At 43.7% G+C, this 52,387-nt stretch overlaps 3 pseudogenes across 1 annotated transcript; all 3 read right to left on the reverse strand.

Moving 5' to 3' along the window:
- Positions 1-10,248: 10,248 nt before the first annotated feature.
- Positions 10,249-17,893, reverse strand: LOC123153055 (subtilisin-like protease SBT3.9; annotated as a pseudogene).
- Positions 17,894-37,994: 20,101 nt separating this feature from the next.
- LOC123150176 (subtilisin-like protease SBT3.10) lies at positions 37,995-42,386 on the reverse strand (annotated as a pseudogene).
- A 341-nt stretch (positions 42,387-42,727) lies between these two features.
- Positions 42,728-50,673, reverse strand: LOC123150177 (ABC transporter C family member 10-like; annotated as a pseudogene). The gene is made up of 13 exons (XR_006474990.1): positions 50,351-50,673; positions 49,741-49,820; positions 47,562-49,593; positions 46,779-47,099; positions 46,612-46,698; positions 45,920-46,516; positions 45,658-45,822; positions 45,196-45,490; positions 44,556-44,770; positions 44,159-44,464; positions 43,921-43,984; positions 43,437-43,676; positions 42,728-43,241 (listed from the first exon to the last, which is right to left on the reverse strand). The product of XR_006474990.1 is annotated as an ABC transporter C family member 10-like (transcript).
- Between the last annotated feature and the right edge of the window lie 1,714 nt (positions 50,674-52,387).

Genomic DNA, 52,387 nt, shown 5'->3' on the forward strand with positions numbered 1-52,387 from the left:
TGGGAAACTGCAGCAGTGAACACACACTGTAAGAAATCTCTTCTAAACATTTCCGTTTGATGTGTATGACCAGTACTCGTTGACCAGCTCACGGAAGAGAGATCCCTCAGTTTCCATGAGCTTCATGGGCTTGTCATACTCCACTACTTTCCCTGGAAATGTATGCAGATCAGTAGTATGGAATACTATGCTGCGGAACCAATAAGTTGCAGAATTAGTAAGTTGGCAATAAGAGAAACCAATAGGTTGCGGAACCAATAAGTTGTCATACTCCGCTAGTTTCCCACATTAGTATGGAATACTATGTTGAAGAACCAATAAGTTGGCAATAAGAGGAACATACATACCATCACTTATTGCAAGTACCATGTCACAGCCCATAACTGTTGGTATACGGTGTGCGACAGTAATAACGGTGCAATGTTTGGATTCTGACTGGATCGTTTTCTGAAGGACGGCATCAGTTGCATTATCTATAGAGGCCGTGGCTTCATCAAGAACTAAGATCCTGCACCTTTTCAAAAGTGTGCGGCCCAAGAAAAAGAGCTTCCTATGGCTCATGCTCCAGTTTGACCCGTCTTCCGCAACTGTATGGAAAGATATAGATCAGTACTATGAAGAACACAATTCCAGACATCATGCAAGCAAACTGATCCGACTCATACGCCTAGTACTACAAGCAGTTTGACAGATTTATTGGCGCATGTATTCTAATTGGTTAGGGGCATAAAATCAAAAGACTGAAGCAGAATTGTAATATGCTATCCTATTTTGTTAGGGGCATAAAATGAAATCCAGAAATCAAATCATAGGTACAGTGAGGTTTCCTACCAAGTGAATCCAATCCCTGTTCCTTCTCCCGGACAGCTTCAAGAAGTTGGCATTTGTCAAGAACCTGCAATGTCAGCCAACGGGAATTGTGAAACGTAAAAAGTAGACAAACTTTACCTCCTGGGTGAAAATAGCAGCATATCATTTGGTGAATGAAATAACCAAAGAAAGGGGGTTTAGGAGTTTAGCCATACAGAAAAAGGCCACAAGATTACCTGTAACCGAATTGCCAAAACTATCATTGGCAATGGTACAAACAGAACTTTCCATGTAACAACAGCCAATACCCCCATATTGCTATATGCATTTAAGCTGGAACTAAAGCCAAACATCAATGCAAATGGAACATCAAGGTCAATGATGCTTAAATCTGAAGAGACCTGCAGGTTGGGGGGAGGGTTGATCTATTAATATAAAACCTTGTAACGTTAAACTGAATTGTAGTTCATATAGTTGTGTTTGTTTGAGAATTTTTACCCGGCTAAGAACCATGCCTAGAGGAGTAGAATCAAAGACGGACATTGGTGCACGGAACAATGAATTAAGTAGCTGGGAAAATAAGGATCTTGAAGTCTGCATCCCAAGAACAACGAGGAATATAGATCTTGATAGCACAAAGAACACCGTGCAAACTCCAATAACAATGTACACAGAAATTAACTTTAGTGCACTAACATCAGGATTTTGGACATTAGCGGCCATCCATGAATTCTGTGATATTTGCCCAGCTATGAAAATTATGTGAGACATGACAGAAAGGGAGGCATACAGGAAGCCTTTTTTCTGGCGCAGGTATAGGATATAAGGCTTAAGACCTGCGTCCCCTGATTCTCTTTCCTCTGTTTTGATCAGTTGATCTACTGGTGATGGCTTCACAGACTCTATATATCTGTTTCCATGAATACCATCTGTCTCCTTTATTGGCAAATCCTTTGCTCTGTGATGGGCCATATTGTTAAGATCTGAAACACCAGTAGTATCTTTATGGTCATTTACAAGATATTTAAATTCTTGGCAATCTAACAATAAATCATGATAAGACGCAGATCGAATAACCACCCCATCTGACATTAACTGCCAAAAATTATCACTAGTTTTAGACGAAATCGACAAATATAAATACGTGCATGCTACGGGAATCACAAACTTTAGAACAAGTATTTCTCAAATTCACAACTACTCAACTAGCATGACTCCAATATCACCATCTTCATATCTCAAAACAATCATCAAGTATCAAATTTCTCATAGTATTCAATGCACTTTTTATGATAGTTTTTATTATAACTATCTTGGATGCCTATCATATTAGGAATAATTTTATAGCCAAAGCAAATTACCATGCAGTTCTAAAAGACTCTCAAAATGATATAAGTCAAGCATGAGAGATCAATAATTTCTATAAAATAAAACCACCACCGTGTTCTTAAAGATATAAGTGAAGCACTAGAGCAAAATTATCTAGCTCAAAAGATAAAAGTGAAGCACATAGAGTATTCTAATAAATTCTGATTTATGTGTGTCTCTCCAAAAGGTGTGTACAGCAAGGATGATTGTGGTAAACTAAAAAGCAAAGACTCAAATCATACAAGACGCTCCAAGCAAAACACATATCATGTGGTTAATAAAAATATAGCCTCAAGTAAAGTTACCGATAGACGAAGACGAAAGAGGGGATGCCTTCCAGGGCATCTCCAAGCTTAGGCTTTTGGTTTTCCTTGAATTTTACCTTGGGTGCATTGGGAATCCCCAAGCTTAGGCTCTTGCCACTCCTTGTTTCAAAATCCATCAAATCTTTATCCAAAACTTGAAAACTTCACAACACAAAACTCAACAGAAAATCTCATGAGCTCTGTTAGTATAGGAAAACAAACCACCACTTCAAGGTACTATAATGAACTCATTCTTTATTTATATTGGTGTTAAACCTACTGTATTCCAACTTCTCTATGGTTCATACCCCCCGATACTAGCCATAGATTCATCAAAATAAGCAAACAACACACAAAAAACAGAATCTGTCAAAAACAGGACAGTGTGTAGTAATCTGTAGGTTTCGAATACTTCTGTAACCCCAAATATTCTGAAATAAATTGGTGGACGTGAGGAATTTGTCTATTAATCATCTGCAAAAAGAATCAACGTAATCGCACTGTCCAATAAAAATCGCAGCAAATCTCGTGAGCGCTAAAGTTTCTGTTTTTTACAGCAAGATCGCAAAAACTTCCCCCAGGTCTTCCCAAAGGTTCTACTTGGCACAAACACTAATTAAAAGCATAAAACCACATCTAAATAGAAGCTAGATGAATTATTTATTACTAAACAGAATCAAAAAGCAAGAAACAAAAATAAAATTGGGTTGCCTCCCAACAAGCGCTATCGTTTAACGCCCCTAGCTAGGCATAAAAACAAGAATAGATCTAGGTATTGTTATCTTTGGTATGCAATCCATAAGTGACTCTCATAATAGATTCATAAGGTAATTTAATTTTCTTTCTAGGAAACTGTTCCATGCCTTTCCTTAACGGAAATTGGAATCTAATGTTTCCTTCTTTCATATCAATAATTGCACCAATCATTCTAAGAAAAGGTCTACCAAGAATAATAGGACATGTAGGATTGCAATCTATATCAAGAGCAATGAAATTTACGGGCACATAATTCCTATTTGCAACAATAAGAACATCATTAATCCTTCCCATAGGTTTCTTAATAGTGGAATCCGCAAGGTGCAAATTTAAAGAACAATCATCAAATTCACGGAAACCTAACACATCACACAAAGTTTTTGGAATCGTGGAAACACTAGCACCTAAATCACATAAAGCATATCATTCAGGATCTTTAATTTTAATTTTAATAGTAGGTTACCACTCATCATAAAGTTTTCTAGGGATAAAAACTTCTAATTCAAGCTTTTCTTCATAAGATTTCATTAAAGCATCAACGATATGTTTGGTAAAAGCTTTATTTTGATCATAAGCATGAGGAGAATTTCACACGGATTGCAACAAGGAAATACAATCTATCAAAGAGGAATTATCATAATTAAATTCCTTGATCCAAAATAGTGGGTTCATTGATATGTAAAGTTTTGACCTCTTTAATCCCACTTTTACCAAATTTTGCATCAAGATCTAAAAACTCTAAATCATTGGGACGCCTTTTAGCTAAAGTTGACTCATCTCCAGTCCCATCATTATCAAGATTCATATTGCAAAACAAAGATTTAATAGGAGACACATCAATCACTTTTAGATCTTCATCCTTATTATCATGAAAACAAGAAGAACACACTTTTATAAGGCAATCCTTTTTAGCACGCATCCTAGCGGTTCTTTCTTTGCACTCATCAATGGAAATTCTTATGGCTTTGAGAGACTCATTGATATCATGTTTAGGTGGAATAGATCTAAGTTTCAAAGAATCAACATCAAGAGAAATTATATCCACGTTCCTAGCCAACTCATCAATCTTAGGCAATTTTTCTTCAAGAAAAGCATTGAAATTCTTTTGCGAAATCATAAATTCTTTAACACTAGTCTCAAAATCAGAGGGCATCTTATTAAAATTTCCATAAGAGTTGTTGTAGGAATTACCATAATTATTAGAGGAATTACTAGGAAACGGCCTAGGATTAAAGTTTCCTCTATAAGCATTGTTACCAAAATTGTTCCTACCAACAAAATTCACATCCATAGATTCATTATTATTCTCAATCAAAGTAGACAAAGGCATATCATTAGGATCAGAAGAAACACTCTTATTAGCAAATAATTTCATAAGTTCATCCATCTTTCCACTCAAAACATTAATTTCTTCTATAGCATGAACCTTTTTAGTAGTAGATCTTTTGGTGTGCCATTGAGAATAATTAACCATAATATTATCTAGGAGTTTGGTAGCTTATACTAAAGTGATTTCCATAAAAGTGCCTCCTGCGGCCGAATCTAAAAGATTTCTAGAAGCAAAATTCAATCCGGCATAAAAAAATTGTATGATCTTCCATATATTTAATCCATGAGTAGGGCAATTACGTACGATTAATTTCATCCTCTCCCAAGATTGTGCAACATGCTCATGATCAAGTTGCTTAAAATTCATGATATCGTTTCTAAGAGAGATGATCTTAGCGGGAGGAAAATACTTAGAGATAAAAGCATCTTTACACTTATTCCATGAATAATTACTATTTTTAGGAAAAGACGAAAACCAAGTTTTAGCATGATCTCTAAGCGAAAACAGAAATAGCTTCAATTTAACAATATCATTATCCATATATTTCTTCTTTTGCATATCACATAAATCAACAAAGCTGTTTATATGGGTAGCGGCATCTTCACTAGGAAGACTAGAAAACGGATCTTTCATGACAAGATTCAGCAAAACAGTATTAATTTCACAAGATTCAACATCGGTAAGAGGAGCAATCGGAGTGCTAATAAAATTATTATTGTTGGTATTGGAGAAGTCACACAATTTAGTATCATCTTGAGCCATCATGACAAACAATCAATCCAACACACAAGCAAACAAGAGGCAAACAAAAAGAGACGAACTGAAAAGAGGGCGAATAAAACGGTAAGGGTGAAGTGGGGGAGAGGAAAATGAGAGACAAATGGCAAGTAATGTAATGCGAGGGATAAGAGTTTGTGATGGGTACTTGATATGTCTTGACTTGTGCATAGATCTCCCCGACAACGGTGCCAGAAATGGCTTGTTGCGAGAGATCAAATCTTGACTTGACTTGGTGCAACCTCCCCGGCAACGGCGCCAGAAATCCTTCTTGCTACCTCTTGAGCTTGCGTTAGTTTTCCCTTGAAGAGGAAAGAGTGATGCAGCATAGTAGCGTAAGTATTTCCCTCAGTTTTTGAGAACCAAGGTATCAATCCAGTAGGAAATTATACGCAAGTCGCCTAGTACCTGCACAAACAAACAAGAACCTCGCAACCAACGCGATAAAGTGGTTTTCAATCCCTTCACGGCCACTTACGAAAGTGAGATCTGATAAAAATAATAAGATCAATATTTTTGGTATTTTTGTTGTATAGATTGGAAAATAAAGATCGCAAAATAGAAATAGCAAGTTGATAGGAAAATAATATGATGGAAGATAGACCCGGGGCCATAGGTTTCACTAGTGGCTTCTCTCAAGATAGCAAATTCTATGGTGGGTGAACAAATTACTGCCGAGAAATTGATAGAAAAGCGCATAGTTATGAGAATATCTAGGCATGATCATGTATATAGGCATCACGTTCGCGACAAGTAGACCAAAACGATTCTACATCTACTACTATTACTCCACACATCAACCGCTATCCAGCATGCATCTAGAGTATTAAGTTAATAAGAACATAGTAACGCATTAGGCAAGATGACATGATGTAGAGGGATAAACTCAAGCAATATGATATAAACCCCATCTTTTTATCCTCGATGGCAACAATACAATACATGCCTTGCTGCCCCTGCTGTCACTGGGAAAGGACACCACAAGATTGAACCCAAAGCTAAGCACTTCTTCCATGGTAAGAAATATCAATCTAGTTGGCCAAACCAAACTGATAATTCGAAGAGACTTGCAAAGATATTGTTCATAGATAATCTAGATCATAAACCCACAATTCATCGGATCTCGACAAACACACCGCAAAAAGAATTACATCGAATAGATCTCCAAGAGAATCGAGGAGAACTTTGTATTGAGATCCAAAGAGAGAGAAGAAGCCATCTAGCTAATAACTATGGACCCGAAGGTCTGTGGTAAACTATTCACACATCATCGGAGAGGCTATGGTGTTGATGTAGAAGCCCTCCGTGATTGATTCCCCCTCCGACAGAGCGCCCAAAAAGGCCCCAAGATGGGATCTCACGGGTACAGAAGGTTGTCACGGTGAAAATAGGGTTTCGTGGTGCTCCTGAATATTTTTGGGGTATATAGGTATATATAGGAGGTAGAAGTACGTCGGTGGAGCTGCGAGGGGCCCACGAGGGTGGGAGGCACGCCTACCCCCCTGGGCGCGCCCTCCTGCCTCGTGGCCTCCTCGCTTCTTTCTTGATGTCCACTCCAAGTATCCTGGATCACATTTGTTCCAAAAATAACTCTTCTGAACGTTTCATTCCGTTTGGATTCCGTTTGATATTCCTTTTCTGCTAAACATTGAAATAGGCAAAAAACAGCAATTTGCACTGGGCCTTTGGTTAATAGGTTATTCCAAAAATAATATAAAAAGATATATTAAGGCCCATTAAACATCTGAAACAGATAATATAATAGCATGGAACAAACAAAAATTATAGATACGTTGGAGACGTATCAAGGAGCAAGTCGGCAACACACGAACTCCACTCCAAGTCTCCAACGCCTCTATACTGTTGTAGAAGGAAGAATATAGATTAATCACTAGCTAGATTAGATTGAGGACAAAGAAAAGAGAAATTTATCTAGATGTACTTACCTTCCTTTCCTGCAAGCATCCGGCGGCCCGATCTGCGAGGTGAGCGAGAAAACGAACCGGCGTGGAGACTGATGAGGAATCGCCGCCTCACCGCTGTGCATGCGTACCTTCTTCGGGCCTCTTGGCAATTGGGCTTTTGTTGGAAGTTGGATGATGGGCCTCTCAGCCTACAGACTTTTCTTTTTTATTTTCATTCACGAATTCATCAGGGCCTATATCATCTACTACCTGAAATCTAAAACGTGTGCGCGCGCTAGTTGGAGAAATCAAGTGACCGCTCTATCGCATGCATGTGTATATGTTTTGTCTGCTAGTGCATGTGATTGCTGGCATTAAATGCGGTCAGACTTGTCACATGTGAAGAAAAAATAGATCCACGCATATTTATTTCTGTTTTCAAATTTTTAAAAAGTCATGTCTTTCAAACCACGCACCGAATTCAGATCCATCTTCACCATTGGATTCCTCATGACGAGATCTTTCAAACTAGATCCTGCATGGGTATGTTTCGACGAAATGTTTTTATGCCAACTTTGATGCTATATGGTGCAACTTTAGTACTGTATTGTGCAACTTTAGTGCAACATCGTGCAACTTTTTCGGAAACCAATTTTTAGATCTGCATGATTCAACTTCCTATGAGATTGCTATGTAGCAACTATGACAACATTGATGTGCAACTAGTCTACCGTCTCGACCAATTACCTAGTAGTCGATGTGCAACCCTCCTCTCTACATGTGGATGTGTAGTTCGTTTACTGTTGGCACACCCTACCCCCTACCCTTGCAAGCAATATGTGCAACTTAGTCTATTATTCAATCCAAATGTCTATTAGTCATTGTGCAACTCCTTCCCCTCCCTATTTGTGGACATGTACTTTCAGTTGGCGGGGGCAACAAACAGAGTTGCACATAGTCTGCTAGGTGGTTGGCCAGGGAAACATACGAAGTTGCACATCTCATAGGCAGAGATAGTCGAATGGTGAAAAATTGACATTCATGAGGGTAATGAAAAGTTGCATATAAACAGAGTGCTAAAGTTATAAATCTCACTAGCAGGGGTGGTTTGGGCCGGGTGATAGTAGGGAAACTACACATCCATGGGGGTATGAGAGAAAGTGCACATCACTGTTAGATAGTTGGCCGTTGCAGTATTCGAAGTTTCACATCCACTGTTAGTATGTTGGCCGATGCAGCAAACAGTGAAGCACATCCACGGGCGGGGGAAAGTTGCACATCAACTACTATGAAGTTGGCCTGGGCAACATACGAAGTTGCACATCTCACTGGAAGGAGGCAGTTTGGGGCTGGAGGTACCATAAAGGAAAATTGCATGTCTACAGTGTAGGAGAAAAGTTGCACATCTCTAAGGTAGTTGCACATCGACGACTAGCCAGTTACACAAAACATGGACAAAATTACACAAAAAAATTCCGTCGAAACATACCCATGCTGGATCTAGTTTTGAAGAGCACGCCGTGAGGGTTCCAACAGTGAAAACGGATCTTAATTTCGATGCGCTGCTCGAAAGTTATGGTTTTTTAAAATTTAAAAACACAAATTAAATGGGTTCACATATATTCACGTGAATACATTGCAATTATTTATCTTGTTCACACATGTCCATACCTGTTCACTTTGCCTAATATGGATTAGGGAGAGAAAATATTTCATTTTTTGGCCGGCCACCGCGGAGCGCTAGCGGGCCAACGGCCACCTGCTAGACCAGTCCCATCTACTATACACACACTGCAGCACGGGTCGGGGCCCCTAGTTTGGCTAGGCCCGGGTCGTCGCCCCTGCTGCCCTGGCCCAGGGCCGGCCCTGACCGGAAGTTTCAACTTTCTTTCTGGAAAAAGGTGGCCCGCAAATCGACACGCCTGACCTTATCATACCGTTGTCACACTGGGCTTAGCGACCTCGCCTTGATTGCTAAATTTGATCTGCTGGGGCCCGATGGGTTGTTTTCAGGGCAGTCGTGTCGAACTTGGGCAGTTGTTAATTTGTGAGCCAAATCCTAACTGATACGAGCAGTTTTTAATGTGTGAAGCACAATTCAACTGCTGATGAGGCAGAGTGTTTTTGTGGGTTCTGGCATGTCTTTTTTCTTTTCTTTCACAAGCATGCCAATTTGTACATTCTTTTCTTTATGAGAAGACAATGCTCATGCCAGTTGCGGGAAAAAACTTTCAATACTCCCAAATTGCTATATGCGTTTATGCTGCCACTGAAGGTAAGCATGAAGGCAAATGGAACATAAATGTCAATAATACTCAAATCAGAAGAGACCTCAGGGGACGGGGGTGATTGTGGTGGATAATCCATCAGTAGAAAATGAGTGTGAAACATAAATGTATTATCATAATTGTCATGTGTTTATTTATTTTTACCTGGCTAAGAACCATGTCTAGAGGAGTAGAATCAAAGGACATGGGTGTTTGGGACAATGGAATGAGCAACTGCAAAAATAAGGATCTTCAAGTCTAGATGCCAATACCGATCAATAATGATCACGATAGTACAAAGAAAATTGTGCAAAATCTGATAATAATATAAACATAAGTTAATTTCAGTGTACTACACGAGCATTTTAGACATTGGCAGCCATCTATGAATTCAGTGATATTTTCCCAGCAAAGAAATTTCGGTTGTGTTGATTTCTTTTCACTTTCAGTTCAACAAAGTTTTCATCAAGAAAGAAAGGTTTGTGAGCTTTACATCCATGGTTGTCCCTTACTCTAGTTCATGTCAATGATATATATGATCCGATATTTCTTATAAACTGCAATTTTTGAACAAGTTTGTGAAGAAACCAAACTTTTGCGAAGAAGAATCATACTATTTCTATTTAACATTTCTTTATGATGTATAAATTGGATACGGTGTGTTTCTCCTACATTTTTGTATGCGGCCTACATGAATACACAAAGAAGGTTTACAATAACAAGATACGAGTTTAGGTGGTATCCGCAACAAAGTCTTGTATCACAGTCCTTACAACAACCGGAATTCGAACTGAGTGGGTACTTCCGTCTGACCATGTCAAGCTCCCGAAAGTGTATCCTCCTTGCACTCTCTGACTTGTGGTGAATGTCACCATAAATGTTGCGCTTCTACTGCTTCCTTTGGTGAAAGTAATCACAGATGGTTCTACCGACACATCTATCCCTGCTGGAGCTTCAACCACTAAATGATATGTTGCTTCCGCTGGCCCAACGTTAGTCACAGTGTGCCGAAGCATGACATGGTCCTTGAGGTCCGGCACGACAATTGACGGGAGGTTGAGATTGAGGTAGTAGGACTCACAACCATCTAAATATCCAAGAGTGCAGTTCAAAAACTTGTTGTACTCTCTTGCATCCACGTCATAAACCAAGCCAGGGTCAACAGCTCTATCTGGGTCTATGTGTCCACCACCAAAGTCGAAGGGGTCAGCTAGTTTCCTTGGGACCGCTTCTGCTTGGATTGGCATGCCAAAACAATCAGTCACAGATGCTGCAACCAAGACAAGAAACAATCAAATCAGTTTTATATTTTGACGAATTGTTTTCATGTATTTTTTGTATTTCAATGTTCACACCTGTGGTGACGATGGCAGACTTGATCAAGGCAGGTGACCAGCCAGGGTGAACCGACTTGAGCAGTGCGGTCACAGCGGAGACATGCGGGCACGCCATGGATGTCCCGGATTTGAACACGCAGGAGTCGCGGTCCGCTGCCTAGATGCTGACGCCAGGTGCAGCAATGTCGGGCTGTTCAAACATGTGTATTGAGAATTAGTTAAGAAGTCATAAGTTAAGAAAAATTAGGAAGGCTAGGTAACAAACAAGACAATGGCAACAATTGTCTCAAGTTAAGAAATTGAGAATGATATATACCTTGAGTGTGCTAGGGAACAACATGCTTGGACCTCTCGACGAGAATGAGGCGACCCTCGGCACCAACACCCCTTTTCTGACAACGGTCATGGTAGGTGACACCTTCAGCACCGCATTCCTAGCATGACACATGACTGGCATGAGTTTCCGGAGAAGAAGAAAACGCATTCAAGTCTGTTTCAAACAACACGACATGCACTCACCCTTTGTCCCAACTCCAATAGGAGGCAATTCGTTGTGCGATCTCAAAATCCACCACTACACAGGGCATAACGCCCCTACACAAAGGCAGGAAGTCGAGGAGGTTAGTAGTGTACTGTGCAAATATGAGGCACTTGGCGCCAGCCATGGTGGTGAGATTGATGGCTATGGGAAGTGCTTGTCGAGGTGGCATGCTTCTCGCCGCCACGGGTTGATAGCATAGGACGATTTTACCGGTGACGTTGCTCAATGCCAGTGACGACTCCGTGTCACAGCTGCGCAGAAGTTGTAATTCAGTATAGTTGATAAAACACTGAATCGTGGTTACAAAAGTGGACAACTACAACAAATGGGTCAAGTGATTACAGATGCATAACTACAGAAGTTTTATTTCATTACCTCCCGGCATAAACAAGGTCTTTAAAGTTGCCGCTGATCACAGATGCATTGTTGTGAAGAGATTGCCCCTGTATTTCGAATCAAGCACACATTAATAAGTAATTAAAGGAATCAGGGAAAGCTGGCTTCAGGGACGAGCTAAATGTACTTTTTGTTTGTTTCCATGCTCTGAGACGAATCAAGTTAATTTATCAAAAACTATAAAACCAATTTTATAGCCCCGGATCTATCATTTCCTCAGACCAAATAAATACTTGGAGAATGTTTGTTTGTAGCATGCACGTATCACAAGCTTTTCTTTGTTTCCGAGCGATATCAAGGTCGGGAAAGACCGGTCAATTGTGCTAGCGGCCACCGTCGTAACCCACGATAGGGCATTAGCCACCGTTTGTGGCACATGGCCATCATTCCCTCCGGCGAACACGATAGAGATCCCTCTTTGCACAGCATGCAGCGTCCCAGAAAACTCGTGACCAGCCCCAGCAATCGAGAGCGACAAGACGTCCACACCGTCATGCATAGCATCATCGATAGCCGCGAGGACCGCTGCTTCAGGGCAACTCCCACCCAACCAACACACCTTGTAGATACTGAGCCGCACACGTGGCGCCCCGCCGCGTGCCACGCCCATGCCTAGGCCTCCGTAGCTCACGCCCTGCACTTCCCTGCCGGCGATGGTCGACGCGATGTGTGTGCCATGGCCTTCAATGTCCCTAGGCGACTTATAGTTTCTGTTTAGCACCTCGTCACTGATTCCACGCCCATACCACCGCGCACCGATGATCTTTTTGTTGCAACTTGTGGTGTTGAAATCCTGACCAGTCTGGCATTTCCCTTTCCACCGTGCCGGCACAGGGCCATACCCATTGTCATCAAAGCTTCGTGATTCAGGCCATATGCCTATAAATAAGCATGGTAATCAATTGATGTGTGTGCCATGGCCTTCAATGTCCCTAGGCGACTTATAGTTTCTGTTTAGCACCTCGTCACTGATTCCACGCCCATACCACCGCGCACCGATGATCTTTTTGTTGCAACTTGTGGTGTTGAAATCCTGACCAGTCTGGCATTTCCCTTTCCACCGTGCCGGCACAGGGCCATACCCATTGTCATCAAAGCTTCGTGATTCAGGCCATATGCCTATAAATAAGCATGGTAATCAATTGATTCGGTATCGGAGTTTCTCATATTCAGGATTTAAGCTTGAGGGGTCGGACTGCAAACCTGTATCGATCACACCCACGATGACATCTTCACCATACTTTGCTTTTTTGAGTAGGCCCGGTTGTTGTCTTGGTTGGTTATGGTCAAGGCCAAGAAAGTCCCAGCTCCGAGTTGTGTGCGTTTCGTGATAAGTGTTAGGCTTCACAGTGACAACTTCTGGGAATTCTACACCCAAAATATGTTGATTAGTTCTTGTCAGTCATGCAAGTAGATACGATGATAGGTAGGAGCCTATAGGACTGACAATCACTTACTTGCGATTGTCTCAGCCTGAGACTCGGTGAGCATCGCCGCAAAACCAGAAAATCCATGCTTGTAACTGTAAACTATCGACCTCAAGGCTTCATCCTTGCTGTTGTCAAGTAAAATGAGGGTGAGCAAATCACGACTAATACGTCGACGATGCAACATGAACTCCTCATTGTTTTTGTTTTGAACAAAATGAATTGGTAGCTAGTTACCGTACCTCCCAAAAACAGAGGTTAGCATGTCACGGTGAGACACGGTGACCATGGATGGGTCATCATGCTTCTTCTCCCCCATATACACGATGTAGAGCTCAAATTCATTTTGTCGCATAAGTTCTCAACAAAAAACAGATATCAGGAAAGAAAGCAAATTGAGAGAGGACTCGGGTGTGTATCTTACTTTACTCGACGCGTTAGCTGAAACAGGCAGCAGTATTACCAGCAGTAGGAGAGCGCCGCTGTAACGCCCCGGATATAACTTTCCCAATTTGTACTCCGACTCTTGCCGTTTCCGGCGTTAAGTTATTTGATTTTCTCGGGTTCGGGTCTTTGTCTTTGTGTGTTGTTATTGATGTCATGCATCTCATATCATGTCATCATGTGCATTGCATTTGCATACGTGTTCATCTCATGCATTCGAGCATTTTCCCCATTGTCCGTTTTGCATACCGGCGCTTCGTTCTCCTCTGGTGGTCATTTCTAACTTTCTTTCGTGTGTGGGGATTAAACATTTCTGGATTAAACATCTCCTTGGTTTACTACCGGTAGACCGCCTGTCAAGTTTCGTATCATTTGGACTTCGTTTGATACTCCAACGGTTAACCGAGGGACCGAAAAGGCCTCGTGTGTGTTGCAGCCCAACACCCTTCTTCTTTTGGCCCAAAACCCACCAAACTCTGATCCATCATCTAGATCGTTCGATCACGATTGCGTGGCCGAAAACCGCACCTTATTTGGACTCTCCTAGCTCCCTCTATGCCTATATATACCTCCCCCATTCCAAATCTGGATCCCCTCTCTTTGAACCCTAAAAAAAGATCCCCTAGCCGCCGGACGTGTCCGGACGGGGCCGGACAACGTCCGCCCGCCACCGCCGCCCAACCTCGTTCTGCCACGTGGCGGGGCGCGTGCCCACATAGCCGCCGGCCCGGGCAGGCCCGCACCGGGTCCTCCAAGCCCATCGGGTGCCGCCGCCCTTCGCCCGCCGATCCCGTCCGCCCGCCGCCCGGATCCCTGGCCGCGCCACCGTGGGACCGCGCCGGCCACCGCCCCGTGCTCGCCGATCGCCGCGCTCCTCCGCCCCGGGGCCCTCGTCGCCGGCCATTGCCCCGGCCGCCGCGCAGCCGCAAGGCCCCACCGCCGAGGCCGCCCCGCTCCGGTCGGCCTCCTCCAACTCCGGCCTCCTCCTCCCCTCACTCCGGCGGTTCTTGCTATAGTAACTCCGGCGAACATCGAAGAACGTGCCAGATCTGAGATCTAAAATCTCGAGGGTTGACTTTTTGCCTGAAACCCTAGTTCATATGCTCCTGTTCATCGCATCGTAACTTTGCATCCGTAGCTCCGATTCATGCATATAGCATATCAAAATGTTCGCCTCAGAGAGTACATCATTTCATTCCATTGCATCATTTTCATTTGAGTTCATCTTGATGCCCGAAATGTTGTTAGAAGAGGGCTACTTGAGTTAATTGTCAGATCTGCTACTCCATCTTAGGCATTTATCATTTTTGTCATGATTAATGTGTGCATGATATGCCCATGAGCTCTACATATGTTTTGTTAAGGGTTTTGTCATCTTTCCAGAGGTGCAACCCATGTATTTTTTGTGATGTGTGTGGTGACTAGTGCAAGCTTGCAAAGTGAGGCACTCGGTAACTCCGTTTTCAGGAACTTGGTAATTTCACTAAGTCCTGGGATTGTTTAGTTCATGATGCCACATGTTCGTGTTGTTTCCTAGTGATCCGTGCCTCTTTTGAGGATGATCAGTAAAGGAGTTTTGTCATTATTGTAGTGTTGTATCCATCCATGTCTTTGTTTGCAATTATGGAGCACCCTACCTTGAGTCAATCAAGCTCTACTTTTGCTTCGTTGTGAATCTGGGCAGATTGTCAACTTGTTTGCAATTTTGCCGGAGATGTTGTAGTTGATCCGTGCATGCTATGCTATTGTTCTTGCCATGTATAGCTTACATTTTGTGCCTTCTTAGTGGATGTATGCTTGTATTTCCATGACTTGCACCGTAGTGAGTGCATCAAGCTCGTAAACATGCCTACTTGAGTTAAGTTTCAGCATGTGTCAGTTTTCACTAAGTCTGAAAACTCATTATGTTTTTGCTATGTTCGTGTGCTTGTTAGTATATTTTCGGATCCCTTTTGGCTCAAGGTCACTAAGGGACTTTTGTTAAGCTTGTTGAGTAGCTCAATGCCATGTTCTTCTTTGCCATGTTCAGGTCCTATAATATGTTGTTTTGTTGCTCCGAAGAGGGCTATATGATCTGAAATTTCAAACAAGTGTTAATTTCACTAAGTCTGAGATCTGTTTTCCATTTGTGTTTTTGTCATGCTTGTTTGAACCTGTTAATGGATGATTTGGCCGTAGCTCAGTGCTAGACTTTTGTCAAGCATCTTGAATGCTTCCCTGCCATGTTTGGATGCTGTAGCATGTTTATTTCATTGCATTTAGGTGCCTACTTGCTGTAAATCGCAGACTGGTGTCATATTTGAATCGCTTGCCATTTCCAAACCGTAACTCCGATTCCGGCGATCTTTATATAGTTTTCAAGCGATTTCATCTCATCTTTCCAGTCGCACACTTGGAATTCCAAGTTGAGGCCAGGTTCATGCATTTCCTGTCATATCTTGCATATGCATCCCGCATCGCATCCCGCATAGCATATCGTCATTGCATCATATTGTTTGAGTTTGCACGTGGTTGATTGTATCCTTGTTGCTTGTTTGTCTTGTTTTGGTAGAGCCGGGAGACGAGTTTGCTAATGAGGAGCCCGTTGAGTTTGCTTTCGAGGATCCAGTCAACTCTGACAGCTTTGCAGGCAAGATGATCATACCCTCGAAATCACTACTATCTTTGCTATGCTAGTTTGCTCGCTCTTTTGCTATGCCAATGCTACGATGCCTACCTTTGTTTGTCAGCCTCCCGAATTGCCATGTCAAACCTCTAACCCACCATGTCCTAGCAAACCGTTGATTGGCTATGTTACCGCTTTTCTCAGCCCCTCTTATAGCGTTGCTAGTTGCAGGTGAAGATTGAAGGTCGTTCCTTGTTGGAACATTTATTTACTTGTTGGGATATCATTATATTGCCATGTTATCTTAATGCATCTATATACTTGGTAAAGGGTGGAAGGCTCGGCCTCTCGCCCAGTGTTTTGTTCCACTCTTGCCGCCCTAGTTTGCGTCATATTGGTGTTATGTTCCCGGATTTTGCGTTCCTTACGCGTTTGGGTTATAATGGGAACCCCTTGATAGTTTGCCTTGATTAAAGCTTTTCCAGCAATGCCCAACCTTGGTTTTACCATTTGCCACCTAGCCTCTTTTCCCTTGGGTTTCTGGAGCCCGAGGGTCATCTTATTTTAGCCCCCCGGGCCAGTGCTCCTCTGAGTGTTGGTCCGAACCAGGCAGCCTGCGGGGCCACCTCGGGGAAACTCGAGGGTTGGTTTTACTCGTAGCTTGACCTATCTGAGTGTGCCCTGAGAACGAGATATGTGCAGCTCCTATCGGGATTCGTCGGCACATTCGGGCGGTGTTGCTGGTTTAGTTTTAACCTGTTGAAATGTCTTGAAGAACCGAGATACCGAGTCTGATCGGAACGTCTTGGGAGGAGGTCTATTCCTTCGTTGACCGTGAGAGCTTGTCATGGGCTAAGTTGGGACTCCCCTGCAGGGATTGAACTTTCGAAAGCCGTGCCCGCGGTTATGGGCAGATGGGAATTTGTTAATGTCCGGTTGTAGATAACTTGAACCTTAATTTAATTAAAATGAATCAACCGTGTGTGTTACCGTGATGGCCCCTTCTCGGCGGAGTCCGGGAAGTGGACACGGTGTTGGAGTAATGTTTGCGCAGGTTGCTCTCTAGTTTCTCGCTCGCGCTTTGCCTCCTCTTCTCCCTCTCTTTTGCGAATAAGTTAGCCACCATATATGCTAGTCGCTTGTTGCAGCTCCACATATATTTACCTTACCCTACCTATAAGCTCAAATAGTCTTGATCGCGAGGGTGCGAGATTGCTAAGTCCCTGTGGCTCACAGATTACTATTACACCAGATGCAGGTCCAGGTGATTCCGCTCCAGGTGACGCGTACGAGCTCAAGTGGGAGTTCGACGAGGACTCTTAGCGTTACTATGTTTCCTTTCCTGATGATCAGTAGTGGTGCCCTGTTGGGGGTGATCGGGACCATGTCGCTTGTTGGGTTATCTTTCATTTTGGTGCCATAGTCGGGTCATGAGTGTTTGAATGATGTATGTTATTTATGTACTTGATTGACGTGGCGAGTGTAAGCCAACTATGTTATCCCTTTTCATTATCTTTATTACATGGGATGTTTGTGATGATTACCTGACTTGCGACATATGCCTTCAATGCGATTATGCCTCTAAGTCGTGCCTCGACACGTGGGAGATATAGTTGCATCGAGGGTGTTACAAGTTGGTATCAGAGCCTTCCCCGACCTTAGGAGCCCCATTGCTTGATCGTTTTTAGCGGCCGAGTTGTGTCTAGAAAAAATGTTTTGAGTCATTTAGGAATTATAGATCGGAGAGTTTAGGAATTCTTTTTACTTCCCAGTCTCCTCATCGCTCTGGTAAGTCATCCTGACGTAGAGTTTTGAATCTTCTCTTCTCAAATTTCACTAAAAAAAATTTAGGATCACGCGGGTATCTTGGAATCGTTTCGATGGTTTTATGATGAGAACATTGTCTTGGTGCCTCCTGTCAGGGGTTTAGTGGAAGTGTCCCGGGGAGTTGAGCTCTGAGGTGTTGTCATCATAATTTTATCGTTGCAATTCTGGAATACTTGAGTTTAGTACGCCGACATCGAAAATCTCTTTTATGCAGTTCGTTGGTGAGATAACCTCGACGCCACCCAGTACTGGGGCGGGAGTTCGGGAGTATCGCCATAACTTGTATAACGGATGCTTTTTGAAGGTTGAGGTAGATGGTTTCCGAAGGTTTCTTGGTTATGTGTTGAAGGATGGATACAGCTGGATGTAGGATTTGCTAGATTCGGGTGAGATATTATGCTTCCCCTGTATCCCCAACACCTGATTGCATAACCGGAAAGGTTCGGGAGTTTCATAGGTGGGAATTCTCGTAGCTCTAGTTCTTCTTCCATGGATATTGGTTTGAGATTGGGATTTCTTACCGATTATTCGTTCTTGAGCCGTACCTTGTTGATTTATTTATCTACCTTCATTCTACGTGGCTTCGCAATTTATGGATATGTGACCATTTCAAGAGGAATGCATTCGTTCAATTTGTTCGGATGTGAATACTTTATGTTGCGATTTTCTTTCCGTTGGATTCAGCTTCATTTTTCTGTCTATGTGCTAACGGTGGTCAACCTCTTCAGGATGGCTCCCGCTAAGAGCACCAGTCAGAATCAGAATCAAGATCCGCCACCACCTCCACCTCCTCCGGAGGCATGGAAAGCTGTGATGGCCGCAACCAATGCAAACACACAGTTGATCATGCAAATTCTCCAAGAGCGCAATCAAGGCAGTCAAGGGAATCAATGCAGCAATCAGAATCACTTTGCTACACTGAACCAGTTCCTTGCTAATGGGCCAAAGACGTTCAGCAATTGTGTTGAGGCATTCGATGCTGACGATTGTCTTGTAGATCTGTGTAAGCATTTTGAGTGCAGCAACGTCAGGCCTGAAGATTTCGTCAAGTTTGCTTCCTTCCAACTCAAAGATCAAGCTGCAGAATGGTTCCAGCAGTACAAGGATTCTAGAGGTGGACGTCTGATCACTTGGGATGAATTCCGTCAAGATTTTCGAGCTCATCACATCCCTCAGAGCGTGGTTGAAAGTAAGCGTGAGGAATTCTGCAACTTGAAGCAAGGCTCTATGTCTGTCTATGACTACAACAAGTTGTTCCAGAAGCTCGCCGTTTTGCCAAGCAGGACGTACCTGATGAGAAGAGCATGATATACCAGTTCAGGGGTGGCCTCAGAGAAGAAATTCAGCTCGCTCTTGTCCTCTTTGAGCCGTTGAGATACAATGAGTTCTACAACATGGCATTGAAGCAAGAGGCTGCTCAGTTGAGGTGTGATGCTTCCAAGAAGCGAGTCAGAGATGCTACTCCTTCCTCTACTCAAGTGGCCAAGCAGCAGAAGTATTGTCTTCCTCCTCCTCCGTTCCGTCAGCCGTATCAGCAGAAGAATAAAGGTGGCAGTGGTTCTTCCCACCCACTCAACCCTGGCTTTCAGAACAAGACTTCGTCACAACCTCCAAGATTGAGTGCTCCGTACCACTTTCCGCTCTCAGAGGTCAAGTGCAACAAGTGCCAAGAAAAGGGTCACTATGCCAACAAGTGTTTCAACCAGAGGCGCCTTCCTCCTCCTCCTGTGAGATCGGCAAGTACAGCTGTGGTCAAGCATAACCCCAAGCACGCCAAGGTCAACTTAATGAACGCAGCTCAGGCAGAGGATTCATCAGATGTCATCATGGGTAACCTTCCTGTTAACGATGTTCCCGCAAAAGTTCTTTTTGACACTGGTGCATCGCATTGTTTCATGTCAAAGCCATTTTTTACCAAGCATGAGTTCGTTTCTTCTCATTTGGGTAAAAAAATGGATATCGTTTCTCCTGGCAAACGTTTGAGTGCAAGTCTGGAGGTGCCAGATGTCACTATCACATTGGGCGACTACAAGTTCCTTTCTTCCCCAATGGTTCTTGGCAACTCGGATATTGATCTTATTCTCGGAATGGATTGGCTTTCTAAGCACAAGGCACATCTTGATTGTGCAGCCAGGCAGATTCAATTGACTCATTCGTCTGAGGATGTAATTGTCTTTGCCGCTCGGGATAATACCATCCGTCTGTTTTCTCTCAATGAGAAGGGTGAATTTGATGCTATCTCGCAAATTCCAGTCGTTTGCGAATATCAAGACGTCTTTCCAGAAGAGCTCCCAGGAATGCCTCCGCACCGGCCAGTAGAATTCGTTATTGATCTTGAGCCTGGTACGGAACCTGTGTGCAAACGTCCTTACAAGCTCGGACCTGAAGAGTTGAAGGAGCTGAAGAAGCAACTCGATGAGCAAGAGAGAATGGGTCTCATCTGGCCTAGTTCGTCTCCGTGGGGTTGTGGTGTTCTTTTTGTGAAGAAGAAGGATGGAACGGACCGACTTTGTGTTGATTACCGTCCATTGAACAAGAAGACCATCAAGAACAAATACCCACTTCCCAACATCAATGAGCGTTCGAACAACTCAAAGGTGCTCAAGTATTCTCCAAGCTTGATCTCTGTATGGGTTATCATCAGATTCGTATCTGTGAGCAAGATATTCCCAAGACGGCTTTCAGGATAAGCTTTGGTTCTTATGAATACACTGTCATGTCTTTTGGCCTCGTCAACGCTCCTCCGACTTTCTCTCGCATGATGAACTTCATCTTCAACGCCTACACCAATGACTTCGTTTTGGTCTATCTCGACAACATTCTGGTTTTCTCGAAGAACAAGGAAGATCATGCCAAACACTTGCGTTTGGTTCTCGATAAGCTCAGGGAACATCAATTCTATGCCAAGTTCTCCAAGTGTGAATTTTGGCTCAATGAGGTTCTTTATCTTGGTCATATCATCTCTGCCAAGGGCATTGCCGTGAATCTTGAGAAGGTGTCTGCAATTGTGAATTGGGAACCTCCTCAGAACGTGAAGCAACTCCGCAGTTTCCTCGGTCTCGCAAGCTATTGTCGAAGATTCGTTGAAAACTTTTCTAAGATCGCGAAGCCTCTCTCTAATCTTCTTCAGAAGCACGTCAAGTACGTTTGGTCTCCGGAGTGTGATATTGCTTTCAACACTTTGAAAGAGAAATTGGTCACTACTCCAGTTCTGACTCCGCCTGACGAATCCAAACCATACGAGGTCTTTTGTGATGCCTCTCTCCAAGGTCTTGGCGCAGTATTGATGCAAGAGAAGAAAGTTGTTGCTTATACCTCTCGCCAGTTGAAGCCTAATGAGAAGAACTACCCCACTCATGATCTCGAGTTGGCGGCAGTTGTGCATGCTCTTTTGACTTGGAGACATCTTCTATTGGGAAGAAAAGTGGATATATTCACTGATCACAAGTGTCTCAAGTACATCTTCACTCAGCCTAATCTCAACCTCGGGCAAACTCGATGGGTCGAAATGATTCAAGAGTATAATCCGAGTATCGAGTATACTCCAGGCAAGGCCAATGTGATTGCTGACGCTTTGAGCAGGAAAGCTTATTGCAACAGTCTGATTCTAAAGCCTTATCAACCCGAGCTTTGTGAAGCTTTCCGCAAACTTAATCTGCAAGTTGTTCCTCAAGGTTTCCTCGCCAACCTTCAAGTCTCTCCTACCTTGGAAGACCAAATTCGCCAAGCCCAGCTTCTTGATGCTATGGTGAAGAAGGTGAAGATTGGGATTGCTAAGAGTCAACCCAAGTACAAGTGTTGCCGCCTTGATGACAAGGATACTCTCTTCTTCGAGGATCAAATTGTTGTACCCAAAGGTGAACTTCGTAAAGTGATTATGAACGAGGCTCACAATTCTCTCCTCTCCATCCACCCTGGGAGTACGAAGATGTATCAGGGCCTCAAGCAAGCTTATTGGTGTACTCGAATGAAGTGCGAGATCGCTCAATTCGTGAATGAATGTGATGTCTGCAGAAGAGTGAAGGCAGAACACCAAAGGCCAGCAGGTCTCCTCCAACCTCTTGCCTTTCCAGAATGGAAGTTTGACCACATTGAAATGGACTTCATGACTGGGTTTCCAAAGTCCAAGCGTGGCAATGATGCTATATTTGTTGTCATCGACAAACTCACCAAAGTGGCTCACTTTCTGCCTATCAAAGAGTCGATCACTATAGCTCAATTGGCGGAACTCTATACCTCTCGAATTGTCTCTCTGCACAGTATCCCTCAAGTGATATCTTCAGACCGTGGCAGCATCTTTACCTCCAAGTTTTGGGATTCTTTTCAGAAGGCCATGGGCACCAACATCCGCTTCAGCACAGCTTTCCATCCTCAAACAAGCGGTCAAGTTGAGCGTGTCAACCAGATTCTTGAAGGTATGCTCAGGGCTTGTGTGATCTCCTTTGGCATGAAGTGGGAGGATTGTCTTCCTTATGTTGAATTCTCCTACAACAACAGTTTTCAAGCAAGTTCGGGCAAGGCCCCATTTGAAATTCTATATGGCAGGAAGTGCCGTACCCCTCTCAATTGGTCTGAAACCGGTGAACGTCAGCTTTTGGGCAATGACTTAATCACAGAAGTAGAGGAAATGTGCAAAGTCATTCGTGATAACCTCAAAGCAGCCCAATCCCGCCAGAAGAGCTACTATGATAGTAAGCACCGTGATTTGGCTTTCGAGATCGGAGATCATGTTTACCTCCGCGTCTCTCCTATGAAAGGTACTCGTCTCTTTGGTATCAAAGGGAAGCTTGCCCCTAGATACGTGGGACCTTTCAAGATTATCAGCAAGAGAGGCGACCTCGTCCATCAACTCGAGCTTCCTTCAAACTTTGCAAATGTTCATGATGTGTTCCATGTCTCTCACCTTCGGAAGTGCTTCAGGACTCCTGACCGCACAGTCAACTTCGAGGACATTGAGCTCCAAGAAGATCTCTCCTATCGTGAGCACCCAGTTGCTATTCTTGAAGAGACTGAACGCAAGACTCGCAACAAGTCAATCAAATTTCTCAAAAGTCAAGTGGTCACACCATTCCGACCGTGAAGCTACATGGGAATGCGAGGATCACCTCCGTTCTGAGTACCCGGCGCTCTTTCAGTCCTAGATCTCGGGACGAGATCCTTTCGTAGTGGTGGAGTGTTGTAACGCCCCGGATATAACTTTCCCAATTTGTACTCCGACTCTTGCCGTTTCCGGCGTTAAGTTATTTGATTTTCTCGGGTTCGGGTCTTTGTCTTCGTGTGTTGTTATCGTTGTCATGCATCTCATATCATATCATCATGTGCATTGCATTTGCATACGTGTTCATCTCATGCATTCGAGCATTTTCCCCGTTGTCCGTTTTGCATACCGGCGCTTCGTTCCCCTCCGGTGGTCATTTCTAGCTTTCTTTCGTGTGTGGGGATTAAACATTTCCGGATTGGACCGAGACTTGTCAAGCGGCCTTGGTTTACTACCGGTAGACCGCCTGTCAACTTTCGTATCATTTGGACTTCGTTTGATACTCCAACGGTTAACCGAGGGACCGAAAAGGCCTCGTGTGTGTTGCATCCCAACACCCCTCTTCTTTTGGCCCAAAACCCACCAAACTCTGCTCCATCATCTAGATCGTTTGATCACGATCGCGTGGCCGAAAACCGCACCTCATTTGGACTCTCCTAGCTCCCTCTATGCCTATATATACCTCCCCCATTCCAAATCTCAGATCCCCTCTCTCTGAACCCTAAAAAAAAGATCCCCTCGCCGCCGGACGTGTCCGGACGGGGCCGGACAACGTCCGCCCGCCACCGCCGCCCAACCTCGTTCTACCACGTGGCGGGGCGCGTGCCCACATCGCCGCCGGCCCGGGCAGGCCCGCACCGGGCCCTCCAAGCCCATCGGGTGCCGCCGCCCTTCGCCCGCCGATCCCGTCCGCCCGCCGCCCGGATCCCTCGCCGCGCCACCGCGGGACCACGCCGGCCGCCGCCCCGTGCTCGCCGGTCACCGCGCTCCTCCGCCCCGGGGCCCTCGTCGCCGGCCATCGCCCCGGCCGCCGCACCGCCGCAAGGCCCCGCCGCCGCCCCGCCCTGGCCGGCCTCCTCCAACTCCGGCCTCCTCCTCCCCTCACTCCGGCGGTTCTTGCAACAGTAACTCCAGCGAACATTGAAGAACGTGCCAGATCTGAGATCTAAAATCTCGAGGGTTGACTTTTTGCTTGAAACCCTAGTTCATATGCTCCTGTTCATCGCATCGTAACTTTGCGTCCGTAGCTCCGCTTAATGCATATAGCATATCAAAATGTTCGTCTCAAAGAGTAAATCATTTCATTCCATTGCATCATTTTCATTTGAGTTCATCTTGATGCCCGAAATTCTTTTAGAAGAGGGCTACTTGAGTTAATAGTCAGATCTGCTACTCCATCTTAGGCATTTGTCATTTTTGCCATGATTAATGTGTGCGTGATATGCCCATGAGCTCTACATATGTTTTGTTAAGGGTTTTGTCATATTTCCAGAGGTGCAACCCATGTATTTTTTGTGATGTGTGTGGTGACTAGTGCAAGCTTGCAAAGTGAGGCACTCGGTAACTCCGTTTTCAGGGACTTGGTAATTTCACTAAGTCCTGGGATTGTTTAGTTCATGATGCCACATGTTCATGTTGTTTCCTAGTGATCCGTGCCTCTTTTGAGGATGATCAGTAAAGGAGTTTTGTTATTATTGTAGTGCTCTATCCATCCATGTCTTTGTTTGCAATTATGGAGCACCCTAGCTTGAGTCAATCGAGCTCTACTTTTGCTTCGTTGTGAATCTGGACAGATTGTCAACTTGTTTGCAATTTTGCCGGAGATGTTGTAGTTGATCTGTGCATGCTATACTATTGTTATTGCCATGTATAGCTTACATTTTGTGCCTTCTTAGTGGATGTATGCTTGTCTTTCCATGACTTGCACCGTAGTGAGTGCATCGAGCTCGTAAACATGCCTACTTGAGTTAAGTTTCAGCATGTGTCAGTTTTCACTAAGTCTGAAAACTGATTATGTTTTTGCTATGTTCGTGTGCTTATTAGTATATTTTCGGATCCCTTTTGGCTCAAGGTCACTAAGGGACTTTTGTTAAGCTTGTTGAGTAGCTCCATGCCATGTTCTTCTTTGCCATGTTCAGGCCCTTTAACATGTTGTTTTGTTGCTCCGAAGAGGGCTATATGATCTGAAATTTCAGACAAGTGTTAATTTCACTAAGTCTGAGATCTGTTTTCCATTTGTGTTTTTGTCATGTTTGAACCTGTTAATGGATGATTTGGCCGTAGCTCAGTGCTAGACTTTTGTTAAGAATCTTGAATGCTTCCCTGCCATGTATTTTTTTGCCATGTTTGGATGCTGTAGCATGTTTATTTCATTGCATTTAGGTGCCTACTTGCTGTAAATCGCAGACCGGTGTCATATTTGAATCGCTTGCCATTTCCAAACCGTAACTCCGATTCCGGCGATCTTTATATCGTTTTCAAGCAATTTCATCTCATCTTTCCAGTGGCACACTTGGAATTCCATGTTGAGGCCAGGTTCATGCATTTCCTATCATATCTTGCATATGCATCCCGCATCGCATCCCGCATAGCATATCGTCATTGCATCATATTGTTTGAGTTTGCACGTGGTTGATTGTCTCCTTGTTGCTTGTTTGTCTTGTTTGGGTAGAGCCGGGAGACGAGTTCGCTAACGAGGAGCCCGTTGAGTTTGCTTTCGAGGATCCAGTCAACTCTGACAGCTTTGCAGGCAAGATGATCATACCCTCGAAATCACTACTATCTTTGCTATGCTAGTTTGCTCGCTCTTTTGCTATGCCAATGCTTCGATGCCTACCTTTGTTTGTCAGCCTCCCGAATTGCCATGTCAAACCTATAACCCACCATGTCCTAGCAAACCGTTGATTGGCTATGTTACCGCTTTTCTCAGCCCCTCTTATAGCGTTGCTAGTTGCAGGTGAAGATTGAAGGTCGTTCCTTGTTGGAACATTTATTTACTTGTTGGGATATCATTATATTGCCATGTTATCTTAATGCATCTATATACTTGGTAAAGGGTGGAAGGCTCGGCCTCTCGCCTAGTGTTTTGTTCCACTCTTGCCGCCCTAGTTTGCGTGATATCGGTGTTATGTTCCCGGATTTTGCATTCCTTACATGGTTGGTGTTGGAAATATGCCCTAAAGGCAATAATAAATTGATTATTATTATATTTCCTTGTTCATGATAATCGTTTATTATCCATGCTAGAATTGTATTGATAGGAAACTCAGATACATGTGTGGATACATAGACAACACCATGTCCCTAGTAAGCCTCTAGTTGACTAGCTCGTTGATCAATAGATGGTTACGGTTTCCTGACCATGGACATTGGATGTCGTTGATAATGGGATCACATCATTAGGAGAATGATGTGATGGACAAGACCCAATCCTAAGCCTAGCACAAAGATCGTGTAGTTCGTATGCTAAAGCTTTTCTAATGTCAAGTATCATTTCCTTGGACCATGAGATTGTGCAACTCCCGGATACCGTAGGAATACTTTGGGTGTGCCAAACGTCACAACATAACTGGGTGGCTATAAAGGTACACTACAGGTATCTTCGAAAGTGTCTGTTGGGTTGGCACGAATCGAGACTGGGATTTGTCACTCCGTGTGACGGAGAGGTATCTCTGGGCCCACTCGGTAGGACATCATCATAATGTGCACAATGTGATCAAGGAGTTGATCACGGGATGATGTGTTACGGAACGAGTAAAGAGACTTGACGCAAACGAGATTGAACAAGGTATCGGGATACCCACGATCGAATCTCGGGCAAGTACAATACCGCTAGACAAAGGGAATTGAATACGGGATTGATCGAATCCTCGACATCGTGGTTCATCCGATGAGATCATCGTGGAAAATGTGGGAACCAACATGGGTATCCAGATCCCGCTGTTGGTTATTGACCAGAGAACGTCTCGGTCATGTCTGCATGATTCCCGAACCCGTAGGCTCAGATGGGCCTAAGGCCCACCCTAGGGGCCGCCCCCCCTAGGGGTGGGAACCCTAGAGGGGGCGCACCCTCCTCCCCTCCTCCTATAAATAGTGGGGTTTCGGGCTGCCTAACACACGCGATTTGATCTCTCCCTGGTGCAGCCCTACCTCTCTCCTCCTCGTCTCTTGCGGTGCTTGGCAAAGCCCTGCTGGAGTACCACGCTCCTCCACCACCACCACGCCGTTGTGCTGCTGCTGGATGGAGTCTTCTTCAACCTCTCCCTCTCTCCTTGCTGGATCAAGGCATGGGAGACGTCACCGGGCTGTACGTGTGTTGAACGCGGAGGTGCCGTCCGTTCGGCACTAGGATCTCTGGTGATTTGGATCACGACGAGTACGACTCCTTCAACCCCGTTCTCTTGAACGCTTCCACATAGCGATCTACAAGGGTATGTAGATGCACTCTCTTTCCCCTCGTTGCTGGTTTCTCCATAAGATAGATCTTGGTGACACGTAGGAAAATTTTGAATTTCTGCTACGTTCCCCAACAGTGGTATCAGAGCCAGGTTTATTGCATAGATTCTATGCACGAGTAGAACACAAAGTAGTTGTGGGCGTAGATTTTGTTCAATATGCTTACCGTTACTAGTCCAATCTTTATTCGACGGCATTGTGGGATGAAGCGGCCCAGACCGACCTTACACGTACTCTTACGTGAGACTGGTTCCATCGACTGACATGCACTAGTTGCATAAGGTGGCTAGCGGGTGTCTGTCTCTCCCACTTTAGTCAGATCGGATTCGATGAAAAGGGTCCTTATGAAGGGTAAATAGCAATTGGCATATCACGTTGTGGTTTTTGCGTAGGTAAGAAACGTTCTTGCTAGAAACCCATAGCAGCCACGTAAAACATGCAAACAACAATTAGAGGACGTCTAACTTGTTTTTGCAGGGTATGCTATGTGATGTGATATGGCCAAGAAGAATGTGATGAATGATATGTGATGTATGAGATTGATCATGTTCTTGTAATAGGAATCACGACTTGCATGTCGATGAGTATGACAACCGGCAGGAGCCATAGGAGTTGTCTTAATTTATTTATGACCTGCGTGTCAACATAAACGTCATGTAATTACTTTACTTTATTGCTAACCGTTAGCTGTAGTAGTAGAAGTAATAGTTGGCGAGACAACTTCATGAAGACACGATGATGGAGATCATGATGATGGAGATCATGGTGTCATGCCGGTGACGATGATGATCATGGAGCCCCGAAGATGGAGATCAAAAGGAGCAAAGTGATGATGGCCATATCATGTCACTATTTGATTGCATGTGATGTTTATCATGTTTATACATCTTATTTGCTTAGAACGACGGTGGTAAATAAGATGATCCCTCATTAAAATTTCAAGAAAGTGTTCCCCCTAACTGTGCACCGTTGTGAAAGTTCGTCGTTTCGAAGCACCACGTGATGATCGGGTGTGATAGATTCTTACGTTCGAATACAACGGGTGTTGACGAGCCTGGCATGTACAGACATGGCCTTGGAACACATGCGAAACACTTAGGTTAACTTGACGAGCTTAGCATGTACAGACATGGCCTCGGAACACAAGAGACCTAAAGGTCGAGCATGAGTCGTATGGTAGATACGATCAACATGAAGATGTTCACCGATGTTGACTAGTCCGTCTCACGTGATGATCGGACACGGCCTAGTTGACTCAGATCATGTAATCACTTAGATGACTAGAGGGATGTCTATCTGAGTGGGAGTTCATAAGATGAACTTAATTATCCTGAACATAGTCAAAAGGTCTTCGCAAATTATGTCATAGCTCGCGCTTCAGTTCTACTGTTTAGTTATGTTCCTAGAGAAAATTTAGTTGAAAGTTGATAGTAGCAATTATGCGGACTAGGTCCGTAAACTGAGGATTGTCCTCAATGCTTCATAGAAGGCTTATGTCCTTAATGCACCGCTCAGTGTGCTGAACCTCGAACGTTGTCTGTGGATGTTGCGAACATCTGACATACACATTTTGATAACTACGTGATAGTTCAGTTAAACGGTTTAGAGTTGAGGCACCAAAGACGTTTTGAAACGTCACGAAACATATGAGATGTTTCGAGGGCTGAAATTGGGATTTCAGGCTCGTGCCCACGTCAAGAGGTATAAGACCTCCGACGATTTTCTTAGCCTGCAAAGTAAGGGAGAAAAGCTCAATTGTTGAGCTTGTGCTCAGATTGTCTGAGTACAACAATCATTTGAATCGAGTGGGATTTGATCTTCCAGATGAGATAGTGATGTTTCTCCGAACTCATTACCACCAAGCTGCTAGAGCTTCCTGATGAACTATAATATATCGGGGACATATATGATGATCCTTGAGATATTCGCGATGTTTGACACCACAAAAGTAGAAATCAACAAGGAGCATCAATTGTTGATGGTTGGTGAAACCACTAGTTTCAAGAAGGGCAAGGGCAAGAAGGGATACTTCATGAAAAGGCAATTCAGCTGCTGCTCTAGTGAAGAAACCCAAAGTTGAACCCAAACCCGAGACTAAGTGCTTCTGTAATAAGGGGAACAGCCACTGGAGCAGAATTACCCTAGATACTTGGTAGATGAGAAGGCTGGCAAGGTCGGTAGAAGTATATTGGATATACATTGTGTTAACGTGTACTTTACTAGTACTCCTAGTGGCACCAGGGTATTATATACCAGTTCGGTTACTAAGTGTTAGTAACTCGAAATAAAAGCTACAGAATAAACGGAGACTAGCTAAAAGGTGAGATGACGATATGTGTTGGAAGTATTTCCAAGGTTGATCAAATATCGTACGCTCCCTCTACCATCAAGATTGGTGTTTGCGTTGAGCATAGACATGATTGGATTATGTCTATAGTAATACGGTTATTCATTTAAGGAGAATAATGGTTACTCTGTTTATTTGAATAATACCTTCAATGGTCTTGCACCTAAAATGAATGGTTTATTGAATCTCGATCGTAGTGATACACATGTTCATGCAAAAAGATATAAGATAGTAATGATAGTACCACCTACTTGTGGCACTGCCACGTAAGTCATATCGGTATAAAACGCATGAAGAAGCTCCATGTTGATGGATCTTTGGGCTCACTCGTTTTTGAAAAGTTTGAGACATGCGAACCATGTCTATTGGTGTATATGCATGAAGAAACTCCATGCAAATGGACCGTTTGGACTCACTTGATTTTGAATCACTTGAGACATGCAAATCATACCACATGGGCAAGATGACTGAAAGCCTCGTTTTCAGTAAAATGGAACTAGAAAGCAACTTGTTGGAAGTAATACATTTTGATGTGTGCAGTCCAATAAGTGATGAGGCATGTAGTGGATATCGTTATGTTCTTACTTCACAGATGATTTGAGTAGATGTTGAGTATATTTACTTGATAAATCATGAGTCTGAATTATTGAAAGGTTCAAGTAATTTCAGAGTGAAGTTGAACATCGTCGTGACAAGAGGATAAAATGTCTATGATATGATCGTAGAGATGAATATCTGAATTACGAGTTTGGCACAGAATTAAGACATTGTGGAAATTGTTTCACAACCAATACAGCCAGGAACACCATAGTGTGATGGTGTGTCCGAACATCATAACTGCACCCTATTGGATATGATGCATACCATGATGTCTCTTATCAAATTACCACGATAGTTTATGGGTTAGGCATTAGAGACAACCACATTCACTTTAAATAGAGCACCATGTAATTCCAATGAGATGACACCGTATGAACTATGGTTTAGAGAAACCTAAGCTGTCATTTCTTAAAAGTTTGGGGCTGCGACGCTTATGTGAAAAAGCTTCAGGCTGATAAGCTCGAACCCAAAGCGGATAAATGCATCTTCATAGGACACCCAAAACAGTTGGGTATACCTCCTGTCTCAGATCCGAAAGCAACAAGGGATTGTTTCTAGAATCGGGTCCTTTCTCGAGGAAAAGTTTCTCTGGAAAGAATTGAGTGGGAGGATGGTGGAGACTTGATGAGGTTATTGAACCGTCACTTCAACTAGTGTATAGTAGGGCACAAAGAGTTGTTCCTGTGGCACCTACACCAATTGAAGTGGAAGCTTATGATATTGATCATGAAACTTCGGATCAAGTCACTCCCAAACCTCGTAGGATGACAAGGATGCGTACTACTTCAGAGTGGTACATAATCCTGTCTTGGAAGTCATGTTGCTAGACAACAATGAACCTACGAGCTATGGAGAAGCGATGGTGGGCCCGGATTCCGATAAATGGCTCGAGGCCATAAAATCCAAGAGAGGATCCATGTATGAAAACAAAGTGTAGACTTTGGCAGAACGGCTCGATGGTCGTAAGGCTATTGAGTACAGATGGATTTTAAAAAGGAAGACGGACAATGATGGTAAGTATCACCATTAAGAAAGCTCGACTTGTCGTTAAGTTTTTTTCCAACAAGTTCAAGGAGTTGACTATGATGAGACTTTCTCACTCGTAGCGATGCTAAGAGTCTGTTGGAATTATATTAGTGATTATTGCACTATTTATGAAATCTTGCAGATAGGATGTCAAAAAACATGGTTTCCTCGACGTTTTTCTTGAGGAAAGGTTGTATGTGATACAACCGGAATGTTTTGTCAATCCTGAAAGATGCTAATAAGTATGCAAAGCTTCAGCAATCCTTCTAAGGACTGGAGTAAGCATCTCGGAGTTGGAATGTATGCTTTGATGAGATGATCAAAGATTTTGGGTGTATACAAAGTTTATGAGAAACTTGTATTTGCAAAGAAGTGAGTGGGAGCACTATAGAATTTCCGATGAGTGTGTGTTGTTAACATGTTGTTGATCGGAAATGATGTAGAATTTCTAGAAAGCATGCAGAGTTATTTGAAAAGTGTTTTTCAATGGAAAGCCTGGATTAAGCTACTTGAACGTTGAGCATCAAGATCTATAAGGATAGATCAAAACGCTTAATGGTACTTTCAAATGAGCACATACCTTGACATGATCTTGAAGGTGTTCAAGATGGATCAGTCAAAGAAGGAGTTCTTGCCTGAGTTGTAAGGTATGAAGTTAAGACTTAAAGCTCGACCACGGCGGAAGAAAGAGAAAGGACGAATGTCGTCCCCTATGCTTTTGTCATAGGCTCTATACGGTATGCCATGCTGAGTACCGCACCTGATGTGTGCCTTGCCACATGTCTGGCAAGAGGGTACAAAAGTGATCCAGTAGTGGATCATTAGATAGCGGTCAAAAATTGTCCTTGGAGTAATAAGGACATGTTTCTCGATTATGGAGGTGATAAAGAGTTCGGCGTAAAGGGTTACATCGATGCAAGCTTTAACACCTATCCGAATGACTCTGAATAGCAAACCGGATACGTATAGTGGAGCAACCATTTGGAATAGCTCCAAGTGGAGCGTGGAAGCAGCATTTATAATATGACCTAGAGATTTGCGAAGTACATACGGATCTGAATGTTACAGACCCGTTGACTAAAACCTCTCTCACAAGCAAAACATGATCAAACCCAGAACTCATTGAGTCTTAATCACATGATGATGTGAACTAGATTATTGATTCTAGTAAACTCTTTGGGTGTTAGTCACATGGGGATGTGACCTTGAGTGTTAATCACATATTGATGTGAACTAGATTATTGACTCTAGTGCAAGTGGGAGACTGTTGGAAATATGCCCTAGAGGCAATAATAAATTGATTATTATTATATTTCCTTGTTCATGATAATCGTTTATTATCCATGCTAGAATTGTATTGATAGGAAACTCAGATACATGTGTGGATACATAGACAACACCATGTCCCTAGTAAGCCTCTAGTTGACTAGCTCGTTGATCAATAGATGGTTACGGTTTCCTGACCATGGACATTGGATGTCGTTGATAACAGGATCACATCATTAGGAGAATGATGTGATGGACAAGACCCAATCCTAAGCCTAGCACAAAGATCGTGTAGTTCGTATGCTAAAGCTTTTCTAATGTCAAGTATCATTTCCTTAGACCATGAGATTGTGCAACTCCCGGATACCGTAGGAATACTTTGGGTGTGCCAAACGTCACAACGTAACTAGGTGGCTATAAAGGTACACTACAGGTATCTCCGAAAGTGTCTGTTGGGTTGGCACGAATCGAGACTGGGATTTGTCACTCCGTGTGACGGAGAGGTATCTCTGGGCCCACTCGGTAGGACATCATCATAATGTGCACAATGTGATCAAGGAGTTGATCACGGGATGATGTGTTACGGAACGAGTAAAGAGACTTGCCGGTAATGAGATTGAACAAGGTATCGGGATACCGACGATCGAATCTCGGGCAAGTACAATACCGCTAGACAAAGGGAATTGAATACGGGATTGATCGAATCCTCGACATCGTGGTTCATCCGATGAGATCATCGTGGAACATGTGGGAACCAACATGGGTATCCAGATCCCGCTGTTGGTTATTGACCGGAGAACGTCTCGGTCATGTCTGCATGATTCCCGAACTCGTAGGGTCTACACACTTAAGGTTCGATGACGCTAGGGTTATAAAGGAAGTTTGTATGTGTTTACCGAATGTTGTTCGGAGTCCCGGATGAGATCCCGGACGTCACGAGGAGTTCCGGAATGGTCCGGAGGTAAAGATTTATATATGGGAAGTCCTGTTTTGGTCACCGGAAAAGTTTTGGGTTTTATCAGTAACGTACCGGGACCATCGGGAGGGTCCCGGGGGTCCACCAAGTGGGGCCACCAGCCCCGGAGGCTTGCATGGGCCAAGAGTGGTAAGGGACCAGCCCCTGAGTGGGCTGGTGTGCCTCCCACAAGGCCCAAAGGCGCAGCTTGGAGGAGAAGGGGAAACCCTAGGCTCATATGGGCCTAAGGCCCACCCTAGGGGGCGCCCCCCTCTCCCCCTCTTGGCCGCCCCCCCTTTTTCCCATCTAGGGATGCCGCCCCCCCCCCCTAGGGGTGGGAACCCTAGAGGGGGCGCACCCTCTTCCCCTCCTCCTATAAATAGTGGGGTTTTGGGCTGCCCAACACATGCGATTTGATCTCTCCCTGGTGCAGCCCTACCTCTCTCCTCCTCGTCTCTTGCGGTGCTTGGCGAAGCCCTGCTGGAGTACCACGCTCCTCCACCACCACCACGCCGTTGTGCTGCTGCTGGATGGAGTCTTCTTCAACCTCTCCCTCTCTCCTTGCTGGATCAAGGCATGGGAGACGTCATCGGGCTGTACGTGTGTTGAACGCGGAGGTGCCGTCCGTTCGGCACTAGGATCTCCGGTGATTTGGATCACGACGAGTACGACTCCTTCAACCCCGTTCTCTTGAACGCTTCCGCATAGCGATCTACAAGGGTATGTAGATGCACTCTCTTTCCCCTCGTTGCTGGTTTCTCCATAAGATAGATCTTGGTGACACGTAGGAAAATTTTGAATTTCTGCTACGTTCCCCAACAGTTGGGTTATAATGGGAACCCCTTGATAGTTCGCCTTGATTAAAGCTTTTCCAGCAATGCCCAACCTTGGTTTTACCATTTGCCACCTAGCCTCTTTTCCCTTGGGTTTCCGGAGCCCGAGGGTCATCTTATTTTAGCCCCCCGGGCCAGTGCTCCTCTGAGTGTTGGTCCGAACCAGGCAGCCTGCGGGGCCATCTCGGGGAAACTCGAAGGTTGGTTTTACTCGTAGCTTGACCTATCTGAGTGTGCCCTGAGAACGAGATATGTGCAGCTCCTATCGGAATTTGTCGGCACATTCGGGCGGTGTTGTTGGTTTAGTTTTAACCTGTCGAAATGTCTTGAAGAACCGAGATACCGAGTCTGATCGGAACGTCTTGGGAGGAGGTCTATTCCTTCGTTGACCGTGAGAGCTTGTCATGGGCTAAGTTGGGACTCCCTGCAGGGATTGAACTTTCGAAAGCCGTGCCCGCGGTTATGGGCAGATGGAAATTTGTTAATGTCCAGTTGTAGATAACTTGAACCTTAATTTAATTAAAATGAATCAACCGTGTGTGTTACCGTGATGGCCCCTTCTCGGCGGAGTCCGGGAAGTGGACACGGTGTTGGAGTAATGTTTGCGCAGGTTGCTCTCTAGTTTCTCGCTCGCGCTTTGCCTCCTTTTCTCGCTCTCTTTTGCGAATAAGTTAGCCACCATATATGCTAGTCGCTTGCTGCAGCTCCACATATATTTACCTTACCCTACCTATAAGCTCAAATAGTCTTGATCGCGAGGGTGCGAGATTGCTGAGTCCCTGTGGCTCACAGATTACTATTACACCAAATGCAGGTCCAGGTGATTCCGCTCCAGGTGACGCTTACGAGCTCAAGTGGGAGTTCGACGAGGACTCTCAGCGTTACTATGTTTCCTTTCCTGATGATCAGTAGTGGTGCCCTGTTGGGGGTGATCGGGACCATGTCGCTTGTTGGGTTATCTTTCATTTTGGCGCCGTAGTCGGGCCATGAGTGTTTGAATGATGTATGTTATTTATGTACTTGATTGACGTGGGAGTGTAAGCCAACTATGTTATCCCTTTTCATTATCTTTATTACATGGGATGTTTGTGATGATTACCTGACTTGCGACATATGCCTTCAATGCGATTATGCCTCTAAGTCGTGCCTCGACACGTGGGAGATATAGTCGCATCGAGGGTGTTACAGCCGTAGAATGCTGTTCTGGAATCCATATCTTGCTTGGAGAAGAGTGCTATGTTGTTGTGATTGTGTTCCCTCGTTCGGTTTGTGTGTCTATATAGCAGCCAGGAGCAATAAGGATGGGGTGCAAGAACAGTTCAAACCAATTTGTTTGAGTGTCTTTTTTCTCATTTCAGAGGGAATGTTTCAGTGTTGTTAGTTAGGTGACAGCGACACACACGCGTGAGGAGCAAAGACTAATCCTTTTGTCTATATAGGAATCCCCGTGCTTTTTGTAATGAGGAAGAAGCACCATGCTTTGATCAGGTCCTGGCGGCTATTAGTACCAAACCGGATATAGATCTTAATTAATTATATGCTCTCTCGTGCAATGACCTGGTCGACTTTCAAACAAGCTTCCACGGCTTTGCACATGGGTCTTAATCGTTCCACATGCGTCTTAATCGTTCTACAAACGCGGGCGGTATAGGTAATACGTAACAAAGTTGACAAACGTGACACATTCAAATATTCCATGGGCACGTCAAGGATATAGACCCGCCAACTTTCCTATAATCGCATGTACTCAAAGATGTAACTTTGCCTGTTTTCAAATAAAGTTCCAAGAGACTTTTTCTTCGAAAAATAAATTTACAAGGGCAAAGACTGGTTTTGCTGATCCGTTTCTCCAGCTATTACATTATATAAATCCAGTAGTTCGAGCCGACATAGTGTGATGTGGTCGCCTCTCTAAGCTCGTCTCATGGTTTTCAATTCTTTCACTGAGAAAGCCAACTAACAAGTATTTAAAGAGAACACACATTTATGGAAAACATAGGCCCGAGAATGGATATTGGGACGTTACATAGACATCATCAATCATATCATAGTGCACATAACAAAGCATGTAAAACCAAGCTCATGTTCTCCTACTTTTGTAGGCATGTATTAGTATGTAGTTGAACTTGCTTATTTATAGGAACAAGAGCTTGCCCAGCATCTATAGTCCTACCCTCCCATGTCACGGTGATCATAGTTTAAACAAAGGGTAATTAAGGCGTCATTTTGTGAGACAACCGTACCAACACATTAACACTTCGTGAATACATGGAAACATCAAATCACAACACTCCCCATTGATATCCCGGTCACCCTCGGGGTCACTTTTGAGGCTATAATAGGTACATACCACACTTGCAGGTACAATCCAGACACATTGGCATCATGAAAACTTATATGGTTAATATATGATACCACGTTACTTGGGCCCTATTAGTAGACATTAAGCATAACAAAGTTGTATCAAAACCCTATAATCTTAGCACTACTATATGATTGGCATCGTCAAATTCCCATCCACCTGCCTACAACAGATTACTTGCATATGGATGGAAGAAACATGATGGAGATGAGAGGAAAAGAGTTGATGGCGGTGGAACTCCCTCTTAGTGTGCAGAATCAACCTCTCGACAACCCTCCTAGACGAGGATTAGCGATGGTGTCGACCGTCAAGTGTCAGGATAATATGGCATAAATTTCGTGGAACTTAGAACGCCAAGAGAAATTGATAGCCGGAAGGAGTTGATGGGAGACAACCTTTGGATCCCCACGCAGGTGGCTCACACAACCTCCTCCATAGCCAGCGTGAGGAGTGGGGCATTAAGGTCAATGATACTCAAATCGGAAGAGACATACCGAGGACGAGGTAAGGGTGGGGGATAATCCATCATTACAAAAGGAATGTGAAACCGAATTTTATTAAACTAATTTTCATGTGTATTAGATTATTATTTTCACCCGCCAAAGAATCCTATCTGGAGCAATAGAATTAAAATGGACATGGGCGCTCAGAACAATTAATTGACAAACGCAAAAATAAGGATCTTGAAGTTTGGACCCAAGGACAACAAGGCATAAAAATTTTGATATCACAAAGGAAATCGTGCAAACTACAATGTAAATCTAAATTAACTTCAATGTACTAACACGAGCATTTTGGACATTAGCAGCCATTCATGAATTCGGTGATTTTGGCCCAGCTAAGAAAATTTGATCATGTTTATTTCTTTTCACTTCCAGTTTAGAAACGTTTTCATCCAGAAAGAAAGGTTCCGGAGATTTGATCATTCGTTCTCCCTTAGTCTATTTCATGTCGATATGATCCATGGTTTTCTCATTAATTCATTTTTCGTAAAAGTTTGTGAATAAACCTCTCCTTAGCAAAGAATCGTATTTTATTCCAGTATAACATTTCCTGTGATGATGTACAAAATTAAAGTGTTTCTTCTACATTTTCTTATGCCAACCACATGAATACATAAATTATGTGTATAATACAAAGAATATGAGCTTAAGATGTATCTGCAACAAAGTCTTGTATCACATTCCGTACCGCAATAGGAATTCTCACTGAGTGGGTACTTCCGTCTGACCATGTCAAGCTCCCAAAAGTGTATCCTCCTTGTACTCTCTGCCTTGTTGTGAATGTCACCATAAACGTCACGCTTTTACTAGTGCTTTGGGTGAAATTTATCACAGATGGCTCTACGGACACGTCTATCCCCGCTGGAGCTTCAACCACTAAATGATATGTTGCTTCCGCTGGCCCAATGTTAGTCACGGTGCGCCGAAGCATGACACGGTCCTTGAGGTCTGGCACGGCAATTGACGGGAGGTTGAGATTGAGGTAGTAGGACTCACAGCCGCCTAAATATCCAAGGGTGCAGTTGAAAAACTTGTTGTACTCCCTTGCATCAATGTCGTAAACCAAGCCAGGGTCAACGGCTCTATTTGGGTCAATGTGTCCACCACCAAAGTCGAAGGGGTCGGCTAGTTTCCTTGGGACTGCTTCTGCTTGGATTGGCATGCCAAAACGATCGGTCACAGATGCTTCAACCAATGCCAAGGAATCATCAAGTTAGTCATATATTCAAATGAGTTATTTTGACATATTTTGGTTATTACTTTCCTACCTGTGGTGACGATGGCCGATTTGATCATGGCAGGTGACCACTGAGGGTGAACCGACTTGAGCATCGCAGTCACTGCGGAGACATGTGGGCACGCCATTGATGTCCCAGAATAGAACACGTAGGAGCCGCGTACCGCTGCCAATATGTTGACGCCAGGAGCAGTAATGTCGGGCTGTCAAAACATTAATTTTTATCATGAATTAGGTATGTAAGTCTTCAATTCTGAAAAACTAGATAGGCTAGATAGCAAACAAACAGTGACAAACATTCAACTATTTGCCTTAAGTTGATAATGATATACACCTTCAGTATGCCAGGGAGCAATAGGCTTGGACCTCTGGAGGAGAACGAGGCGACCCTCGGCGACAACACCCCATTTCCAACAACACTTACAGCCGGAGACACCATCACCACCGGATTCCTAGACACATGACAAACATGAATTAGTTCTTGTATAAGGAGATGGCAAACTGACTGTTCAAATATGTTCACACTGCAGTTTCCAACAATTCGACAAATTCTCACTCAGTCATGTCCCAGTAGGAGAAAATTCGATGTGCGATCTCGAAATCCACCAGAGCGCAAGGCATAAATCCCTCGCACCCGACCAGGCTGTCAAGATTGTTGGCGGTATATTGTGCGAAGATGAGGCCCTTCGCACCGGACTCAATAGTATAATTGAATTGATGGCATAAGGGAGTATTAACTGGGGCGACCACCGCGATGCCTCTTCTGGTGCATAACAAAGGACGGTTTTGCCCGTGACATTGCCCAAGGCCAGTGATTCCGGGTCGCAGCTGCTCAAAAGTTTTAAAATTGAACATGGTTTCGTCCTAAAGCGCGGCATTTACTATTAATCAAATGTCATCAAGAGACTGGTTTCTTTCATTACCTCCCAGCATAAACAAGGGCCTGAGAGCCGCTGTTATTTATAGCTGCATTGTAATTTAGAGCTTGTCCCTGCGTTTGAAATTGATCACAAATTAAAGGAGGAGCAAACCATTTATTTTCCCCGGGTTGGTTTGAACGTCACTTTCGTGCTCAGAGAGTCAAAAGGTTATTATTTAGTAAAATTATAGGGAAAAGCCTGATTGACCAATCCTCCACATTCATGCTATCTTATATGAACTATTTCAGGATTGGAGCATGTCTTATCCAATAACATTTTCACCTGTTTTCTTTAATATTTTCCATGGGGTTTTTCTATCCCTTGAGAAGGGCAAGGTAACACTTCCCTGTAATATTTCTTAAGAGATGGAAAATATACGAAATGATTTACATACTTTTTTAAAACAAAGGAGTGAAATAGTTTGGTACATACCACCAGCTTTTCTTTGTTCCCAAGCAATATTAAGGTCGGAAAAGACCGGTCAATCGTGCTAGCGGCCACCGGTCTTAACCCATGGCACGGCATTCGTCACCGTCTGTGGCACAGGGCCATCATTCCCTCCGGTGAACACGACAGAGATCCCTCTTTGCACAGCATGCAACGTCCCAGAGTACTCCTGACCAACCCCTCCAACAGAGAGCGACAAGACGTCAACCCCATCATGTATAGCGTCATCAATGGCAGCAAGGACCGCCGTGTCAGGGCAACCCTCATCCAGCCAGCACACCTTGTAGATACCAAGTCGTGCACGTGGTGCTCCGTCACGTGCCACACCCATGCCTAGGCCTCCATAGCTGACGCCCTGCACTTCCCCACTGGCGATAGTTGAGGCGACGTGTGTGCCATGGCCATTGAGGTCCCTAGGTGACTTGTAGTCGATCTTTAATGACTCGGCACTGATGCCACGGCCATACCACCGCGCACCGATGATCTTTCTGTTGCAACTAGTGGCGTTGAACTTCTCGCCACTCTGGCATTTTCCTTTCCACCGTGCCGGCACGGGGCCATAGCCGTTGTCATCAAAGCTTCGTGATTCAGGCCATATGCCTATAAAGAAGCATTTACATCCATGGGGTTAATTGATTCCTGGCCTTGGGATTTCTCATGTTTTGGATTTAAGCTTAAGGATGGGATTACAAACCTGTATCGATCACACCCACAATGACATCTTCACCATACTTTGCTCTTTTGAGGAGCCCCGGTTGTTGTGGCGGTTGATTATAGTCAAGGCCAAGGAAATCCCAGCTCCGAGTTGTGTGCGTTTTGTGAAAAATATTAGTGTTCACAGAGACAACTTCAGGAAATTCTACATTCATAGTATGTTCATTAGTTCATTTCGATCATGCAAGTTGATATAAAGATAGCAAGCTCATGCCACCTCCGGACTGACAATTAATAATCATACTCCAAACAAATATGGTTGTGTAAATGGCAATGATGATGGAGAGGCTGGGGGCTTAACCCCGTCTTATAAAAAAAAGGGTTGACAATTACTTACTTGCGATTGCCACAGCTTGAGATTTTGTTAGCATAGCCGCGAACCCAGAAAATCCATGCTTGTAACTGTAAACTATCGGCCTCACGGCTTCATCCTTGCTGTTTCAAGTAATAATAAAACAAAAGGGAGGTGAGCAAATCACGACTGTTTCCTGCTAACACATCTATGATGCGACATGAAACTCATAGCCAGTAGTACCTCCCAAAAACAGATATTAGCATGTCATGGTGCGACGCGATGACCACGGACGGGTCATCATGTTTCTTCTCCCCCATATACACAATGTAGAGCTGAAATTTCAACAAGAAAATGTTCTCAGTAAAAGATTGGAAAGAAGATAAGATAAATGCTGTGCGAAGAGGAATCGAGCATGGATCTTACTTTGCTCGGCGCGCTGGCTGAAAGAGGCAGCAGCGTCACCAGCAGTAGCAGAGCGCCGCAGAATGCTGTTCTGGAATCCATATCTGGCTTCGAGAAGAGTGTTCCCTCGATCGCTTCTCCCTGTGTGTATATATAGCAGCCAGGAACAAGAACAAGCATGGAGGCACAAGAACAGTTCAGACGAATTTGTGTGCGAGCTGTTTCCTTCCCTTTTAAGGGATTGTTTGTGTTGCTACTTGCTAGGTGACACACACGTCCGCAAGGAAGACCATATATAGATCCTTGTCTGTATACAAAGCACCGTGCCTTTTCCATCAGAGAAGAAGCACCGTGCTTTGATCAGGTCTGCCAGGATTAAACAGCTAACCGGATATAAATATTCTGGTATCTGACGTAATGACCTGATCATCGTCTTTCAAACAATTTTCCGCGGTAAGTTGGGCATGAAACAGGATGGGCCGCTTTGATGCCAGGACAATCATTTTAGGTTTTTTAGGCTTATGCCCTTGGTTGGTTCCCACTACTCTTAGATTTCGGACCTACACAGTTTTACCCTTGTTTCAATATAAAACCATTTTTTTCTTTTCGATTTGAACTCAATTTCATCAATTCTGAAGTTGCTACCCACATGTGTGATGTGGTCTGTTAGACCATTGCTTAGGGCATCTCCAATGCAGACACCTACTCCGGCCTCAAATGTCTGAACCGGATGGTTCAGACACTTTAGACCTCCAATGTGGACTCCTACCAAAATCACTCGGTCTGTCCCCAAATCGAGAGGCGGGATCGGGGAGTCTAGGCATCGTCATGTCCCATTACTACATCTTGAACCCAGCAACTACCTCCTTGACCCCTCCTTTTTTTTTCCAGACGTCCTCCCTCCCTCCCCCCCCCCCCCCCCCCCCTAATGCCACCCGGGCCTTGCCGAACCTCCGCCACTCCACCTCTGAATGCACTGCGACCCAATCAGCATCCAGAGCTCACTGCCACTAACCACCATTTGCAATCATTCGAGCAGAAGGAATCGCTCCATAAGGCCATAAATCACCTAAGTTGCGGTTGTCTTCCTCGCCTCCGGTCGAGCATCGCCATGGTTAGGTCCCAGCGCCCCTCTGTCCATCTTAGCAATCCCCAGGAGCTTCCAAAGACGGTGCTGCAAAATAATGTATACAAACTATATAACTTGGCTACGAACAATAGGCCATCCCTCCATTTGTCTCCTATAAGCAGTTCCAACAATGTATTAATGGTGACAGCAGGGTTACAAATTTGTAATTCCTCTCAAATAGCCTCCTACATCCGATCACTGGAGCGAAGGAATGTTCATGGGCTTATTCTATTCAGCCTCAGCGCTTCTGAAGAGTGGCAACACCAACGAGCATAAGCTAAACTATATGTAGCTCATAATTTCAGGTAGTAATTGATAGCAAAAGAATTTTCCAGGCAATAACTGAGATTGCACTGTATTTTCTTCCGATCCCAAATAGAGGTATGTCGAGAGATTACTGCATCTCTTTTGTTCTCTTGTCGAGGCCAGCATATCCTTTTTCTGAAACTAATTCTAGCATATCTCCTGGGAAACTGCAGCAGTGAACACACACTGTAAGAAATCTCTTCTAAACGTTTCCGTTCGATGTGTATGACCAGTACTCGTTGACCAGCTCACGGAAGAGAGATCCCTCAGTTTCCATGAGCTTCATGGGCTTGTCATACTCCACTACTTTCCCTGGAAATGTATGCAGATCATTAGTATGGAATACTATGCTGCGGAACCAATAAGTTGCAGAACCAGTAAGTTGGCAATAAGAGAAACCAATAGGTTGCAGAACCAATAAGTTGTCATACTCCGCTAGTTTCCCACATTAGTATGGAATACTATGTTGCAGAACCAATAAGTTGGCAATAAGAGGAACATACATACCATCACTTATTGCAAGTACCATGTCACAGCCCATAACTGTTGGTATACGGTGTGCAACAGTAATAACGGTGCAATGTTTGAATTCTGACTGGATCGTTTTCTGAAGGACGGCATCAGTTGCATTATCTATAGAGGCCGTGGCTTCATCAAGAACTAAGATCCTGCACCTTTTCAAAAGTGTGCGGCCCAAGCAAAAGAGCTGCCTTTGGCCCATGCTCCAGTTCGACCCGTCTTCCGCGACTGTATGGAAAGATATAGATCAGTACTATGAAGAACACAATTCCAGACATCATGCTAGCAAACTGATCCGACTCATACGCCTAGTACTACAAGCAGTTTGACAGATTTATTGGCGCATGTATTCTAATTGGTTAGGGGCATAAAATCAAAAGACTGAAGCAGAATTGTAATATGCTATCCTATTTTGTTAGGGGCATAAAATGAAATCCAGAAATTAAATCATAGGTACAGTGAGGTTTCCTACCAAGTGAATCCAATCCCTGTTCCTTCTCCCGGACAGCTTCAAGAAGTTGGCATTTGTCAAGAACCTGCAACCGAACAGCATATGAATTAACCGATTTAATGGGTTCTTTTTCCAAATGCACGTATGGCATATAACAGAGAATGGACTTATCGTTTGACAGGCCCACTAATCAGTTTATTCATCCCAATCAGACAAGGAGCTTACTGTTCTGAAATTGTAGATACATAACATGTCTTACCTCCCATATTTGTTGATCTGAGAACTGCCCAAGAGGATCTAGATTATATCTTACTGTACCCTGAAAAAGTGTTGGATCTTGTGGAATGATGCCCAAACGTGAACGCAGGTCATGTAAGCCTATTTTACTGATGTTCACAGAGTCTATAATTATTTCCCCTTCAGCAGGTTCAACAAGGCGAAACAATGCACCAATTAAAGTTGTCTTGCCACTTCCTGTTCGACCAACTATACCAATTTTATCTCTACCTTGAAACTTGCAAGTGATTCCATGTAGTACAAGGGGAGTATCTTCCCTATACCTAATCTGTCAATGAAAACCAATCACACACATCTGTCAGAATATTTGAAGGGTTTCGCCCTAGTCAGGCATACATGCATATTTTATATTTGCTTACCTTCAAATCTTTAAGCTCCACACTGCCAACCTGGGGCCAATCTGGTGCTGGTCGGTTTTCTTCAATAACTTCTGCTGCTTCACTCGGAATGTCCATGTACTGGTTCACCCGTTCCACAGATATTATTTTGTTTGCAAGGTCACATTGCTTTTGAATAGAGCTAACAAAGGAATTATTTAGGGAAAGGCCGTAGGACAATGCCATTCCAACAAAACCTGTGCCAAGTATGGTAAAAAGTAATTAGTTTTCTGAGGATAATGTTGATTTCTTTATAATCCAGTGCATATTAAATGTATATTTATAATGACAGTGGCACATAGACATTGAGCGTATAACGTGTTACTAAATGGAAAATTGGGTATCCTCCACTAGGGTTTCGAGCCATTCGCCGTTATGCAGAAGGATTCTGTAACTCTATTTGACAAAGAAAGTAGGCTTTCATAACGAAGTAGAGCCTTCGTAACACCTAATACCAGGAGCCTATGGAAACAAACAAAAAAGCTTTTGCAGTGCAAAATAACGATTCATTGCAAATCAGATGAATGCAATGATCAATCGTCATACAGCTTGTAAGCTGCCATAAATATGTGCAGCACATGAAACAACTATGTGATGCTTGTACCTGGAATAAGCTACATACCAGGGCTAAAAGTTCCTGCAGGAAGAAGAGCCATGACAAAAGCAGAAGAAGAAAGAACCGCAGCACTCATTATTTCCAGACGTTGAATCAACCATTCAGTTGCTGCAAAATTAAAAAAGTACGGACCAGCATTCTTGTCAACTAACTCCAGATTTTTAGCAAAGAAACGACCTTCTTCCTCAAAGGCACGTATTGTTATAGCCCCTGAGATCGATTCACCTAAGTGATTTACTAGAGCAGACTTGGTAGTGCCATTGATACGCATCAATTCCTTAGCCGAGGCTAAGTAGTACCTCTGCATGAACAAACATATGAAATGTCAGCCAACGGGAATTGTGAAACGAAAAAAGTAGACGAACTTTACCTCCTGGGTGAAAATAGCAGCATATCATTTGGTGAATGAAATAACCAAAGAAAGGGGGTTTAGGCGTTTAGCCATACAGAAAAAGGCCACAAGATTACCTGTAACCGAATTGCCAAAACTATCATTGGCAATGATACAAACAGAACTTGCCATGTAACAACAGCCAATACCCCCAGATTGCTATACGCATTTAAGCTGGAACTAAAGCCAAACATCAATGCAAATGGAACATCAAGGTCAATGATGCTTAAATCTGAAGAGACCTGCAGGTTGGGGGGAGGGTTGATCCATTAATATAAAACCTTGTAACGTTAAACTGAATTGTAGTTCATATAGTTGTGTTTGTTTGAGAATTTTTACCCGGCTAAGAACCCTGCCTAGAGGAGTAGAATCAAAGAAGGACATTGGTGCACGGAACAATGAATTAAGTAGCTGGGAAAATAAGGATCTTGAAGTCTGCATCCCAAGAACAACGAAGAATATAGATCTTGATAGCACAAAGAACACCGTGCAAACTCCAATAACAATGTACACAGAAATTAACTTCAGTGCACTAACATCAGGATTTTGGACATTAGCGGCCATCCATGAATTCTGTGATATTTGCCCAGCTATGAAAATTATGTGAGACATGACAGAAAGGGAGGCATACAGGAAGCCTTTTTTCTGGCGCAGGTATAGGATATAAGGCTTAAGACCTGCGTCCCCTGATTCTCTTTCCTCTGTTTTGATCAGTTGATCTACTGGTGATGGCTTCACAGACTCTATATATCTGTTTCCATGAATACCATCTGTCTCCTTTATTGGCAAATCCTTTGCTCTGTGATGGGCCATATTGTTAAGATCTGAAACACCAGTAGTATCTTTATGGGCATTTACAAGATATTTAAATTCTTGGCAATCTGACAATAAATCGTGATAAGATGCAGACCGAATAACCACCCCATCTGACATTAACTGCCAAAAATTATCACTAGTTTTAGACGAAATCGACAAATATAAATACATCTCACTACAAACAAAATATATTAAATCATGAGAGAGAAAGAGACCAGAATGGAGTCAAATCCAGGTAGAAAATCCACTTGGTGGGTCACCAAAAGAACAGTCTTGTCTGACAGAATACCCATGACATAATCCTGTCACGCAAGTAAGAGCTTTATTACACAATTCATAATAAGATAGGAATACAATCTACTCCTACTGATACAATTCTTACATTAAAGAGACTTGTTGCTGTATGGGCATCGACAGCACTGAAAGGGTCATCAAGAAGATAGATGTCGGCATTCTGGTATAATGCACGAGCAAGCTGAACACGCTGCTTCTGACCACCACTGAGATTTATTCCTCTCTCCCCAATTTGAGTAAGATCGCCGAATGGCAGCATTTCAAGGTCCTTGAGCAACGAGCACCTTGCAAGTGTTTCTTGGTACATTTGTCTGTCCATCAAAGATCCAAAGAGGATATTATCTTGTATAGTTCCTGTTTGGATCCATGCAGTCTGAGAAACATATGCTATTCTTCCACAGACTTGAATCTGAAATACGTACACAAAGATTAATGATCTGATATTAAGTTCTTACAGAAAAGGAAATGACGAGTCTACTTTATGATGGCAACTATTATCAACCAAAATTATCATAACAACTTGGCAAAATCAAACAAGATGCAGTTGTGAACAGGCGGTACTTCGATAAAGAAATTGGAAACTAGCCAAATTAAGGTTCTTAACCACACAGAGCAATACTATGTTGCCCAATGCCCGATGAATATGGCACTTGTACTTGCAGTACAATGGCAAATTTTATCATGATACAGAATCTGCAAGCTGATAAAAAAAGGAACATAATGAATGTAAAAAATAAATTACAAAAGCAACAGCTTTTTTCGTGCATGAGAAAACCCAAAAGGGATAACAGAAGTACATCAAAACCTCACAAATTGACAGCCATTTGATTTTCTACTTCATAAAAAAGATGAAGGCAATAGAAAAGCATACCGTGCCTTCAGTTTTGGGGACCTCTCCGAGTACAGCAGCCAAAAGTGTTGATTTTCCTGATCCTACCTCTCCACAAATTGCAATCTTTTCTCCAGCTTTGACAACCAGATTTATATTGTTTAGAGTTGGTTTTGATGGATTCTCATCCCAGGAGAAACTGCATGAGTTCATCGCTATTGGATAATCGGTGCCCACACGGTATTTCTTCCTAACTTGCCCATTCAGCTCACGTGCATCAAGGAACTTTGATATCCGAGTGAAAGCAACCTTAGCTTGTATTGCAACTGCGATAACAATTGGTATTGATCTAACTGGCTCCTGCACAAGACGCAGAGTTGCTACAGTGGTGAAGACGTTGCTAGCGTCAAGAGGGATTTTCAAAAGATAGCATGTTAGAAAGGTTGCCGCTGAAACTAAAACAGGTGATGACCAGAACACGATACTGTTGTATGCCCTCCTAAGCAAGAATGCTGACAACCACTTATACTCAACCTCCCTCAACCCCTCGATGACCTTCTTGAAGTGAGCTTCCCATGCATAAAGCTTCAAGATCTTCATATGAACTAATGACTCAGACATGGCCTTCAATCTCACATCTTGTGCTTCCATAAGCTTACTCTGAAATTTGTTCTGTAGTTTCGCCAATGGAGCATTACCAACTACGGTGATAATGATAACAGCTAACGATGAGACCGCTGCAGCACCAACTGCATTGTACAGAATTGCCAGAGCAATGCAAAGTTGAATAGTTGTTGTCCACGTTTGGTGGAACCAGTACGGGAATTCCCCAACCCGGTAGGCATCAACTGTCACATAGTTCATAATCTGTCCAGAAGAGTGCTGCATTTTTGCGGAGTTTGATAGCTTCTGTTGCTTCTTATAAATAGCTGCTGATAGCAATGACCTCACTTGGAGTCCTAATCTCCGAGTACGGAAATACCACTGCCTCTCTGACAAAGATTCACAACATTTGCAAATGAACAATGTCGCAGCCAGCACAAAGCCTTCATATTTGAAGGTCCCTTTCCCAACTGATACATTGATGAATGCCTTGAGAAGCAATGGGCCTATAGATAAGGTGAGCACCTTGAGCAAAGCAAAGAAACCTGAGACCATGATCCCACGCTTGTGACAAGAAACAATGGTCCACAAGAGTGATGGTGTGGCATTTGACTGGGACTGCTTGCTGTTCAGCTTCGCCAAGAATATCAAGTACTGGTTATGTGCTAGGTCTGTGGTTTGTAAAAGCGGCACATCTTTGTCCTCGAGAGGCTTCTTGTAACCCATCTTCATCAAATGATTTAACCACCAGAATGACATCTTGCTGAAAAAACCAGCTTTGGCAAAAAGAGTCACTTGACTGTCAGAATCAGCCATCTCACCATCTGCCTCGGCGTTCAGGGGCTTGTATAAAGCATTTCCATTTCCTTGGTAACCCTCTTCGTCATGGCTGCACCGAACGCCATAAAGTAAAAGGAGAAATGCATCTGGTAGGGACAGAACATCCAAGCAAGCCTTAATGGTAATTGCCTTCTTTGCAACAATGCCAACCACTGAGGAACAACCTATGAATGCTGCATACGTGGTCACCAAAACAGAAAAAAGTTTAACAAATGCAGCTCCAAGAAACCGAGGCCTGATGCTGAAAGCAAAGCTGGAACAGATCAAATTGAATCCTTGAGATAATGTCACAAGCCACCAGTGTGGCGGGTAAACAGAAGCATCCTGATTGACGATGTTGTCCAGCATCGAGAGTCCTAGGCCAAGATAAACCAAACCCAAGCAGCCACTGAACAATACTGCAGCCACTGTAGTGGTGAACTGAGTGTGAAGAGTTGCCGCATAGATGCTCTGCTCTTCGGAATTTGGACAAGTAAATGGAGTGTGAGCACAAGTATGAGCAGCATGCCGATGCCAATCGCCACCAGATGATTCGTGCAAGTGGAAGAGTCGAATATTCCGTTGAATGCACATGAAAGTACATCTTGGTTGGAGCATACTGGGCTCCCGCACAAGTTCATAATCCAAGAACCTGAAGTAATGGCCAAGTATCGGAGTGAGATTCCCAGCTTGGTTTAATCCCCAACAGCAAGGTTGACTGTCAAAAGGTAGCAACAAAGATGTGGCTATATATGCTAAAAAAATGATGTAGCATGAGAAATGTGGAGAGAGGACTAACTTGTGAGGAACCCCATCAGTGTAATCTCGAATGCACTGCTGCCGAGGAGAGTGGATCTGGTGCTCTTCAGAAATCAGAACCTGCAGCAACCCATGAACTAGTCAGAATAAAGAACATTAGAACAGGTGAAGAAAACGGACAAAGAACAGAGACTGAAAACACCACTGAGCAAGATTAGAAATGTTTGTATGTAATCACAGATCTTCCCACGATTCACAATGCAAAGACCACAGTGAGGCGCGAAAATCAGGGAACCACAAAGCTGCACTGTTTTCCATGAGCAACTGACCAATAACTGAAGCAAGATCCCACAACCTATATGAAATTAAAGCAGCCACAGATCCCATGGTCACACAACCTCACGAAATCAAAGCAGCCACAGATCCTGCAACTACTGAAACTGAAGAAACCATGAAACTGAATATAATCTGCGAGGAATCGGACAGAATCAGGACAATGCGCGAGCGCCAAACACGGAAGAGAAAACCCCAAGCCTAGACCCCCTTCCGCATTGACGCCGCCAGTCAAGAAGTAACTTTTCCCCTTTTATTTCCAGGAAACCAATTCCTCCTTGACTAGGTGAGCAATGGGCAATGGCGGCAGCACTGACCTTTCTGGCGGCCACGGCGGCCTCCTCGCCGTCGTCACCGACCGCGAGCTCCCCGATGTGGTGACGCGCGGACGGACGAACGGCGGCAGGCCACTCACTAGCTGCTGCCCCAGTGCTCGGCGGGCCGCGGGCCTTTTCATCAGTGGGGGGCCGGAGGTGGTAGGAGCCACGGCGCTAGATGACGACAGGAGGGGAGAGCGACGGAGCGCACGCGGGCACTCGCGTTCGTCACTGCTCGCGTCGTCGCGGCGTCCTGCCTGTGGCTGCCGGGCGTGCCGTGCCCCGCATCGCTTCTCCGCCGCCAGCCGACCATCGCGACCGCGACGACCTACCCTGGTAACCGCACACGTGGACCGGATGATTGACTATTTTTCTCTTCGGGGAAGAAGGTTCACTTTTACGAGTAGTGTCAATTTAGTTCTTGTTTTCGAACCAACCTGTGGTTGGATTTTTTTTTTAAACGCAATCAATTGTTGGTGGTATATCGTGGAAAAAACAAACAATTGTTGGTAGTCTATTGTCAAAAAACAATCAATTGTTGGCTGCTATATTTCTTCAAATCTCACATACAGTACCTTTCAAATTTTGATCAGATAGTTGTTGTCTTCTATCAACATCACTCGTGCATAAGTACAAACTAAATGCTACAATTAAATGTGGCTACAGTTTGTGCACTTCCAATACCTCAACTTTAGGCTAATTGATGTGGTTCCAAAAATAATTGAGAATTTGATAATAATAACACGATGATAGTGATAATAAACCAATAATAAGAACAATAAAACACCAATAGCCCCGTTCAGTCAAAACAGGCATATGAGATCAACATCAAGCTTTCCTTCTCCAATGAGATGAGATCGTATCAAACTTCTGCACTAGATTCTCCCTAATTTGTTTTCTTCCGCACATGCATGAATGGTTGACGGAGAGCGACTTAATTCAAAAAGCATCACCTTAGCCTGAACTGAGTCAACAGAACCATATCCCAAAGAAAAAGAAAAAGAATTCATGTGGCAACATTGGTGAGCGACGTGTAAGTTTGCTATTTCGTGGCAAAGCACGAGCACTCAACTAGTGATCTCAAAATATCAGGCAGCGGTAGAGAGCAAAATAATTTCGGGAAATGACTGAAAGATGGCATCGTATTTTTCTTCAGATCTCAAATGGATAGATCCCTCCGAGGTATGTACAATACTATACGTGGTGTTTTCTCTTGTCGAGGCAGCAGCAGTAAACACACACCAACAAGAATCTCTCCTAAATGTTTCCATTTGATGTGTATGACCAATACTCATTTACCAGCTCGCGAAAGAGAGATCCTTCAGTTTTCATGAGCTTCGCCGGTTTTGTAGCTCATTAGTGTGATTTTAGTTCAAATTTCAATTGTTATGCTATTTATGTATCAAAATATAAGACATTTTTGCAGTTCAAAGGCAACTATGGAAACGTGGAGTAGAAACTTACAATAATAGCACATTGTCCATGCGTTTCAAAGAACAAACAATTGCTGGCAGTCTATTGTCAAAAACAAACAATTGTTAGTCGTATATTGTGAAAAAAAATAAACAATTATTGGTTGGCTGCTATATTTCTTCAAGTTTCAGGCACCTTTCAAATTTTGATCAGATAGTTGTTGTCCTCTGTCAGCATCACTCGTGCATAAGTACAAACTAAATGCTACAATTAAATGTTGCTACAGTTTGTGTACTTCCAATATACCAGAATTTTTGGCTATTGATGTGCTTCCAGGCAATCGAGAATTTGTTTATAATAACACACTGATAGTGATAACTCTATAATAAGAATAATAAAACATTGATAGCCCTGTTCAGTCGAAACAGACATCTGAGATCAACGTCAAGCTTTCCTTCTCAGCTTTCCTTCTCCAATGGGATGAGATCGTATCAAATTTGTCCACTAGATTCTCCTAATTTGTTTTCTTCCACACATGCATGCATGGTTGACGGAGAGCGACTTAATTCAAAAAGCATCACCTCAGCCTGAATGGAGTCAACAGAACCATATCCCAAAGAAAAA

The sequence above is a fragment of the Triticum aestivum genome, chromosome 7A, assembly GCF_018294505.1.
Source record: "Triticum aestivum cultivar Chinese Spring chromosome 7A, IWGSC CS RefSeq v2.1, whole genome shotgun sequence".
Lineage (NCBI taxonomy): Eukaryota > Viridiplantae > Streptophyta > Magnoliopsida > Poales > Poaceae > Triticum > Triticum aestivum.